At 39.6% G+C, this 66,962-nt stretch overlaps 2 protein-coding genes and 1 long non-coding RNA gene across 4 annotated transcripts in view; 1 reads left to right on the forward strand and 2 right to left on the reverse strand.

Annotated features, from left to right (window-relative positions):
- Positions 1–3,393: 3,393 nt before the first annotated feature.
- On the forward strand, positions 3,394–46,303 carry LOC146574498 (voltage-dependent calcium channel subunit alpha-2/delta-2-like). The gene is made up of 38 exons (XM_085274204.1): positions 3,394–3,865; positions 13,515–13,596; positions 20,584–20,700; positions 22,773–22,832; positions 26,972–27,016; positions 27,400–27,535; positions 27,626–27,757; positions 27,872–27,929; positions 28,024–28,074; positions 30,844–30,943; positions 31,034–31,195; positions 31,311–31,421; positions 31,544–31,622; positions 33,471–33,520; positions 33,698–33,787; positions 33,892–33,957; positions 34,382–34,456; positions 34,555–34,629; positions 34,816–34,887; positions 35,156–35,227; positions 36,223–36,284; positions 36,437–36,513; positions 36,597–36,657; positions 36,732–36,829; positions 36,916–37,006; positions 37,093–37,155; positions 37,243–37,346; positions 37,831–37,929; positions 38,044–38,135; positions 38,218–38,265; positions 38,932–39,003; positions 39,941–40,093; positions 40,183–40,235; positions 40,434–40,489; positions 40,700–40,823; positions 40,930–41,039; positions 41,141–41,223; positions 41,741–46,303. Exons 1-38 carry the CDS (start codon positions 3,753–3,755, stop codon positions 41,852–41,854), a joined length of 3,306 nt encoding a protein of 1,101 aa, XP_085130330.1. The 5' UTR covers positions 3,394–3,752; the 3' UTR covers positions 41,855–46,303.
- Positions 46,304–49,603: 3,300 nt separating this feature from the next.
- Positions 49,604–61,094, reverse strand: LOC146574499 (myosin heavy chain, fast skeletal muscle-like). Its single transcript, XM_085274205.1, has 41 exons — positions 61,059–61,094; positions 60,805–60,856; positions 60,149–60,361; positions 59,628–59,771; positions 59,384–59,540; positions 59,152–59,179; positions 58,957–59,068; positions 58,779–58,871; positions 58,631–58,694; positions 58,445–58,543; positions 58,212–58,315; positions 57,971–58,109; positions 57,760–57,878; positions 57,513–57,662; positions 57,218–57,388; positions 56,800–57,106; positions 56,632–56,705; positions 56,468–56,555; positions 56,248–56,365; positions 56,010–56,133; positions 55,778–55,914; positions 55,421–55,676; positions 55,093–55,335; positions 54,830–55,006; positions 54,601–54,746; positions 54,418–54,508; positions 53,952–54,341; positions 53,725–53,851; positions 53,307–53,425; positions 53,024–53,220; positions 52,763–52,946; positions 52,519–52,684; positions 52,279–52,403; positions 51,713–52,021; positions 51,415–51,618; positions 51,201–51,326; positions 50,917–51,087; positions 50,717–50,821; positions 50,531–50,626; positions 50,286–50,417; positions 49,604–49,758 (listed from the first exon to the last, which is right to left on the reverse strand). The coding sequence occupies exons 3-41, from the start codon at positions 60,347–60,349 to the stop codon at positions 49,738–49,740; spliced, it is 5,814 nt and encodes a 1,937-aa protein (XP_085130331.1). The 5' UTR covers positions 60,350–60,361; positions 60,805–60,856; positions 61,059–61,094; the 3' UTR covers positions 49,604–49,737.
- Positions 61,095–66,894: 5,800 nt separating this feature from the next.
- Positions 66,895–66,962, reverse strand: part of LOC146574500 (uncharacterized) — a 938-nt gene continuing 870 nt past the window's right edge. For both annotated transcript variants that reach the window (XR_014892569.1, XR_014892570.1), the window contains exon 3: positions 66,895–66,962. This exon is cut by the window's right edge and continues 38 nt beyond it. This is a non-coding gene — a long non-coding RNA (uncharacterized LOC146574500).

A 66,962-nucleotide genomic window follows, 5' to 3' on the forward strand; every position in this document is an offset into this window, starting at 1 on the left:
GCAGGTGTGGAGGAGCTGGACTATGTGTCCAACATGAGTGTGCTGCAGGTACTGTCTCAGCAGTGAGAAGAACACTAGCTATAGAAAAGTCATTCAGGTGGGATACAGAGAGAGCAGAGCTGGTCTGTGAAAACTATTCCTTTTTGGGAGTTGTCTTGTTGTTGACTTCCCAGTGTACCTGCTGTCACCTTCTTAGAGAGAGTTCTCAATTTAGCACCATATGTGTTCACTGCATGCGTAAAGTGTAGAGCTTGTCACAAAAACTGGCTTGCAGGCCGCTGTTCATGACTCTACTGCGTTATGTGTGCCTAATGCCTGATGCCTTTAAGTTCCCATTTAGCACAGTGTTTACATCAGTGTCAGCTTTAACATTAATTTGTCACAGTACGCGTTTCAAACTGTCATAGCAGAAAATCAGAGGTGTAATTAATAACATAAATAGTGATTTTATTAAATTTTATGACTCAGTTCCATTCCGGCTCTTTTTTATGGCAATGTGTGAATGGAGAGAAGGCATCGGTAATATTATTGGTTACACGCTAATTACCACAGCATGGTGTATTATAAGGTCCAAGGACTGTAAATACAGAGGAGTGGATTAATTGGAAGAATAGATCAAATATATGTCTTTATCCAATCACGTTACATATAAAAAATAAATAAATAAAAGAACTATACCCACCTATCCTTGGGTAATAAGAAAGTTCAGTCCTGGTCCTTGCATTTCAAGCTGCTAGCTGCTTTCAACAAGATGTCCAAATCCTCAGTGGAAGGAGTGTGTTTCTATTTCTGCACGATGGCTTTCTCAGAGGCAATTATGACTCTTGTCATAGTCCATTTCTTTGCAAATTACTCACAAATTCCATCCTTCTCATCAAGTTTCTCATTAAGAAAATCTCCTGTTAAATTTCATATTACATAAAAGACATAAACCCTTAGTACAGTTAGGATATTCCAGATCAGCTCCCCCAGTGAGTTCCTCGTTGATGTGAGTCTTCCACTTCATGTTGTAATTCCTCCAAAAAGGAATTATCTCCACTCCCACGTCTCATATGGGTGTGGTTTGTTTCACACCCACACACAAAAATGATGGGGGGAGGTTTTTTTCTTTTTAATATGGCTAATAAAATCAAATCAAATGGTCATCTGTGTAAATAATTGTTATGCCTGGATTGATTTAAAAACCAAAACAAATACTGACTGAATTGTCTTGCTCAACTAATGAGCCGCCCTGCGTGGCTGCCACCAGAGCCAACACAAATGAGGGTTACTCATGTCCAGGCATCCAATCTGATTCTGAACTTTTCATCCCAGAAAATCACCCTAAGCTGTTCCTTGATTAAAATTCTGTTAAAGGTCAAGTACCAACAAAAACAAGAACTACAATGTGGGTCTATCTATGATGGACAGGATGCACAGCATACAGACACCAAGAACACAGCAAAGCTCTGCCCTTTATGTTTAAAGGCTTTCATGAACAAGCTATTTGTTCAGTGGGGATGTTTCAGTGAGACTTTTCAAAGAAGTAACCAGAACTCTCAGCGAGCACAACCACACCCAACTCAATGGCTACACTAAAACTTGCTTGCATGCTTTATAATGTTTTTATTACAAAATGCTGACATCAGCCTGTTTTTATTACACTGTGATGGCGTCGTTGTGATGTTGTATTGAAGGTGTGTTGTACAGCTCTCTACACGCTTCTTCATATGATATGTTACTTCATATGATTTCATGAAAGTTTTTTACAAGTCAGTTTTGACCATGGCTGACGATAATAGAGGTCAAGGTCTTAGCCAATGCCAGCCTAGGTACTCATGTCCCCCAAGGCTTAGTATATTGCTGTAAAGTTTTAAAGATGTGAAGTTTAAATATGAAGTTTTACTGATTTTCGTATTTACTGTGACCTTGACCTTGACGCAGTTTTCACCTAAATTAAATCCGCTCCAACTGTTATTAGTATCTACCGTCATACAAAATTTAAAAATGATAGTTCGAATGAGACTGTATTCTAAACAATACTTTAATGAGTTCATTCTAAAAAGTTCCTGGAAATTCAAAAAACAGCCCCAAGCATCCTTAATTTACCCTGTAGTGCCACTGTTTTTTGCATCTCTTCCAGTGTATAACACTTCAGTAGTCCTTACTAGATAAAGATTGGCTCGTGTACAAAAAGATTGTAGCAACAGAACATCCACAGATACTCTCCTCTCCAAAACACACTGTACAAAAAATAAAAACCAACAAGGAAGTATTGAGATTATCTTCTTTTAAACCTAAGTTTTTACTCTCACGTGGGTAAATTCCTTCTTCTTTCGGCTGCTCCATTTATGGGGTGCCACAGCAGGTCATCTGCCTCGATGTCATCCTCCTCTGTCACGCCAGCCCTCTGAATGTCCTCCTTCAGTACACCCATGAATCTTCTCTGTGGTCACATGTCCAAACCATCTCAAACTTCCCTCTCTAACCTTTCTAACATCCTCTGATGTACCCATTTTACTTCTGTCCATCCTGGTAATTCCCTATGAAACTGGAGCATCTTCAACACTCTTACTTCCAGCTCGACTTCCTGTATTTTTGTCAGCGCCACTGTCACATGCAGGTCTCACTACCATCTTGTAAACCTTTCTTTTCCATCTTGTTGCTATTCTTCTGTCACAAATTAACCCTGGCACTCCCCTCATTCTACCCTGGCTCTACTTTCTTCTTCACCTCTGTTGTGCACTGTCTGCTGCTCTGGATGGCATTTAAACTCACCTTCATTCCGCTGCTCTTGCAGAGGTAGGTAGCAGGCAATGTTTCAGGATGCTGTACAGTTGATATATGAAGGAAAATTAACACAAAGGCAAATATTAGATGAGATCCGTTTAGCAGATATTTAAAACTAAATGATTAATCCCCACTTTTAACTTCTAACACCTTCAGCATTAACATGTCCCACTTTGCAACAACCCATATATACTCTTTGTCTTTTATTTCAATTTTGTGGGACATGGTCACACTATAAAATGATCACAGATGGTTTTATAGTGTGATATTTAAAAAGAATGGTTGAATTTTCTCACAATTTTAATGGTTACATTAAAAAGTAAACAGCAGCTAAATTAAATGAATGATCAAACATAACCCCACTTTTTTTAATCTAGTCATGCGTGACCATGACTGGGTCTCCTGTGGACTGGGGCCCAGTTGGTAAACTGGACCCCGGGGGAGTGAAACGGGAGTTAGAAGCGTCTTGATTTTTTTACATTCAGGGACCCTTCAGTACCTGAAGTGTTGCGTCTTCCTCTAAATAGAAAAACTAAATTTATGGCAGTGACAAATCCCACGTGGCTCCTCAGAGATAAATAAAGCCAAACTAGATTCTTCTCCTGCTTCTCTGTTGCCTGGTGAGCGTGAGCGCGCACGGATCCACGGGCTGCTGATGAGAGAGAGAGAAAGAGAGAGCGGGCGTGGACGCGCCGGCCTGTGTGTGATTGTGGTGTTAGTGCTCGTGGTGGTGTGTATGTGTGTGGGAGCAGGAGGGGAGACTCTGCAGTGTCTTGGCAGCTGCATTAGTGCATCTCCCACCGTCCGCGATGCCTTCACGGCCAATGCCTGCCTCCTCCGCGTCCACTTGACGAGAGAAACCGAGATGAAGTCGTCGGGAAACTGAGCCTGACGTTCACACATTGCTCGCTGTATGCCCCGAAGACAGTCCGGAGCGCTTCATTCACGCAACGAGAGCCCGTGACGAGAATTTTTAATGGAAAATGGCGATAGGCGAAAGGTCTTGCAGCATCGTCTGCTTGCTATCTATCCAGATTATCTTCATTTTCAGCGCATCGTGGCCTGGAGCGCAGGGTCTCTTCCCCCAGCAATACACGTAAGTAACCCTCAGTGAAAACGCAGCCGGGCTCCGATGAGAGACAACTTTGGGCTTGACCACTTCGCTTTGCCACCAGGAGATACTCCAGTCACCCTGCATGCTTTATCTTCTGCTGTTATGTAATTTGACAGGGTTGGCGATTACATCAATGTAAAGGCAGGTTATTTAAAGAGCTGGAAGGTGTAGTCCACGCTATGATATATAGGGGTATATAGGTATATTTGTAGGGTTAAATGAGCAATCATATTTCAGTGTTCCTCCCAAGCAGAAGACCCCATACTGTAAGTGTTTGTACATCAAGTTAGGCAGAATTAGGAGCATCTGGCAAATGATTAATCCTCCCTATTACCATATGATGAGTTAGAGCCTTCATCTGATGTTCTGCACAAATAGGATCTGAGGGTTTTACCCAATGGACGACAGTGAATATTAACTTTGACTTTCTCAAAAACCTGTTTAAAAACAAAAAGCAAACAAAAAATTAAAACTGCAAGGACGTACAGGGAAGTTTAAGGTGAGCTAGACTGTGGCTTTAATTAGTTGAGCTATTTGGAGAATTTCTATTTGACATGCAACATTAAGTCTGTGCAGTCATAAAACTGGTAAGGCTCTTTTCCTTGTTTCCCCTGTTGTTCTTGTGCTCCACTAAGTGCTAGATCTTTCCATGATGGCTTGAAAAAAAAAATCATCAAACAGTCCTATCATTTCCTACAACCTCTTGAGGAAACCACACTGTGCACTGTACAACACAAGTACTCAAAGCTCAGGAGTAGCCTACTAGTACCATGCCTACTATCTAGCACAGCAGAAGAAAGGTGTGGTTTTACTGTGGCTTCTTGCTGAAGGCTGCATTCGAAATACCATTTCCCCTTGTTTTTCAATCAATCTCCTGCCCAGTTCTTCAATCCTAACCTTTAACCCGTTACAGTTAAGTACAGCTGGCACTTAACTTGAGACTATCTGGGCCCAACTCCAGGCTCAGCGATCGGGCTGCTCAGGAGGGAGGAACAGGCCAGATGGTCCACTCATCTCCAGGGCACATGCTGAAGAATTTCTGGCCAATCACAACTGGAGATATGAGGTTTATTTACCAATTAGAAAAGAGGGGTCTATTCTATAAACCAGTCAAGTGTGGGCGTGTGCATATGTGTGTGTTTTATGATGAAATGGGTTATTTCAAGCTGCTGCTTTCTCCTCCTCCTCCTCCTTTCTGCTGCTTTTTTCTGCTGAGTGCTCTGAAACAGCTCCATATAGTCTTGTGCCCTGGGTCGCTTCGGCTAAGCTAAATGAAGCGGTGTTGCGACGCTGTAGAACAGCTTCTCATTCCAATTAAGAATTAATACTGCAGCAGCGTGGATTTATACCACTTCTCCCTCTCTCGCTTTGCTCTTTCTCCTCCCACCCTTTCTGTCTTGATACGGCCTCTCCCTGCTGATAGATAGATAGATAGATAGATAGATAGATAGATAGATAGATAGATAGATAGATAGATAGATAGATAGATAGATAGATAGATAGATAGATAGATAGATAGATAGATAGATACTACAAAAAATATGTGTTTTTATAGTAATAGCCTGCCATGCTGCAGGCATTGCAATCTGCCTTCCTCGTGTTCTGATATCTAGAACATCAATGGGGGAAAATCAAATATTTTTTTATGTTATTTTATTGCAGTTATTCTCAGACTGCAAAGGAGCTCATGACCTGTAAAAGTTTACATTAGAAATAAGTGTTTTGAGAACATTGATCAAAATGCCTTTGTTAAAGTACTCAAATTCAAATCGGAGGTACTTTCACTTTATTCAAGTACAACCTTTTTTTGTTCTGCATCAGATTTCAGCTTCTGTTATTTACTACTGCTATATTTGAAGCTTGACCATAATAAAATCATGCTAAAAGTATTTTGCTTAGTGGATGAAACTTTGCATAAACCTTGCCTATGGCACAGTGGGTCCCAACGTTTCTACAGCATACACAAATATTCTATACAAATCCCACAATCACATTTATTTTTACATTTAACACATTCATACTACAGAATTGAATGTCAGGTTAGAGTGGTGTGTCACAATACAATGAATCAGAGAGCTATACTATAATAATCATAGTGTATGTATGTTTGCATGAATAGCATGAATAAAACCTCCTGGAAGTATCATGGTTATATCGTTATTTTTGACTTATTTTGGCTGCAGCGATGAATTTAATGAAAGTCTAATATTATGTCATCACTAATATGGCACATATGACACCTTGAATGGGGCTGTTTTTCACAGCGAGTACTTTTGTTTTGGTGCCTTTATGTACTTTTTATGTACTTCACCTATCACTGCAAAACCATGTGTAATATGCAACACGTGGAGTTGTAACAGAGCAGAGAGGAAATCTTCTTTTAGTTAAATCCACAACGCTGATCTTTCTCTCAAGGCCACTGCTGGTGCTGCACTAGAACTCAGTGTCTCGAGTAGCTTTGTGTTTTTGCACAGCACATGAACAGACATTAAAGGAAGCAGGCCATGTGTTAACAAAGCCAGGTACTGTTGTCAAAAGACGATTTTTAGGAGCAGCAAGATATGAATAGAGCTGAGCAAGCATCAGTAATGGCGGATAAGACAGTTTATGAGCAGCATAAAAAGAGGCGGGTTGCAAAGTGGCAGTCAGCTTGTCTCTGTCTGATTTAATTACTGATTTCCAGTAACCCAAACCATAGATAACCATAGATAGAAGGATAGATAGATGCTTTATGGCTTTTCCGTCTGCTCCTTATACCCCACCTATGGCTCAGCTGTTCCTCTCAACCTTTTGCTCTCTCTGCTGTAAGTGAATATGGGTCACATCATGTAGTGCTTCTCTATCTGTCTTCACAGTGTTGTGTGACTATAGCCGGTAACAGAGTAGAGGCACAAGAGTGCTTTGCTGTGTGGCCCCTGTACTTGGTTTTCTGATGTCCCACAGGGCTTAAGAGGAAGTGGAGCACACAGTCAAAAACTTTAGTGCTTCAGCGGCACTGAGTCACGGGGTCGAAGCTGCTCTGCAGTCATGTAACAAACCTAATTTAGACACAACTTTTTGAGGGCATTTTAACTGAAACTGTGAAGAAGGAAGCTTGGTGTCTTCAGTAAGCTATATGCCTTATTTCAGAAAGACATTAAAGTTACATTTTAGAAACAAATATTTCCTTTATGTGGAAAAAAAAAGTTAACTTTTAGTCGGTTTGTGGGTACAACTGGACACCAGTCCCCTATATGATTGCTTACTGTGCTGTCTTCAGCTAGTTGTGAGGAAAATGTGGAGAAATGCACAGTTGTCAGTCCAAAATGGTAGCATGAGAAAAGCTCAATTTTTGGAGCCGGTAGCAGCTGTTGTCAAAATTTGGATGTGCCAGAAACTCAGGATAGTATTCTCTCCACTGCAGTAAACCCGATCTGCAAAGATTTTATAATAACACACAACAGACTAGCCAGCACAACAAAGTGTGCACTGTTTTTTTGTGTAAAGTAAATAAATAAAATGCTTTGTAGCATTTTCCGTAAAAAGTGTGATAAAAAAGTGTTTTTATCCAGGTTTGAGTGTTGCAGAAAAGCCACATATTCATAATGCTGATTCTTTTTTTTTTAATCTATGAAGATTAACCCCACACATTTGTTTTAGCAAATGTCAAAACATATGGGATGCAGATGGAGGACGTGTGTTAATGAAGCAGTCATGGCATCTGACATGCTTCAGCTTTGGGATTGCTCAGTGTGTTCATGATTGTAAACATGATATTGTTTTGCGCCATGTGACATTTAAGCAACCTGTAGGATTGCTGGGATTAATGTAACTGATTGCCCAATTTATAGGTGCCTTTTAAAGAAATCCTAGCATCTGCGACAAAGTCTTTTTGTCTGCATCTACTTTGCTACTCCTGCCTTTGGATTTGCTCCTTTTACAGTTTTAAATGAACGAGAAAGTAATCATTGCAACAGATTATGCATACAGAGTATCTATTTGTAGTCTGGGTTGCACTGACCAATCACATGCGAACGAAGCAATTTAGCTTTTAGTGGCTCTCCTCTAAAATGCATCTGCATTTGGAAGCAGTCAGTAATAATGACTGGTGCAACAGCAAGTGTTGACATGGCATGGATATCTGCTGGTTACACCGGAAGCCCTGAAAAATGGACCACTGCCTCCAAAGGCTGAGTCAGCAGACAAACTGACTGTTTTCCAGACTGATGACAAAGTAGCTAAATGCAAAAACAAACAAACGATATTTTAATAATATTCAAGATATTTTCAGTTAATCAAATTAATGTAATCCAGATTTAATAGCACCAGCAAATTGAGAACACTTTGGAACAGAGTGCATTTTAAAGGCTTTATTTAAAGCGTTAGATATTTTTCCGATTGCATCCCTCTATAGAGAGGGAAAAGGAAAGTGTGCATGCTGTTTCTCTTTTCCACAGCACGCCTCGCTTATTTCTATCACTGCCTCGAACGCCTCAAGGTAAAAAAGAAATTCACTTTCAAATGGATCAGTGTGAAGACATGTCAGGCATTCAGTCTTATAATAATCTTAAATGGGCCTTTAAAGTGATACTCTTGATGTTGCTGGATTTGAAAAAAAAAAAAGGTTATATCTTAGTTTCTATACACGGTTCCTGTAGCTGGCACTTCCCAGAAACCCAGAAGTAAATTATCAAATGTCTCGCACCGTATTAAGAGCTGTCTGATCTTCATCAGGTCTGGGCGTCCTCGATTTCAGCTGGGCTAGAAAAAAGAAAGAAAAAGAATCCTTTGCAGCATCCAAAAAGCTGTCTTCCTGTGAATTCGGGCAGTTGAGTGAAGATTTGTGGCTTGTCCGACAGCAGAAACAAGTCCAACAAGACTTTAATCAGTGCTGTTGTCTTGTAACTCTGCTGGAAGCTGTCTGACTGATAATGAATCGACTCTCTGGGCACTTACAGGTCTGATTAATTGATTTCCTGGTTTGACTTATTTAGGTAGAAACTAAAATGAATATTTCATCTCCAGAAACTTTTCTTAAATCTGACTGAAGTGAAGTACAGGATTGCAGGGGAATATATAGTAAGATAGTCAGAGCATAACACAAATATTGTGTTGTATATTATATGGTATAATAACTATATAGTATATAGTTTAGTGTATAGTCTTTTAAAGCATATTTTTACATTTATGTAGTAATGGTTGACTGCAAAATTTTGAAGGAAACTGATTTTTATACTGCAGGATCCCTCTTTTGTTCAGGTAGGTTGTGTAGGATTGGGTGCCGCTTTGAAATCGCAGCTTGCGATGTGATTATGTCACAGTATTTATTATTTAAAATGGAAGAGCACATGCTGTGCTATATTTATGATATTGATTTAAGTGCAAAATTCTTATTTTAAATGAGTAGTTGAAGGAAGGCTGTATTTAGTTAAAATACATTTGTGGAATAGGATAACATATTTAGTCACCCTAAAAGAATTCAGCACACGTAGTAATGGAATATCTTGAATTTCATAAATCTGGTCCTTCAAGTGTTTTCCCCCTCCTTATTCTCTATTTGTGTTTCTCATTTGTAAAAAAAATAATAAATAAAAAATCTTCAATGTAATAAGTGCAGAAAAGTCCAACAATAATAATAAAAATAGTACTATGTACTTTGAAACTTGAGAGTCCAATCAGAGGTGTGAAATCAGAGGTGTGATCCAATCAGAGTAGTAGCAAATTCAAACTAATTTGTTGCTGTCCTTGATAACACTGCGCCAAACTCCAGAATTTACCCCAAATACAAAAGTTAGCTTTTAATTTAATTAATCCACCTGCAAGGTTTTTTTTGTACCTCCAACTCTTAATCAGACATCAGCCAGTGAACTGTGAGTTTCATATCCATTCAAACTGTAGAAGTGCTACATTTTAGCCACTTTATTACCTTGATGGCAAACATGATAGGTCTGTAAATAAAGTGATAATAATGTGACCATTTAGTATAAAGATATACTAATGTCTCATGCAGAAGGTTTCCTTAAGCTCTCCCTCAGTCTGCTCATATTTATCTACATGAATTCCATTTAGTAGGATTGTATGAAAACAACTGATAAATTATTTAGTGTGTTAGGCTTTGAATGTTAACGCTGCAAGGAACTGTGGAGCGGTATTATTCCTTTTCATTTCCTATTGTGTAGTTCAGTGTATCCTAAATGCTCAAGGAGATAAGACAGGAAATGAAGCCCCTTTCCTTAGTATTTAGAGAAAAGAGTGACACTTAGATATTTCCATGTCGGTTCAGTCAGTTACAGTGGGGCAAAAAAGTATTTAGCCAGCCACCGATTGTGCAAGTTCCCCCACCTAAAATGATGACAGAGGTCAGTAATTTGCACCAGAGGTACACTTCAACTGTGAGAGACAGAATGTGAAAAAAAAATCCATGAATCCACATGGTAGGATTTGTAAAGAATTTATTCGTAAATCAGGGTGGAAAATAAGTATTTGGTCAATAACAAAAATACAACTCAATACTTTGTAACATAACCTTTGTTGGCAATAACAGAGGTCAAACGTTTACTATAGGTCTTTACCAGGTTTGCACACACAGTAGCTGGTATTTTGGCCCATTCCTCCATGCAGATCTTCTCGAGAGCAGTGATGTTTTGGGGCTGTCGCCGAGCAACACGGACTTTCAACTCCCGCCACAGATTTTCTATGGGGTTGAGGTCTGGAGACTGGCTAGGCCACTCCAGGACTTTCAAATGCTTCTTACGGAGCCACTCCTTTGTTGCCCGGGCGGTGTGTTTTGGATCATTGTCATGTTGGAAGACCCAGCCTCGTTTCATCTTCAAAGTTCTCACTGATGGAAGGAGGTTTTGGCTCAAAATCTCACGATACATGGCCCCATTCATTCTGTCCTTAACACGGATCAGTCGTCCTGTCCCCTTGGCAGAAAAACAGCCCCATAGCATGATGTTTCCACCCCCATGCTTCACAGTAGGTATGGTGTTCTTGGGATGCAACTCAGTATTCTTCTTCCTCCAAACACGACGAGTTGAGTTTATACCAAAAAGTTCTACTTTGGTTTCATCTGACCACATGACATTCTCCCAATCCTCTGCTGTATCATCCATGTGCTCTCTGGCAAACTTCAGACGGGCCTGGACATACACTGGCTTCAGCAGCGGAACACGTCTGGCACTGCGGGATTTGATTCCCTGCCGTTGTAGTGTGTTACTGATGGTGACCTTTGTTACTTTGGTCCCAGCTCTCTGCAGGTCATTCACCAGGTCCCCCCGTGTGGTTCTGGGATCTTTGCTCACCGTTCTCATGATCATTTTGACCCCACAGGATGAGATCTTGCGTGGAGTACCAGATCGAGGGAGATTATCAGTGGTCTTGTATGTCTTCCATTTTCTGATGATTGCTCCCACAGTTGATTTTTTCACACCAAGCTGCTTGCCTATTGTAGATTCACTCTTCTCAGTCTGGTGCAGGTCTACAATACTTTTCCTGGTGTCCTTCGAAAGCTCTTTGGTCTTGACCATGGCGGAGTTTGGAGTCTGACTGTTTGAGGCTGTGGACAGGTGTCTTTTATACAGATGATGAGTTCAAACAGGTGCCATTCATACAGGTAACGAGTGGGGGACAGAAAAGCTTCTTACAGAAGATGTTACAGGTCTGTGAGAGCCAGAGATTTTCCTTGTTTGAGGTGACCAAATACTTATTTTCCACCGTAATTTACGAATAAATTCTTTACAAATCCTACCATGTGGATTCATGGATTTTTTTTTCACATTCTGTCTCTCACAGTTGAAGTGTACCTCTGGTGCAAATTACTGACCTCTGTCATCATTTTAAGTGTGGGAACTTGCAGAATCGGTGGCTGGCTAAATACTTTTTTGCCCCACTGTAGGAACCTTTCCAGGCATAAAAAGACGATTTGACTCCAACCTAATTATTTTAGTCACGAATTAACCTTTGTGTGGTAGGTGGACTGACAGTATAGAAGTAATTAGTGATATATCATCTCTAAACAAGTGCGTTTTCCCCTAAAGAACATTTTTAATGTTTTCAAAATAGCTGTCCCCAATGTCAGAGCATCAATGTTTACTTTTCTTTTATGGGCAGTACTTGTCAATTAGGGAAACTCCACATGGAGAGGCGGAGGAGGTGTTGAATTGAGGTCCGTGGCCCTTTCTCACATAACAAAGCACTCAAAACGGAGCAGCCCACTTCAGACAAATTCATGCTTCATTTGGGTTAAGGGAGGGAGCCTGCATGATGACCATTTAACCCACCCGTGTATCAGACGTATCCCAACATGAGTCATATGGTCTTTGTGCTAGGAAGCAGTTTGGACACCTTTAAATGTCTGATGTCTGTGTCCTGAAAACAAATTCTGAAAAATTCAAGGCTGCAGTAGATGTGTGAAAACAGCTAGAGATTTGTATATGCTGAATGCGTATGCAGAAAATCAAAATCAACAAAATCAGTAGGATGAAAAGTAGAGAAGGTTTGGTGCCATTTCTGTGTTTTACATATAGTGTATTTAAATGTTTTTCCCTTTCAAACACTATGTAACACCATCAAGCTCAAATTTAAGGTCAAACCTGATCATCACTGGCTTTTATTCCACAGTGTCCCAGGTTTTCAGTTTTGACTGCTTGTTTTGTGTTTCACCTTTAATTAAATATCGTCCGGTCTCATGTGAGGATTACACTGGATACATATTAGATTGGATCATGGACATACAGGGAATACTGTGTGAAAGTGAGCCCGAGAATACTCCTCCCAACAGTGTCTGTTTAAATCTGACAAATAGTGTCTCTGCTGTATTGATACGAGTATAGGTTTCTGTTTTTTGATCGAATAGAAAATAATGAATGAAGTTTTAGTTTATTGGGATTTCTTGGATTAACCAGTCCACATCTTGAAACGTTACTAGGGAAGACACTGAGTATGTGAGTGTAGCTTGTAGTATAAAGCACTTTCTCCAAAAGTTGATTCTGTTCATCCGGACGTGGCGTTTTGTGGGAGAAACGTTTCGTCACTCATCCGAGTGACTTCTTCAGTCTCAGCTGACTGCAGGTTTCCCCAATCTTATAAACAGTAAGATTGCCCATTGTTCCTTCAGTGGGCTGGTGTCAGTCATTATGCAAATTTCATTGATAGTTTGTGGCTATAATGTTGCCTTTTAAAAGATATTCAAACACACATTGAGTTTTTCGAAATACAAAAACAAGAAAAGACAGATTTGTGCAGATAAGTTCAAAAACAATTACCAGTGATAATGTTTTTCTGCTTACTCTGCTGCATTGGAAGCCATTATAATTGCAGTGTGGATGCATATTTTTTAAACATATATCCAAACTATATAACAATTAAAGAAATAAATACTTATATTAAGTACAGACAAGCTTGCAAATCATATGCAATTACAGATGGTTGCAAGAGCGACATAAAAAACATCCACACTGACCAATAAAGCTGTTCTCTCGCTCTGTTGCTGCAAGAAAAATGAAGCATTTTTGCATAAAAGATGTGGTAATCTGTGTGCAGTTTCCTGCTATTTTTGTTACATCACTGATTGTTTCTGTGAAACAGATACACCTCTCTGTTTCATTTGTTTTGCATTGTGTGACAGTCAGCCTCCGGTGTTTATCCACAGGATGATGCACTGGGCCAGGCGTATCGAGCAGGAGATTGACAGAGTCTTTCAGCACATCACTGGAGCTCAGCAGTTGAAAGGGGTGAGTGTCTGCTTCTCTCATTCATCACAGTGTTGGATAAATTCAATAAGAAGTGCACCGAGCGGAGAGGTCAGCGCGCAAATTGACTGTAACTCCATTAAGTTGAAGATCCGCAGCTAAATAGGTGCAAAAAAACAGAAAACAGTCACAGTCTGTCTCACTTAAACCTCTTTGTTTCCTTGTTTGGTGGTTTTCTGGGATCCCTGCAGAGCCAATAACAAAAAATAATGTTTTCTCAGAGCAGCCATAAATCTTTCTCTTACATCTTTTCTCTTTAGCCGTTATTTTTAGTACATATACTCTGCTTTTAGACATTTTAGATACATAATTTTGTATTGCGTTGTGTTTACAATAATTATCAGTTTTGCGCGCACTGGATTATACACCTGAAAGTGAAAGAGATGCCTCAACACACACCTACAGTGGTTAGATTTAGAATATCTGAATTGAGCTTCATGAAATCAAGAGCTTTAATAACACCTACATTCATGAATACTAATTTAGGCCTTTCATGAGCTGATCATATAATAACTGTGTTAATATTGAAACTGTTCATTTTTGAACACATAACAGGTATTTTCCATTAAGCTCTGAGTTGGAAGTCATTAATGATTGATTTTTACATTACAGGTGCATTAGAGTAATCTTATTCCAGGGTCTTTTGATTCTGATTCTGTGCGTTAAATTCCATATTAAATGGTTCTAGTTCTGGTTCTAAACAATATCCAGTCAACTTGGATCTCAGATTCCAACTCTGCTTTTTCCAGCTGAAGGTTGGACATCAAAGTTTTTAGTGAGCATTGCTCATACAGAAGTAAATGATGAATTCCTAATAAATATTTTATACTTAGGATTAACTCAAAATAAAAGTTGTTTGTTTACTGAAATAAAAGAACATTTTAATGTGGAAATGTAGCTCAGTTGCACCCTAAAATAGTGTAAGCAAAAGGCTGAAAAAAAACCCCCCAAAAACATTTCCACTGAAGGTTTTTTACAAAATGGGATTTTGATTTGTTACATTCACTGACTGCAGGTAAGTCCAGATTGTACTTGTTTTTATTTTTGTCTAATTGTTCACAGTGATCTGGTAGACTGTCATTAGGAGTGTATTCAGTTTTCTTTTACTTTTCATTTCCAGCATGTTTTCAACATTATTTAGTGTAACAGGTGGCTGGGAGGGGTTGTCCCTCTGAAGGCAAGTGCCAGAGACCAGGAACAAAGATCATCTGTAGGGGGCAAGTGATCCCTGCTCTGAGGAGATGTGTGGGGGCGTTCCCTCAGCAGAGAGCAGTGGCACGTGTCCTCTCTGTTTGTGTCACACCATAGCAGATGGTCAGCCTGCAGTAATGCCTTGATGTGAAACTCACTTGTTCATTCAATCCTCATTAATCCCGCCATGCTTTTAAAACACTGCAGATCTGTTCAAGATTGTTCTCCTTTGCTTAGAAAGTTTTCTCTTGGTGAGGAAACCGTTATTCACGTCAGGCATCATTTTAATTCCTAAACAAGGGGTTCAAATTTATAGATAACTACAGCTGTCACAGTTAGCTGGGTGTAGAGTGGTAACTTGAGGCCTAATTTGAGAGGCATGAAAGTATCAGTAAAATTCCAAAAACACTGGTTACCATGACACTTTGGGAATATAAGATCAGGAATCATCATGCGAATGATATGGTAATTATAAATAATGTTAAATAATGAAAGGACCATAAGTACACAGAGGAGAATATAAAAATGGGTGGGAAGTGGGGCAGAGCTGAAACAATTTAGGACAGAACGTAAAACTCAAAACAAGATATGAGAGACAATAACTAACAAAGTGAAACAACTAAACTAAAGACTGAGATAAGGAAAATCACAGAACATGAAACACTGATGAGGCTAAAACAATGAACCAATATACAAGAAAACTCAAGTACCTAAACTCTAATAATAAACTCTGTGAATACTGAATTCAGTTCAGTTCTTCTGAACCCCAAGGCTAACTAGAACTTGAATATAACTCTATTCTCACTTGACTTTAGGTTTCTAGTTCTTTCTGCTGGCAGAAACAGGAAAGAACTCAAACAAATCAGCATTTTTTTAGTCTTAAAGAAAGCCGACACATCTTTATAGGTCAAATTAAGACACCTTGTACAAGCCATCAAAAGTAATAAGGTTAAAAAGTCTGCAGCTGTCCTAGAAATTTTGTTGTTGTTTTGAGCTTAAATGCTAACGTGTTCACAATGGCAATGTTAACGTTGCTGTGGTCAGTTAGGTCTAACATCCTGACTGTCCAGTTCTTGCACCTTTCTGAAGTGACATTTTCATATGTTCCATACATTTCACTGAATAAAAAGGTGCTTCTATGAAATAGGTCACTTCAACATCTGCTATGTAAGAGTATTTGGTTCTTAAATCAGTCAAAATGGCAGCTCATTCCAGAAAAGAACGAAGGACGATGTGACTCTGTACCGACAAGAAGTATCAGTATGTTAGCACAATAACACTGGCTATGTAGCATAAACAACAGATGATAATGGGATTGTTATGAGTTTTATATATAATTGCACAAAGCAAATCAATATGGGGAAAACAGAACCTTTTCTTTATCATGGTAAATTACTAAATTTATTGTCTTTTAACCATAGATGTCAAAATTTTTAGTGGATATCCATTAAGACTTAGTGCTATTTCAGTTTGAACTTGTGTTGAGGACCAGCAGCTTGTATGCAGAGGGGAAAATAAGCATTGAACGTGCCAACATTTTCACACTAAACATTTTTAATGGGGCTATAGATGTGAAATTTTCTGATGTAATCTAGACATAGAAAGAAATCAAAACAAATAAGTCCAAAAAGGAACTTATGTGTAATAAAGTGGAATGACACAGGTATAAATTGTTTTATCAAAGCCAACCCCCCCCCCCCCCCCCCCCCCCCCCCAAAAAAAAGCCCCAGCTGCTATTTTAAAAGCAGGCCTACCCCATATTCATTTGGAATATTAGAGGCTTCAGTCCTATTTGATGGCCCATGAAAAGGTTTTTCTTTGGCACGGTGTCACATAAGAAGCATCTCTTTATGAGTAAAAGCAAAAAGCTCTGTCAAGACTGTAGTGACCGTATTGTTGCAAAATGTACTGATAGTGTTGGATATGAATGTTGCAGTGAGCACTAAGGCTGGGAATAAGAACCACTTCTTATAGTAGTTCAGTTTCTGTTCCTGTTTCTAAAGTAGAATTACTGTGGCGATTGCTTTAAAGTCTCTTTGTGCTGTTGGTTTTGTTTTCATACCTAAATACTAAGAGAAAATCATATGTGTGTCCTCATGAAGCTGATAGATCGACCCGATCAATCACCTGACTTGCATTTCATCTCAATAGCCCTATTAGAAATATATTTAATGAGGAAAATGCTACCAGGTTCAATACTTATGTTCCTACATGGTTGTTGTCTATGTTTTACCCACATAATGCGTGTCCTCAGTGGTGCTCCTTGATGGATTCTACACAAGACCTAGTTCTTCACAGACAGCACAGTTCACAGAAACACCCATTGCTGCATGTTCCCATCTGTGCAGCATGGGCCAGTAAAGCATCTGGTCAGTATTCAACATTTGGGACATTTTAAAGTTAGGGAAGAAAGCTAATTTTAGTGGAAAAGTCCTCTTGCAGTCTGTATGTATGCTTGCCAAACAGATTCATCCAGAGCACTGCGTTTCTTTTTGGCTTATCTTAATTCTTTCTCCGACATCTTTGCATGTGGGATAGATAAACCCGTTCAACTGCCTGTTAATGCAAATATCTAGCCAATACCAGCCAATAACATGGCAGCAACTTGATGCATTTGGTTCATGTAGACTAAAGGTGACCTGTTAAAGTAGTAGCTCTCTGGTTGAGAAATGTCTTATTGATCAGAAGTCAGAGGTTAAACACTCTGTGCTAATAAGAAGAGTCAAAAATAACTAAAAAAAACAAACAAATGTTGAAGCAGATGGTCTACAGCAGCAGACGACCACACCATCTAAACTTCACTGTACTCAAATGGCTTCAATCTGTGACAAAGTGGATGAGCAGTTGCAATGCTCTCCATTTGTCCGGCATCTCCTGGTGTAGGTGTCCTGAAGCGGGGGGAGAGCAATCCTGCAGCAGCGTTCTGCTGTACGGATCACCCTCTGAAGAGCTTTTTGGTCCTAACACAGCTGTTCCCAAACCAGGATGTGAGGTTCTGTGTGAGGATGCTCTCCACAGCGCCTGTATAGAAAATCCTGAGGATCTTTGGAGAGACCCTGAACTTCCTCAGTTGTCGTAGGTGGTACAGGCGCTGCCTAGCCTTTTTGGTCTGGACCTGAATGTGGGCAGACCATGTCAGGTCTGAGGAGATGTGGACACTGAGATATTTGAAGGACTGCACCCTCTCCACTGGAGCTCCATTGATGATAATGGGCTTGTAGTCTCTGTGCTGACTCCTTCTGAAGTCCACCACCAGCTCCTTGGTCTTGCCAACATTCAGTTGGAGATTGTTGTCCTGGCAACATGATGCCAGATTCTTCACTTCATCCATGTAGGCCGCCTCATCGTTGTTGGAGATGGCGTCCAACACCACTGTGTCGTCAGCAAACTTGGTGTTGGAGCTGTGGGTGGCCACACAGTCTGAAGTGTAGAGGGAGTAGAGCAGTGGCGAGAGGACACATCCCTGTGGCGCTCTCGTGTTGATGGTGATGCTGTTGGAAATGCACTTACCCATCCTCACCACCTGAGTTCTGCCAGTGAGGAAGACAAACACCCATGCACACAGACGGCTCTTGACTGATTTTCACAGTTCAGCATCAATCATCAAAATGCATTTTGAGAAGAAATTTATTTTGAGCGGAGAAAAGCTGCGTGCAAAAAATGTATTTCAGCGTTTGCTATTATCCACACACACACACACAATAGCAGCCACTCTTGCTCAGTTTTTGCATTTGCGCTTGCTCGCAATGTGCTGCTTGCGCTCTCAACATTTCTGCCCGTGCGCGTTCAACTCTTTCTGTACACCGTTATATTTGTGTCACAAAACCAACCAAACCAATCACAGACTTGGATGCAAAAAAATCTGACTGGCTCGTTTGAGTTTTGGACGAAATGGATTCTGGGATATTGCGTTTCGTCATTTCGAGCTGATTGGAGACCAAAACAGCCAATCAGATTTTTTTTTACATCCAAGTCTGTGATTTGCTGATTTTGTGGCATAAATATAACGATGTACAGAAAGAGCTGAACGTGCACGGGCAGAAATGTTGATAGCGCAAGCAGCACATTGTGAGCAAGCGCAGATGCAAAAACTGAGCGAGAGGGGCTCAGTTTTTGAGTGTATATGGATAATAGCAAACACTGAAATACATTTTTTGCACGCAGCAATGAATTTTGTTCACTCAAATTTAGCTTTTCTTCGCTGTAAATAAATTTCTTCTCAAAATGCAGCACTTGCACCTGCAAATTTGTTTTACATGCGCTCAGAATAGTGGCACAAAAATAACGCCATAGGTTTGGCCCCAACAGCACACATTGACACAGAAGTCACCAACCTTTGTCTCTCAAAACTAGGCGCCTGCTAATGCCTGTCTATCTGCTGTCTCCCTATCTCGTGTCCTTGTTGCACATTTCTTCGCACACTGTGTTCTCCTTTCTGTCGCCTCTGCTTCTCACATACACATCTGACTTATTCTCCCAATTCTGTGTGTGTTCTCTATGTGTGAGTGTTTAGCAGCTTGACCTATGGCCTACTTAAATGAATAACGAATATAATGCTTTACTATCGTTAATACAACTAAATCCCTAATACTACAATAATCTATTCTTACAATATAGTAAGTCTCTGCCAGGCTCAGATGAGAGAGGAGAGGCGAGCTGAGTTACCAAATCGATGTATTTTTCGTTTTGTTAATTAAGTTTGGAGGGGACGTTTTGTTAAGTTTCATGTAGGATGGGGTTCACTGTAAATAAATTGCTCACCTCTGGAAACCCGAAATGTCTGCTGAGTCTGCTTCCCTACCACCTTCCTTGACGTTCGAGTCTGACTACTTTACACAATCCTATAGAGCACCTTAGAGATGTGGTGGACCAGGAAAATCTCATCATGGATGTGTACCTGACAGATCTACAGCAACTCTTTGATGCTGTCATGTCAATATGAACCAGAATGTTTTCAGTACCTTGATGAATTAGCGCCATTAAAAATTAAGGCAGAAGGCAAAAGGGCCTAAACCAGCACTAGCAGTGTGGCCACGATTTAAGCTCTAACAGAGCAGAAATGATTCTAAGACAAATATTGTGGAAGGTATTGCTCCTAAATAAAATCATTACTCAATACAGCTCCACCCACTATCCATCCAGTGTGATTCCCAGATGTCTCCCACTGACCTGTAAAGTTTCCTTGTGTACTTTCTGTGGCTGTACCAAAGCTGTACGGCAGGTGCTCTGAATTTAACTTTCTCTGTGCGGCCTAATTCAAATTCAGACCCTGCAGAGAAAAGCATTAAGAGCGTCATTTGGGTGTATCAAGCTTAAGACCCCCATGTGTATAACATGCATCTAATTTGTAGAAAGTCCGCTGTGTGATACAAATATGCCTTTTTAATTTAAGCATAAATTAACTCTAATGTAGATTACTTTCTATATGTTTTTTATGACATGGTGATGATTGCTCATAAAATTACTTTGGGCGCTTCAGTGTGTTAACACAGTGTTCATAAATACTTATGCATGAATGGAGACATCTTAGAATTGGACTGTACACGCAGACACAGCAAGTGCGCCTTCAATGAACAGATGAGCTTTCGCATATTGTCGAGCTTTGAATCTTACAGCTCTGTCTCAGACACTCTGTCAGTGTCCTTTTTTATTCTGCAGGTTCATGAAAAAAACGATTTATTCATAGATAACGTATCTCTGGAAAAGTCAGCAGGAGTGAGGTTTGCACTCGATGCACATGTTGCACGTTTTTAACAGCTGTCCATTCAAATTTTACAGATATACAATGAAGAAAGGCGTCGGTTTAGTCTGGTGAAGAATCAGCCTCGCAAGATTGTTGAAAAAGTGGCCTCGGATATTGAGAAACTTCTGGCTAAAAAGCGCAAAGCACTTGATGTAAGTATGTTTCCTCAAGTTTTATATTTTTGTCTTGTGATTTTTAAATATTAATTTCTTAATGCCATAATCATACGATGTTGCTTTAAAAAACGTGTAAAAGAAACGCCTTACTTATCACAACATAAAATAATCTGGTCCTTCTCATTTTTCTAATATTAGATAAATACAATCTCAGATGCACAGCAACTCGTGACATATTATGCCGTGTCCTTATTTAATTACCAAAAATCAAACTGCAGAATTAGTGTGTGAAAGTCTAACAAGACATTTACTAAATCTAAGGGAGTTAAGAGGTGTTGATAATCAAATATACCCAGTTAACATCATCAAGTATGTGCACCTCTCTGAAAGAAAAAGATCTATCAGTTTGCTGGTCTGGAGCATTCAGTTGTGTGTTAGCACAGTGCCAAGGAGGAAAAGATTTCAGCAATGATCTCAGAGAAACAATTATTGCTGCTGCTGTCAATCTGGGAAGGATTATAAAACCATTTCCAATATAGCGAGAAATGTTATTCACAAAGGTAAAAGCCTCAAAACAGCTGCCAATCTTTGCTGGAGTGGTGAATTTGCTGGGGTGGCTGTAGCTCAGGAGGTAGAGCAGGTCATCTACTGATCGGAAGGTGGTTCGATCCTTGGCTCCTCCAATCTGCATGCCAAGTATCCTTGGGCAAGATACTAGCCCCGAGTTGCTCTCCAATGCATCCATCGGAGCTCTGAGGTCTTAACACTGGCTGCCTGTCCATCAGAGGATAGACTTTAAAGTTCTGATACTAAAGTTCTGATACTGGTCTATAAAGCTCTCAATGGTTTAGGACCAAAATACATCAGTGACCTCCTGACCCAGTATGAACCTTCCAGATCCCTCAGGTCATCTGGATCCGGTCTTTTATCAGTTCCCAGAGTCAGAACCAGACACGGAGAAGCTGCATTCAGCTTTTATGCTCCATATATCTGGAACAAACTCCCAGAAAGCCTCAGATCAGCTGAAACACATTATTTAAATCCAGGTTGAAGACTCACCTGTTCTCAGCTGCATTTGAATAAAACACCAAATCCACACTTTTAAGCTTAAATTTCAAAACTTACATTTTAACTACTGATTTTATCTACTGTTTTTTTAATCAATTTTAAATCATGCTTTTTATTTGTTTTTGTTTTTTAATGTCTCTGTAAAGCACTTTGAATCACCTTGTTGTTGAATTGTGCTATATAAATAAACTTGCCTTGCCTATGAATGAATGTGTGTGAATGTACTTAGAAAGCACTAAGTGCTTGTGAGAATGGGTGTGATTGGGTGAATGTGGCATGTTGTATAGAGCGCTTTGAGTACTCCGGGAGACTAGAAAAGCGCCATATAAGAATCAGTCCATTTGCCTGAGAAAAGCTTAGAGAAACTGCGACAGTTAGCATTAGTACATTTGAGAAAAGTACATTTTGTTTGGAGGGGCTGCCAGGACAAAGCCTCCTCTCTCTAAAATGAACAGCATGGCTTAGGGTTGGACAGCTGCATCTAAACAAACCATAAGGTCTTTGCAACATCATTTGTATAAACCAGAATAAAGTGGAGATTTTTGCACATAAGTTAGAGCACCATGCTTAGCAAAAACAAAATACAGAATATCAGCAGATTATAGTTACTTAATTTTATAACCTTTTAAAGAACAGATGATTTTTTAATCAAATTTTAATTAAATTAAATTTATAAATTAAACTCTTTATACCTAAAACCTTAGAAATGATAGAGGGTGAAGTTTATTTTCACATGGCTACATGCAATCCATTTCTCTGTCCTTTTGTACAATGCTGTTTGTGCAAAACCTAAAAAAAAGTTTTGTAAAGATATGACCTACAGATACAAATGTTACTTGCTTATAGCGCACATGCAAGCAAAGACAGAAAAGTTAGATTGAGAACCCATTTCATGTCCTGCAAAATGCAGGACCACAGTATCATTTACAAACACCAGTTAACACAAGTCTGATTAAGTCTGTCTAATTGTGACCTTCCCCCAAAATCATCTGATTAGAGAAATTGAACATTGCTTGTCTAATGTGGCTGTGTCTCTGTAGAGGTTAGCCAGTGAAGCAGAGCGGCTCCAGCGGGAGCATCTGTGGCAGGATGAAATCAAGGTAAGTCTCAATAACATTATATTCTCAGTTTAAATTAGAAATATAATGTTACTCAGTTTATAGCTTTGATAGTTGTGCATGTAGCCAATTCAGCTCCATTTCTTTTACTTTCCATTTCCAAATGTGTTTTTTTAATTACTTGTAAGGCCTTGGTGAGTTTTTGTTTTCAACGTATTCGTCTTTACTTTTCTTCATAAGGTTTTTTGTGTCTGTAGTGGATTTGAGTCAATCTATAGTAATTTCAAGGGGAAATTATTTTTTCAAAAAAATTATATGTTTGAAATACTTGAAAATGTGTCAATTAAAAAATTAGGGAAACAATACAGTGTATTACAATAATATATATTATTGTAATCACTGTATTGTTTCCCTAAAAAAAGCACATGTCATTATACTTGTCATCACACATTTCCTCACATATTAGAAAGGGTACAATTTTATCTTGAATTCACTGAATAAAATAATTCAGGGGTATGTTCTCAGCCCTGTGTCTCTAAACGGGATGACCTGAGAAAGAAACATTTACACCAGGCAGCTGAGTGGATCCCTCTGCGCTGCGCTCGTCTGGCTGAAACAGATGACTGAGTGCACTCAGCCGTGTGGTTCTTTTGAGTCCTACACACATTGGCATTCCACTTTTCCACTCGGTCTGCTTCATTTCCCCGACAAAATGAGACGGGATTAACCTCATCCTCTCACATGGGTTCTCACGTCCTTCTCAGAGGCACTGAATTCCCCTGTGATTTCAAAGGACTACATGTTTTTGCTCATCCGCTACAATCTGAGTAGACACTGTTGCCTTAGGCTCCCAGTTAGATTTCCACGTCTTAACTGGCCGTTGTTTTCGTTTCTTCTCTGTTTTTGAATGTAGGCAAAGTGATTTGATCATCAGAAGATGGTACACTGTTAACATAAAGGGAAGGACATGGCCACGTAGGCTGGAGTTTTTAAATGATGATCAATACTACGAGGCCGAAAGTGTGCCAAGTAAATAGCCCCCACACCATTACACCATCACCATTAGCCTGGATATGCTGTGCATTCAAAGATGCTCTTTCCATCTCTGTAAGCTGAGTCCGGTTGTGGCAGATGGCTGCTACTAAATGAGCATAGTTATGTCAGAGATTTGTTCTTGTTAAAAGGGAGTTTTTCCTTCTCACTGTTGCCAAGTGCTTGCTTAAAGGGAGTCGTTTGATCATTGGGTTTTATCTCCATAATTGTGGGAGCTTTACCTTAGTGTAAAAAGCACCTTGATGGGACTGTTTTTGTGATTTGGTGCTATATAAAGTCTGAAAGTAAAAAGGCCATATCAGCAAAGATTAGCAATTTTACTCTTTGGGTTTTTTAAAAATAAATATTTGTATAGAGATGGTGTTGTTTCCACTTGTAACCAGTATGTATGCTAAGCTGAGCAACCCAGCCTGCTTAGCGTGGAGCTCTATATTTAGCAGAGGGATATAAGAGTGATACCCATCTTCTCATCTGTCTCTTAGCAAAGATAGGAACAAGCATATTGTTATACATAAAGGTGGCATGATGAGAAAGAGACAGACTGAAGAGACGATCTGAGTAAATCCTAAACGTCTCCTTTTTTATCATATATGAATGAAACTATCCTTTATCGCTGCTGACAGATTAATGTTAGAAGAAGCAGAGCTCATAGGAGAAGTTAACATGCTGGATGAGCAGCATCATTTCTTTGGACTGACTGAAAAAGAACACTGACTGATAGCTCGGTGTTTTCAGAGGTGCTAAAACTTTATATTACTAACAACAGGATGACTAACGGCAGACTGATGGAGTTGTCATGTTAAGCTCGATTTAGGCTAAGGCGCTCTTTGGAGATCAAATCTGGTAATCAGAACAGGCCAAAAATAGGAACACATCCACCTCAGTGTAGATGTCACGCGTACTCTGAAGTAAAGACAGTAACAGATGGCGATGCTCCACACAAGCCTAACAGCCTGTCTACTGATTTGTAATGTGAGAGTGCTGAACAGAAAACAGTACCGAACAATAGGAAACATTTGGTGGTTACAGCATCACAAATGCAGCTTTTCCTTTTTTTTTAAATGTAGTTTTAAACTAAAGACTTCTGTACTTTTTTTGGCTGCTGTTTAGATGAAAGTGTTACTTTGGAAAGCTCTTGTGCTTTTTGTTAACATTTTATGGATGGAGGAATCATTTTTTGGGCTGTTACTCCTCTCTGGGAAAAAATGTTTTGGATCCGTGCATCCAGCTTGGGGTCTCGGAACAGCTGGTGCCTGTCCCCCCCCCCCCAGCTGTGACTGGGCAAGAGGTGGGGTACACCCTGGAGAGGGGCCTGACCGAGAGAGACAGAAAACAACACAGTCTCAAATCCCTGGATTCAAACTGCTTCTATTTGAGGTGCTCATTGGAAAAGATACACATGAGCTAAGTCACGAAAGAACGTCATGATTTATCAAACAGGATTCTCTAGGTTTTGGGCACAGCCATGTTCCTGGGAGTCTGGTTGTTGATTGGTGTGTACCAGTTTGTTGTGTAGGATGAGAGTCTTCCTAAAACTGATCAATGGTGGTTCAGAGGAGATCTGGGTCATTACATCATCACTCCCAATAATACCCCAATTCCTGTCATTATATGTTTATTTGTCTCTCCCTCTGTACTGTATGTTTTCCCCCAAGACTAATTCATGTTTTATTAGTTTTGGAACTAATAAGGTTTGTGTGTCCAGGTGTTGGATAGTGTTTCTATATCTATGTTCCTGAAAACGCTATTTCCTTAGATTTAGCCTCACAGTCCTTTTCCTGGGTGCAGACTGTCCTCACTCATTAGATTTGAGCAAAAGGGACATTTTCTTTAAGCCACTTTGGGTGAAAGCTGCTGGCGTGTACCATAATGTTTCTATCTGTTAATTTTCTAAATACAGATGTATGCAAAGTCCCCTTTATTCTCTTTAAAGGTTATAAGATATAAGAATTTTATTTTCTCCCTGCTGTACACTAAAATAATTTAAAATTGGGATTGATTTTATTTTAAAAAACATGATCCAGATTAAGACAAACAATCTTTTTCTGAATAATGTGTTTGAAAAAAACAAATATTTCTTTTATAATTTAACAGTTTTCTTCCCTTTGACCCAGTTATACACCTGCTTAAGGGGGACTGAAAAAGCCTCCATAGCACATCCTTTGGTCTGTTTAAATACTGTTTAATGTTGTTAGTTAACGTCCATTCAGTCAACGACAATAGAAAATCATTAGGTGGCATTACATGGTCTATAGTCATGGGATTCAGTGATTCAACATGTCTGCTAACATTGTCTCTGCATCTACATTTAACTAAGAGCAACAACTATAACAAGGCTTGCCTGCTGAAATGCATTGGGGGGTTTTTTGGGTTTTTTTTTTTTGAGGTAAACCTGACCGTCCTATAAGAATAAAGGCATTTTACAGTATTTGAAATGAGACTGCCTTGGAACTTTTTGATGATTTATCCACAAAAGCATGCTGAAATCCTACCATGAATAAAAAAAAGCATTTCAGCAAGTTCCTGAAACTTCAGACAATATAGAAAACATTTCTGACCATCCAGCTAGTTATCAGCACACGTACGGCATCCATGCTCGTACGGGGGTTGTATGCAGGTATGAGTGACTTGCATGTCTGAGAATGTGAACGATAAATACAGATTTAGTAGGAGTATGCACAACTCTAAATCATGAACATGTATAGGTAGCTTGTCCACTTTTTATAAAATATAAAGAACAGAGAAGGTCACTCTTACAGATAGCTGAAAGAAACTCATCTCAGAGTGAATGTTCACAAGTGTACTCATCAGTGAGTGGCCTTGTTTATTTCAGCAGCATCGGACCACATTTAATTCTGTATATAATTTTAAAAAATATTACTTAAATTATTAAAAAGACATTAATTTGTTTTTTTGTTTGTTTGTTTGTAAACAAGGTTGTAGTATTTAAAAAATGCAGTTTTGGACTTTCGATGGGCATCATTTTAAATGAACATACATTCTAAGTAGTGGCTACGCTTATGAAGAACTGTGCAGAGACAGACTTGACACATGCATGCATATGATTACTTGTCCTCAAACTGTTTCACAGTTGCAGCCTCTTCATATCTCCATCTGTTCTCTACTAGGAGCTGGACATGGCTTATTATGATTCCAAGGCAGAGCTGGATTATGTGAGTAAGGGACAAATAAACTGAACTTTTATTTAAAAAAAACTAAGTACAGTAGTACCTTGGTTTATGAGTATGATTCGCTGTTGCTCGCAAACCAAAACCCTCGTATGTCAAAGAGAATTTTCCCCATGAGAAATGATTGATGGACCGCTCCGAGCTCCCAAAATATTCACATAAAAATCATTTTTAAAGGTATTTTCTATAGAAGTCACTGACTATGAGTTTTTTGCTCATTACTCGTAGGTCAAGTTACTCGCAATCTGAGGTTCCACTGTATTTGGCTTACACTTACTTGACCTAGCCTGAATTGACTCAACTACAGTATTAATATTAGGGAGAGAAATGTGTTTGTGCTTCATGTGCTTGTCCTCCTGTTCATGTAGTATTCCATGGATGGAGAAGGAGAGGTGGAAAATCCCTCTCATATCAAGCTGGAGTTTGTGTATGACCCAAACTTCAAGAATAATGTCAACTATTCCTACACAGCTGTTCAGATTCCCACGGATATTTATAAAGGAGGTAAGTAGAGTCCCCAGTCTGTAAAGACATGTTTGCAATTAGCTTAAGGTTAAGGTGTGTATTTAAAATATTTCACTGTTTGTTGATTAGCTCCCGTCATTCTAAACGAACTGAACTGGACGCAGGCGTTGGAGAAAGTCTTCATGGAGAATAGTCGAGAGGATCCGTCACTGCTGTGGCAAGCATTTGGGAGCGCGACAGGAGTCACTCGCTATTATCCAGGTAGGTTTTAGTTTTTAGGTTCCAGCTGTCAGGTAGGAGGTGAATAAGCCAAAGTCAAAGTAAATACTATGACGTGAATATTTTCTTCTGGTTTTTTTTGTTTTTTTTTTGCAGCAACACCCTGGAAAGCTCCTGATAAAATTGACCTGTATGATGTCAGGAGGAGGCCCTGGTATGCGTTCCAGCTTTAAACATGTTTACATGTGGGCTGCATGCATTGGATTGAAGCAGATGAAGTTTTGTGTCCTCTTCTTTGTTCCCCACAGGTACATCCAGGGTGCCTCATCCCCCAAAGACATGGTCATCCTTGTTGACGTGTGAGTAATTCTGCTAAACTCCTTTTGACCCATTCAGAGAATGAACATTCACTTTTCTTATGGTTATCTTAGTTTAGTATCACAGCTGGACACAAGCAAAGGCTAGACTGGCTGGCAATGTACAGAGAGTCCAGGAAATCGCTTTTTTCTGCCCATGTGGGTTTTTTTTATTCTGATTCTCGGATTTTTCTTGTAACATCCAGTCGTTTTACTGAATTTCATTACTTTTCTTATGCCCCTCCTGAGTTTTTCTCTGTGTGCCTCTCACTGTTAAACATGCAAATTTCACCTCTGCCCTTCTTTCATTTTGCTCCCTGTTTAATTTTGAAGGTTAGAGCTTTATGATCCCCTTTAGTTGTTGTTTTATTAACCACTTTCTGATGATGTAATATTATTGCAATTTTTAACATTTTGTGATATTCATATGATTTATCACCTGTTTCAAACACGTTATGTCCTCAAAGTTAAACTTTGTCATTATCTGTTCAATCCAATTTTTATTTATTTATTTGCTGCAAAATGAGACGTTCAAGCTGTCACTAAAACCTGCTAAATGTTGACAGTCAGTCTGATATCAGTCGTGATTGAATGTGGTCAAGTTGGCAAATACTTGCAATCTGTTTCTGATAATACAGCAACTGTGATAGATCATAGAACATCACATATCTCTTAAAGTCTACAGAGACTGAAAATGATTAGATTTGCACTCAACAATCTTCTTGTTTTATAGGAATGTTACTAGAATACAACCAGCCAGCAGCTAGCTGAGTTGAGTCCCCTTGAGTTATGCTTATTGATAAAGTCTCATTCATACTGATGGCAACATGTTGGCACTCTGAGTAAACAGCAGTTATTTGCAAACCTTTGAAAAAGGGATGGCGGTCAGTCCAAGTCAGACTGCAACTGTTTCCAGAAAGATTACCTCCTACAGGCGTGATGAGTCCTCTAGTTCGTAGACCCAGAGTATTTTAATTTATGCAACAAAATATCAATATTTGGTGTCCCTGTATGGATATAATGTATCGTAAAATACGCAAAATATTCTGACATTAGGCTATATAGATTTTTTCCCCTCACCCCTGGCAATTTAAAGTGCCTGTTTTAACTTCCTGCACGTCCAGCCTGGTTGTTTTCACTGTGTGAGCCTTTCTGTTGGAACATTTTCATCAGCATGATTTGCACTATGTTGGATAAAGTGTGAAATACTGCTTTAATAGTAAAATCCTTCTGCCTTAGGGCCAAACTCGATGAGGTATTTTGCTCTCTGTTTTTGGTATTTTGTTTAACAACAAGCTGTTGGCTGTAGCATCATTTTGTCATCTGCAAATTTGTATATTTCATAAATGTTTTTCAAGTATTGCTTTAATCAGAAACATTTGTATTTGTATGGCAGAGCAGACACTAATGTTTTGCTTTTTTTTGCTGAGTGAATTCAAACTCACGCTCGAGAACAGCAGTCTTTTGTTGCTGTGCTGTCCCCATGGTTGCTATTGTGGTAAAAGGACATACTTCATTGGTACTTGCTGCAAGGTTAATCCCATTATTAAGCTCAATGTGGGAAATCAGCAGACCTTTCATAAGTTTGAAACCTGGTTGCTCATCACGTGTACATCAGGATAGCAAAAAATGCAAAAACAAATTTTCAGATCTATTCTTCCATGCAGTATTCATGAGCTTTATTTTTGAGCCACATTTTTACTGTAGTTTTTGAGATCACATTTCCACTAGTACTGCAGAAATTTGTGTTTTGTTGAATGCAAACTGTACAAAATTAAAACAGAAGTGGAAAGTAAAGGAGTGAAAAGTACCATTATATAACCACTGAATATATTTATCAGTGCCGATCAATCGCTGCAGCAGGAGAGATTTTGCAGCACTACTGAAGACTTTAGTGGAGGCATTATGAATTATTCTGTTCTTTTTAAACTGGCCTCTTGAATTATTTTAAACCTGGCTCACGAAGAGAGTTTGAAAGTTTTCAAGAAAAAGAATCTTCACTTTGAAGGAGACTTTTACAGTTACAGTACAGAACTTTTCTGTTGAGTTTTTATTTCGAGCTCCTTGGGGCGACTGTTGTTTTGATTTGGCGCTATATAAATAAAATTGAATTGAATATTGCCAGACATACTTGTATCAGGCACAGCAGTGAACCAGTAAAGTGCCCTTCCTGTGAGTGTGAAGAAGTTTAATCCCTGAGATACCTCAGTATAAAAAAAGGTGCAATTTCAGCAGTAAGTCTCAGGTTTTCAGTCTTTGTTGACTTGTGGTATAAACATTGTTAAAGTAAAATTATTTTTTTCATAGTAGGTAGTGAAAAAACTGAGGGTTTTTTTAGTCATTTAATTGTTTATTTATCACTTACTGTAATTACTTTGGTATAGTATGAATGCTTTGGTTGTAAAACATATGAAAATACACCTGAAATTCCAAAATCTATGCCCTCTTTCACATTTTCCAAAGTCATTCAATGGGCTAAATTAAAGTGTTGGCTGACCCAATTTTGGTCCCTGAGCCTGAAATTTGACACCCCTGTGTCAGTCTATGCTCTCCACAACTGTCGATTGGCATAAAAATGGATAAAATTAGATCGTCTTTAGCATCATTTTGCGAGTTTTAACTACATCTGAGCCAAAACCTTTAGGATTAGTTAATACTCTTGACACATAAATGCGTAATTTTTGCATTCCCTCATACAAAATTATCTTCTTGCCTTTTGTTTGTCTCCACACAAGTATTTATTTAAGCATGTTTATTCTGATGTTTCCTCAGGAGTGGCAGTGTCAGTGGACTCACCCTGAAACTGATCAAAGCGTCAGTGATGGAAATGCTGGACACTTTATCCGACGATGACTACGTCAATGTGGCCAGGGTTAGCATATGCTACACTTACTGAATCTGAACACTGCTTTTCCATCATTTCCCCTGTTGTATTCAAACTGCGTCTGCTCCTGTGTTTCAGTTTAATGAGAAGGCTGTGGCTGTGGTCCCTTGCTTTAGCCATCTAGTCCAGGCTAATGTGCGCAACAAAAAGATTTTCAAGGATGCAGTGCAGCAGATGCAGGCTAAAGGCACCACTGACTACAAGTCTGGATTTCACTTTGCCTTCAATCAGCTATTAAATGCAAGTCATCTATACTGATTTTGTTTGACTTGGCATTATGTGATAAAATAAAGGTTCTGCATGCAGTTTTACTGCATTGACTGACATGTGCATTTTGTTTTTTCCTAATTTTCAGAAAACAAATGTCCCCCGGGCTAACTGCAATAAAATAATCATGCTGTTTACTGACGGAGGAGAGGACCGAGCTCAGGATGTTTTCATGCAATACAACTGGCCCAACAAAACGGTCAGTTTCTCGTGCTAATCAGACACCTCTCCATTACCTCCTGCATTCGAGCAGGATGTTTCTGTAGTGTCTAATCACCCTATGACAGTTAATTTGACATTTTCTTTATTCACCCATGTCAGGTTCGAGTATTTACCTTTTCTGTGGGCCAGCATAACTATGATGTCACACCCTTACAGTGGATTGCGTGCACCAATAAAGGTGAGTTCAGCTTCATATACTGTAGACTACAAAAGGATTCAGTCCATGGTATTAAAAACTGTTTTGAGATGATAAGATAAGATGATGAGAGGATGTATTCTGTGGATCACTTGATAAAAAAAGGTAATGATAAATAAAAATATTTGTAGTTTTACTACTTTTTTGTTTTTTGTGGCTTCATGCCGAGAAAAAGCACTGAAATGTGTGCAATGTTTGGCTAGATGAACTTGCACTATGTCTTTGAGGATCTAGCAAAAAGCATATAATAGGGCATCAAAAGAGGGTTCTGATGACACTCTGGGTCAACCATGGGTCAAGCATTCAAAGCAGCTGACATGCAGGGAGGTTAGAGTGGGTGGAGATGAAAATCAGGGGTCATTTGTGACTGACAACAGCAAGAGTGAAAGGAAAGCTTTATAAGATGGTGGTGAGGCTTGCTGTGGCACAAACACAAATACAGGAGGCCGAGCTAGAGGTGTCAGACTTGAAGATGCTGAGATTGTCATCGTAATTGCCCGGGTGGGACAGAATTAGAAATGATGACATCAGAGGGACAACTCGGGGTGAACAATTTGGAGATGAAGTTAGAGAGACAAGGCTATGATGGTTTGGACATGTGCAGAAGAGGAATAGTGGCTATGCTGGACAAAGTTAAATATGGATCTGCCAGGCAGGAGGAATAGTGGACGACTGATGACAGTTCATGGATGAAGTGATGAAGGACACGCAGAGGGTTGGTGTGACAGAAGAGAATGCTAGGGATAGGGTGAGATGGAGGCAAATGATCCTCAGTGGTCATCCTTAAAGGGAACAGCTGCATGAAGAAGTTTTTACTCATTGTTATGAGTTGAATAAGAAATCCTAAACATCAATATCTGTAAGAATGGGAATAAATAAGAATAGAACCAATAAATAACCGAGCATAATGTAAAACACACTGATCCTGTTAGAGGACTTGACTTTAAGGAGGTGCTGGTACTCACAGAGAGGTCGCTACCACAGTTTTGTTTGTGTAGATATTTTAAGGCCCAACAGTTACTCACTGACACTGAAAACCTCTTTGGCGAGAACGTGGGGGAATGTGGTGCATTTGCCAACGCCTTGAAAAATTCATGCCCGCCGAGTGATATTTTGACCCAAGAGAAAAAGCCTTGTCAGTGTCCTCCTGGTTTGCTAGTTTTGACTGAATAATTGATGGTTTTATAAAATAGATCAGCTGAGCAACACATGTTATATTTTGTTAGCCGTTAAACGTTGTGAGCTAAACTCTCTGCGTCTCACTGCTTTGACCTTCAAACCTTCATTACAAATTCTTTAAGAATCTAGGAAATCCCTTTGCAAAGTTTGCAAAGACAATAAATATGTCAGGCTGTGTCTTCAGGAAGACAACCAGAATATTTAAAAATGCACCATACATTTTTTTATGTGTTTGGAATTATGAAAAAGACAAGCATATGGACGTGGGATAATTTGAAACAATGAATGTTAAGGATGAGGACTGAACAGTCTCAGTCCTCATCCCATCAAGAGATCAGTCATTGGAGATTTTAGACTTCCAGCTGATTGAATGGTCTTGACTGAATTTCATGAATATAGAAACCTCTGTGTTAAAGCTCAGTAGTTTTCTTCTTTAAGCTCTTTAAGCTTCCTACCTGTGGGATTTTAAAGGCTGAGTCACTGGTCTAGTATCATCCAGTCAAATCTAGAATATTTATGAGCACCACTCCAGTGTTGTTGATTTTTTTTTTTTTTTTGAAAGAACCGCTCACACATCTCCAATCTCGCTCTCTCTCTCTCTCGCTCTCTCTCTCTCTCGCTGGTTGTCTTTTTTTCTTCGCCGCTTGCCAGGTTACTATTTCGAGATCCGTTCCATCTGCGCTATAAGGATTAACACCCAGGTGGGTTTGTCTAGTGCCTCTAATACAGATGATGCCTGTTTGCTCATTCTCTTTGTGGCACTCGCTCGTCCTATAGAAACATCTATGCTCATTTGTTTGCTCAGCCTTCTCCCAGAAGCCTGATGTTGTCGGTTGTTTTCAAGCTGCGGCCTGTCACGTATCTCTGTGTTTTGTCAGGAGTACCTTGACGTGCTGGGACGCCCCATGGTTCTGGCAGGCAGCGAAGCCAAGCAGGTTCAGTGGACCAATGTGTATCAGGATGCTCTGGTGAGACAGCATGAGCTCATCAAATATACCTAATCCATTAAATACACAATAAGCTCATATAATTTCTAATAAATGTTTTGGGACTTTATCTTTGCACTCTGCAGGGTCTTGGCATGGTAGTAACTGGGACTTTGCCTGTTTTTAATCTCACCATGGACGGAAACTCACAGGTAACAAAACAGGATAATTATATTTGAGCTTAGGTGGATGAGATGGTTTTGCGAGTTACTTATTTTCTTCCTTTTGTCTTAGTGAACAAATACAGACTTTAACTCTAGTGTGTAATATCACTTATTATTTACAATTACTAATGTTTGTATGGCAAAAACAAATATTAGTGTGATCAGGATGCTTCTATACTTACTAATATATTACATGTGATTGAAGCAGTCTGTATAGAAAGGACACGTTTACATATGGGTGAGGTGACTTTCTGCTGCTAAAGTTTTCTAATTGGCTGCTGCTTCCAGCTTCATCAGGAAAAGCAAATAAGCACATCATTTAAAGTGTGACAACTAGTTTGAATAGAAACAATATATAAACAATTTATTTAAATGACTAAATGTATGGCTGCTGTTTTGTCTTTTTCACAAGAATCAGCTGATTTTAGGTGTCATGGGAGTCGACGTGCATCTTGATGAGATAAAGCGACTCACACCGCGGTACAATGTATGTGCATAAGTCACATTTTTCTTATTTATAAGCTGAGATGGACGAAGAAGACCAGCTCTTCACTGCTATTCCTTCTTTTTCTGTGGTTGTCACAGCTCGGGGCCAACGGATACATATTTGCCATCGATCCAAACGGATACCTGCTCCTTCATCCTAATCTCCAGCCAAAGGTGATTCAAATCTATTTCATTTGGTAAAATGCTTTATTTATTCTGTGGGGAGCTGCTTTAAGAAGAAGAAAGTTGGAGGATGGGGCAGTTTTAGGTTTGGGTTTTAAGCATCAGTGATGATGATGATGAATAATTAATAATATAAGGCTATGTGTTAATATCGCGTTCTCTCTCAACTCCTCTCAGCTTGTGAATCTGCCAGAACCTGTGACGCTGGACTTCCTGGACGCAGAGTTGGAGGACAGCAATAAAGAAGAGGTGAGGAACAAGTAGAGCTGTTTTGTTGATGCATGCTCAATCATCCAGGTAAGTAAATCCCCAAAAGTAATCCTGTTCATCTGGATGTAGCGTTTCTGTTGTTGAATTCTTTGTTGTTCAAACTTAGTAATTGTGTGAACAACATGTTTCCTCCTCAGGAGAATCTGCCCAGCAGGATAAATTGTCTGTGTAGGTCATTGAAAGTCGATGAGAACATATCTGTGGCCGATTTAAAAAAAAAACTTTGCTCTGTGTTTCCATCGTGTAGATCCGCCGACAGATGATCGATGGAAGACCAGGTGAAATGCAGATCAAAACTCTGGTACTGTCGATTGACGAGGCAAGTCACTTCTCTTTCTGAATGTCTGCACGCATTTCCTCTTTAGTTTGGACTGCAGCAGTTATGAGGAGTTTAACACATGTCATGATGACTCATACTCATAAATTTACAGTGCTGTGTGGTGGGTCCATGAACAAACTGCTTACACAGTTTTTTTTTTTAATCACTTTATTTGAAAAAATAGACCTAGAACTGTAACCAACAACAGTGTTTTTATTTAGAGCAAAAATCCAGCTTAAATGTGTCCGACTCTTTTTTTATCCTTGCAAGCAACCAAAACTGTTTTTGGTCTATAAGTTCCTATTATGAGGTTGATTATTTACGGCTGATTATCCAGTAGGAGGTTTTTGTACCAACCTGGGCTCTTGCTTCTCTTAAATGCCTGCTGATGTCTCAGTGCTGTTTCCTTTATGTTTATCTGTATGTGCATTTGATTTATTTATTTATTAGTTATGGGGGCTCTATCTGACAGTTGGGTATATTTCTGTGTTGTATGGGGCATGGGGATGTTTTATCTCTTTTTTTTGCCTTTTTGTTCTTTATGTAAACGCTGTATGTTAAAGATAAGCTGCTTAGCCTATACAATCACATCATATTACCATTCCTGCATGCTGAAATAAGCGGCTGAAGTCTTGCATTGTCTTTAATTCACAGGTTTTTAAAATAATAAAATAGTTTTAGGTTATATAAGGTCCAAATCTTATTTAATAAAAAATTAGGTATATTTGAGCAAATTTCATACTCTATCTGCAGAAACTGCTGACAGTCTGGTGATCTAAGTTAATCAAATTCTTAAAGGAGCTTGTTATGTGGACTTGGACTGTGTGTAGAAACATAAACGTGAACATTAATTTTACAATGTACAACCCAGGCAGGGCTGCAGTAGTCTGACGAATAGCAAACACAGTTTTTGAAAGTTAAAAATGCTTAAACTTTGATCACTGTACTTTATTAGCTTTGCCTCTTATGTTTATTGAAATTCTTTACCTCTGCAGCGCTACATCGATGAGGTCTACAGGGGTTACACCTGGACTCCTATCAATGGAACAGACTACAGGTGAGCGGATAGAGAGTCATGAATCATGAATAAAAACCAACCAGCTGTGGCCCAGTGAGGCCTGCAGGCACAGATTGATTCACTCCAAGACCCACCATCTTTTTGTATCCCCCATTCATACTGGAATCCTGTCGGGATGCTGCCACCTGCAGTCTCGGTCTAGTATTACCATCCTACAATGAGTACTACATCAAGGCAGATCTGAGCGATGTGATGCTGCAGCTCCAGTGTGAGTACATGGAGGCAGGGTGTTCAGGTTTACATCCAAGGAAACCAGAAGCATTTCACACTCTCTCTTCTTTCGTGTTACAGATATGCAGTCTTTGCTGCCCAGCTCCTTTGAATCATCAGGGCACGTGTTTCTAGCTCCAAGGTGACTATCTTCATCTGTCATGATTTCATTCTTCAGTAAAAGGAAGGTGCTTATTTATGCTGCCGTGTCCGCAGGGAATACTGCAAGCGTCTGCAGCTTTCTGACAACAACACCCAGTTCTTGCAGAACTTTCTGTCTCTCATGCTTGACCTCTCCCCTGAATCTGATGAGTGTGAGTGCGTTAACAGAATGAAAATATCTCACTGCTGTAGACACACCGATAAGATATTCACCACATTTTTTTAAAATATTTTGCAGGTGACCATGGCCTGATCCACAACCTGATTTTTGATTCTAGGATCATCGGGCAGCTTGCTTCTCGTGTATGGAAGAACAAGGACCTCAATTCGTAAGTTTGGTTCTATTGTTGTTGTTGTTTTTTGTGTAAACTACTATAGTGCAAAACTAGAGCTGAAGAAGTAACAAATGTTACAGGTATGGCTTCCTAGCTGTATTTGCATCCACAGACGGAGGAATAACACGAGTTTTTCCCAACATGTGAGTGATAAAAGTAATTACTTATTCAAGCTCCTACAACTTTCCACTTGAAAACTTTTGATGACTTGTGTTCACGTGTTTTTGTAGAGCTGCCGAGTTGTGGGATGAGGACCCTGAACCCTTCAATTCAAATTTCTACAGACGGAGCCTCGACAACAAAGGCTACATGTTCAGATCTACACTCAGATCCTGTGAGTAACTAAGCAGCCAGACTTCACTGACTCAAAGGAGACGCTGATGTAAACGTTACTAAAACAATAGTTTGTCTGGTAATCATGAGCTTGGCATCAGCTGATATTTCAAGCTTATATTTTGTTATGTTTCATACTATTTTAAATAATTAAAATAGTGAGCATTACACATGCTGGTAAGCACGTTTTGTTACATTTGAGCAGAGACAGGCTCCCGCAGTTCCCTAACTTTGTGCAAAGCTAATATAAGTTGCTTCTCTGCTTCAACTTTGATGTTTATTTCGAGCCGCCTGCCACTGAATTAGGTTTTAAAAAACATTTTTAAGGAAATCACTCAAATGGAAACTCTCTCAGGTGTCATTACTTGATTCCTTTACCTATACTTTGATCGTGTTTCATAGAACGTTTATGCAACATCTTAATCCCAAGATCTTGGCTCATTTCAGCCAATTGTCTTATTTTCATGTCCGTGTATTTCCACCAGCTTTGGATGACCCCATTGCAGCAGAAAATGGGACGAGTGAAATTGTGGTTAGTTCAGCTGTGGAGGTTAATTTAGCAGGAAAACTGCTCAGACCTGCAGGTAAGATTTTTATCTGGTCTGTTATACATATGAAATTGGGGTTTTTGGTTTGTTGTGATTCCTGTTCTCGTCCCGTTCTCCTTTTACTCTGATCCTGTGGATGTCGTCCTGCAGTGGTTGGTGGGAAGCTGGACTTGGAAGCTTGGGTGGATAAGTTCAAAATCCTGGCCAGCAACATGTCAGACGGCCGGCAGGGGTCACACAAGGTACAGATTCTGAGTCTAAATCACCTGTTAAAAGCAAATTCACCTAAACAAAAATCTCACATGGTCTCATTTTGTTAAGCAGTGTGGACCTCTGAGAAGTTGCGAGATGGATTGCGAGATGGACACAAATGTAAGCACTTTTCTTTATTTCACTCTCTCGCTGCGCCGCAGCAGGACAGTGCCATCAGTTTAATGACCAATCTAAGGTCCCTCAGTGGTGATTAACTTGATGAAACTGTGATTAATAGACTGGCCTTTTATTTCACGTCATTCACAGTTTGTAGCCCAGAAGAAAACTGTTGTTGCTGCTTGTTTCTCTTTCAGACAACTCACAGAAAAAAGGAATTCTTATAAATGTGTCCAGCGTGATTAACATAATCCACACTGCTGCATGTAAATGGTTATGAGGGTGATTAAAGCTCATAAGCGCTCACTCATGAGTTGTTGTCATAAATGTAACCTTTTTTTTTTAAAGCTACAATATTTTTTCTTCTTCTCTTTTTTTCTCTATAAACTGTTGGGAATCAGCCTGTAACTTCAACTGCTGTCAGCTGAATGCTTGACAGTTCTTGTCACAGCCCCCAAGCCTTAAGGAGACCTTCACACATGATTTAAAATGCAAATGACTGCAATCACAAATGCTTCTACCATATTATTTAATACATTTCAATATTGTCCAGAATATAATAACACATATTACATCTTTTATTGATTTTTAACTGTCTGTTTTCGCTCTAGTAAGATCAAACTTTGTCTTTCTTCCTGTGTTCTGCTGCACCCACACTGTCTTCTGCAGGAACTCGGCTGCTATCTCATTGATGATGGTGGGTTCCTGGTTATGTCCAATCAGGCAGATCACTTCCAAAAGGTATGTCTATGTGCTGTAATGTGTCTACCCTTTATGATGCATGTCATCCATAGCAGGGGTATCAAACATAAGACATAAGACTCGGCACACCAAAGACTCCGATGCAGCCCAGTGGAAAATGAGGATTTAGGTAGAAAATGTAAATTTGGGATTTTCGTAAGTTTTAGAGTAAGTTTTAAAGACCTCATACTGCAAGTGATGATAAAACGTCTGGGCAATGAGCTACTGGGACTTTTCCTGTAACAAACCAATCATTGCCAGGATTTTAAATTATGAAGGAAATCTATGTAAAACTAATTCCTGTGAAACAGGAAGCTCAGTGGTTTCCAGGGACTTCTTTCCACTTTAGTGAGGAGCAGCAGTGCATTTGTCATAGACACAGCATACACACCTGATCAAACTGCAGTCCTCTTGCTCTATAGATGTGAAAAGTCTCTGCTTGATTTGTGCAATAATCATCTATTTCTTTCAGTATATAAAATAAACCTATAGTATGGTCGCAGAAAAATAACAATTTATATTTTAAATCACCTTTAGTATTTCTTGGAGCAGACGTTTTCTACTTGCATCACCAGTTTATCTCTTTCCCTACACCTACTCATTGGATCTTTTTATGCCTTGTATCACCAAATAAAGTAATCATCGTGTATAGTATAGTATGTACGGAGAGGCCTAGCTGTAGTCTTTGTTGCTCTGGATATTTTATCCTGTAGCAGTTTCAGACTCAGACATATATGGATGAATTTGAGGGGTTCATCAATCAAAAAAAGAAGAGGAACTTTGGCACTATGAAATATAAAGTGATTTGGGATTTTTTTTAAATCTGTGAATCATGCAAAGCTTCTATAATTTTGAGCTCAGTGTTGAGCCATTATTCTCACGTTTTTATTGCTCCCTGTAACTGTCTTATTGTCCTTCTTTTTAAAAAAAATCTCAGATTGGTCTTTTCTTTGGCGATGTGGACGCTCCCCTGATGTATGCCCTCTACAACAATTCGATCTTCACTCGACGGCAGTCTTTCCAGTACCAGTCTGCATGTGAGCCGGTCAGCAGCAGCCACACCGGCGCAGCACCGAGAGGTGTTTTTGTGGTAAGAGACAACATCAGGCCGTCAAACTCTGAATGATTAGACAGTCTGAGACGTTTGCCTTCATTTCTTAATTTTCTCTGTCTCTCCAGCCGTCCATTGCTGATGTTTTGAGCTTGGCATGGTGGACATCAACAATGGCATGGTGAGACTTTATTTGCAGCAAATCAGATGAAATCTACTTCACTTTATGTCTTTTTAAAACAGTCTTTGCTGTGTACATGAAAGTGATTTTATATTTTTTGTGTTCGACAGCTCCTGCACGGTTATTTTGAGCTGTTTATATATAGCTCTGAGTTTACTGTTATTGAACGATGTTTTCTTTCTTTAATGTCTTTTTCAGGTCTGTGTTTCAGCAGCTTCTTTATGGACTGGCCTATAACAGCTGGCTCTATCAAGGTGACATGCATGTGAACTGATGTATTCCTTATTGTTTTATATGGTACACAGTAAGAAAGGAAACACACATTGGATGAATAGTAAACTTTCAGGAATTTCACTGTATTCTTACTTTGTTATTTTCCCGTCATCATTAAGTAAGTGTTCGACTGCAACTAAATAATGTCATTATGTTATAAGCTGATTTTGAACATGCTTTTGTTTCTTTAGCTGATGTCCTCATCGAAGGCTTTGAGACTAAAGAAAGCAGCTGTGTGACCATCCAAAGCCAGTTCTACTTCACAAACACCACAAACTCCTACAATATGCTGCAGGACTGTGGAAACTGCTCCAGGTGAGTTTTCTACAGAATCAGCAAAATCAGCTTGCAGTGTTTATGAGCTCGCAGCCCTGTGCTGTCCATATGGAGCTGGCTAAATACTTGTCACTGTCTCCTACAGACTGTTCCATGCAAAGAGGATCGAAAACACAAACCTGCTTTTTGTGGTCGCCGAGAAACTGCTCTGCCAGTCGTGTGAGATTGAGACACTGACCCAGGTCAGAACAGAGTGTATCCTTTCTGCTGTCGAACACTTCTGACATTTTCATTTTTGTAGAGGTAGAAGATATGTTTTTATGTTTGCTGTTACCGCCATAACCAACAACCAACAGTTCAGGAGGAAAATCCGTGTGAAGTATTGAACAATACACGATATCGTAAAGGCCCGACTTCCTGCTTTGACTACAGTGCCTTAGTAAGTGCCTGTGCTGTTATTATTCAAAGGAATCATTTTGTGTCTTAGTCCTGAGCGTGTGATAGGAAATTCTGAGAAAAAAAATATTTGTAACGTCACACAAACAATAATTATCAAGAATAACCAATTAAACTACTATCCAGTGACAACTATTTGAAAAAATACAGAGACCTGCTACTAAGGAGGTATATTAGATAGTGATTAAAGTTGAAAATTCAGCAGTAAGCAAAACAATGTGTGGCTCTTCCATTCAGTTGCTTTTGCATAGTAAGTGAACTAATGTCCTAATATCCTATCCTAATGTCCTAAACTAAAGTCCTAATGCTCCCACAACCGTTGGCTAAGGCTAAAACAAATTATTTTTGTAAAACTGAATATTAGGGTTTGACACCCCTGAAAAACATACTGTGGTGTTGTTCCATTGCATGGTCAGGATTAAGACACATTTTCTTACTGTAAGACTCCAGGGTCATTAGTTGTGGAGAACAAAAGGATTCACTTTTTACTCTCTTTGCAGGAAAACACGTCAGAGTGTGGACGAGGTCATTCCCTGCAGTCCTCCATAGGAGTCCTCCTCTTCATTCAGCTCACTCTGCCTCTCTTTCATCTCTCACACATGCAAACGCTCTGACATTTTTGATCTCTGTAGGTTAAGGCTCGGATCTACTGAAGAGTAGATCAAACAGCAACTGTAAAATTCTTCTTTTCTGAACTACAAACAGCTCACAGAGAACAGTGCTTTGAAAGAAACCCCTGGATCAGCTCATAGTGTCTTTTGCCTTATTGCTAATGCATTTCTTGGTGTTTCGGGGCTTGAGTGCAAAACATATGATTATAATGCGTTGCGTGTGCATGCTATTTAAACTGAGACAGCATCTTTACATTTTTATTTATTTATTGCATAAAGGCTTAGCCACGGCAAAAAGTCAGGGAGACGACCAAAGCCACCCAGCAGTAGAAGATTGTTGATCACGTTTGTTTGACTGTGTTTCACTGTCTAGAATCTAATGTGGCAGCAGAACAGTGTATCATATTATTACATTACTCCCTGAACTTCCTAGATGTGGTTAAACACAGTTACTTCATGATTTAGCTTTTTCACATAGGGCCACCTAGGTTTCTATAGCTTTTTTTTTGCTTAATAAATGCAATTATAATTTATAAAGTGCATCTGTATTTACTTGGGTTATCTTTGAGAAAGGACTCAGGAAAGGAGGAAAAACCTTTTTACAGCACTGTACAGTTTATGCTAGCTCGTAGCCTTCGTCCTCCCGGCCTTTGCAAGTGTAGAGCTGTGTATATATATATATCTGTATATAAAATCCATGGGATACCTTTGAGATGCATGGTATATTTTGAATTCTAGTAAAGTACAAGAAACCTAACACTGTATTTACAGGTAGTGTAAAATACGTAATTATTACTTTCTACCACTGAACGTACGAGGCTGTACGCACCATCACCTTTTATTCTGAGGAGCTCTGAGTGGCTTAACAGACGAGTAACAGTTAAATAAGGACAGTACCAAGAGTTTTTAGAGCTTTCAGTACTTAACGTTACTGATCAGCTGAATATATTAAAATGTATATGACTTTTCAACCATACAGTGTCACAGTGTTGTTAACGGTTCAGATAAAGGGCAAACTAAGATATTTAATGGCGTATAGATGGAGATCAATCACTGCCTTGAAAATTTTAATGAAAAAGCTGAATCTGCTGCTGGGTGACTTGAAGACTCCCACCTGTAGGCTGCTCAGATGTTATTTGTGGCACCCATGCTGTTGTTGGCTTGAAATGAATCCCTTGCACCTGTTTGTATTTGCTCGTTCGGTCCCAGCAGATGTCTTTGCACATACAGATCAGGAGGCGCTGCACTTACAACTGTTTTTCACACGACGGTAGATCTGGGCCTTCAACCCACATTCACTTCAGTGTCTTTTGATCCAGTTCTGATCTTTGCCGAGCCAGTTTTAGTACTAAAAATTGGGTCATGCATGACAGGACCCCAAAAGACTTCTCTGTCAAGTATCCTTGCCCTCTAATGTCATTAGATTTAGGCACACGTCTGACAGGATTTAGATAAAAATATCATTTTTTCCCATAAGATATTTTTTTCAAAACTAAACGAGAACAGAGATGTGAAAAGCCAGCGTGACACATCAACAAAGAAGCATCTGTGTGGTTTGCTTGTTTGACTGAATCGTTAAAGCTGAGGTTTGCTTTTTTTCTCCGAACGCCTCCACAGATGCTCGGTATGATCTTGAAGTGCTTCCAGTCAAGTAAGATGTCGTCAGATGATGTGAAATGAAACAACACAAACTAAATTGTCAAACAGTAACTGACTTTGTGAGCTATTAGTGCATCCTTTGTGGACTCCAATATTTAAGTGCTGTGATCATCGGATACTTGCAGTGCAACGTGCAGTGTTAACAGCGTAGTCTATTAGCACAAGCCTCGCAGAAGTCAGCATATTGCCAACATGTTTTTAAACATACACGTCAGTTAGTTGATTGATAGGAAGTCCTTTGTCCCTTTTTCTTGTATTGCCAATGTTTGTCAAGTCTGAATTTATGCACTTATGTATGCTTCTGTATGGGGAATGTAGCTTCTGAAAAACTTTCAGTGTTATGAATATGTTCTTCTGCGCTTTCTGACCTTCTGTCGAGATACCCCTGACGTGTCGCTGATCACTGAATGACTTACTGCGGCAGAACATTTCGGTGTTATCATGCACTAAGATTTTTGACAACAATAGCAAGAAATGTAGCAGTTTTGTAATTTTGACAGGTGTTTATTACACTAAAGATGTTTGGAATCATTTCTTGCATTAGATTAGATAAAAAAAAGAGAAATTTCCTACTTCAGATTAAATCTAATATCTATCAACATATTTGTTGTTCTTAAGTCGACTCTCAGTGTGTGCGCACAGGAGATTTCAAGTTTGTTTTGCTGCATAGTTGGCTTTCAAATTAGTTTTGATGTCAAAATCTGTACTCTTGTTACACTCAGATCAAAGGTAACTTCATAGAAAAGCACCCCCCCCCCCCCTCTCCTCCCTTCAGCAGATGAATGAGGAAGCAACTTTCAGCTGTCAAACACTGCACAGTCACACTCTGCTTAGTGAAGCTCTAACATCCCCCGGGTAGCACCAGTAGAAAGAACATATTTTGATTTCTTTTGAAGAAAGTGAAAGACAGGAGCCTAAAACTGGTGCTACGTGTGATTCATGAGCGCTCGCTGCATGCATGATTAAATGAAGAAATCCGTTTTTCCGCAGTGATTCATTCTTGTACGTCTTTTTCTGTAATCATTTGATCTGGTTGCAGAGTTAAGGGGTATTTTTTAAAAATGTGTTTTGTTTTTTTAAAATAATATTTGTAAAAATGCATTTTCTCTCTTCGTCTGCCTGGTGTTCCACCCCGCAGTGCCTTGTTGCACTCGTCATTTTAGATGTCAGGAACATTCGCATCGTAGATGCGGAGATTCACCGTGCAGGCCATGTGAAAGACGCACTTGAATTTCAAGGGTTGCCGTGGTTCAGCTTTGAGAGGACTTTCTGGTCAGGGAATGTGAAAAAAACAAAAATATGCTCCCATAGAACTTTTAAAGGAAAATATTTTTAAAGGAGCGCAGTCGTGAAAGTGCACAACAGAAGAGTCGGCCTCCTTTCCTGCCTTCTCATGGACACGTTTGTCAAATCTACACCAACAAACTGGGCCGCCCTTCTGGCCTGTGTCATCTGATCTCCATACTGTGGTCCAGCCGGGCACAGACACTGTCCATTTACATGGATTTCTACTTTGTCCCATCTGCACCACACTATATTCTATATTTGATGCCTGTTGGAAACTTTTCAGTTGTGACTGACTGAAATGAGTGAATGTTAATGTACAGTATACCTACTGTTGTGCATCTCTGCTGTACCCAAGCATGGTGGGGACCTGGAGAAGCAGATTCAAGCTCAACATTGGTTGAAAACCTCAAAAAAAATTAAATAAAAAAAAATGCTGCTTTCAAAAGAAGACCCAAAACAGGAAACAGCTGTTCCTCTGAGACCTGCAGTATTTCCTTTAGGTCATTTTGCGTCTTTGAAACAACACTGTTGTACTTTGAGGAAAGAACTTTTGTGGAACTCTTTGTACCCTACAGTACAATATATTCCTGCTGTTGAGGTCAGTGTTGTAGTTTCGTTTTAAATTTACTGGTATTTATTTGCATGATATTTTGAATTTGTACATAGTCTGATGGATATTTTACATTCCTGTCTGCATCTGGATCTTCAGCTCTGTCGGGGGCGGTGGTGCGATTGTGCCCCAATGTGGATATTTTGGGTAAAGTGGAGGTCGCTGAGCTCTTTGCTGCCTGTAAAGGAACGAAGCTGAAAGTTTGACTTCAGTGAAGCCTACAGTGACTTAGCGTTTGTAGTTTAAGCCTTTTGCAGGAAGTTAAAGCACAGAGCAGTTAAGATTTATGAGCAGCATACTGCCTGGTTGAACTTTATTTGTTTATTCAGCAAAAACTGATGTAAAAACACTGGAAGTGACTCGTGCATTTAACGGCTGCATAACAAATAAGGCAGTGGCATGTGTGGGGATGCCCCTTTATTATTAGGCTTTGTTTATGAAATATGTTTAAGTGTTATTTGTTTATTTCAATGTAAATTTATTTGTTCATTCGTTTGTTTATTTGAACATCGTGAATGATATTTGCGTTGATCAGAAAGGAAGTGAATATGTTTGGAGGTTGCGCGGGCACAAGGTGCAGTTTACAAGACGAAGAGCGAAATAGGACAAAGTTATCGTTATATCCCGTACGTCTGTGTCCTTTAATTTGTCAAACAAGAAGAATGTCCATGTTTTTTGCTGTAACTTTGCTTTTCATTTTGCCGACGTTGTTGTTTACTTGGGACAGTTTTCTCTCTTTGTGCCAGTCTCCTGCGCCACCTCATTTTTGTACAGACAACGTGAAGCAGTCAGCAGAAGACGAAGGCTTAACTTTGTAAAGATTTTGTCAGCCACATTACAAAATGGATATTTAAATGTTTATATCTTTGGTGATTAAATGCTATTGATATTTTTCACTTCAGCTCTGATTGGTACTTTTTCTTCGCTCATTTGTTATTTTCGTTGGGTGACCCTCACACTTCAGCACACTATTATAACGCAAAGATTTACACACTGCAGCTCTTTATAATCCCTTATCAAGGAGATGTGCAAAAAGTTACAAAATGTTACTAAAATGAACAAAGTGATTTGTAAATTATTTAAATCTTGGTGCAAAAACAACATATTAACAGCTGAAATTGGCAAGCATGATTTTGATTGCAACAAGTTAAAAACATGGGACAGGGAAGTCCCATCTCATACATTTCATTTTATAATACCTGCACCACCTAATAGAGATGTATTACATATGACAGGGTATCAATGGGCCTTTCATTGATGTGTAAGTTACCCATGTTATGCGCCCTAATGCCCCTACCTCATCTTTTTAGAGACGCTGGTATCAAATTTCAAAATGACAGATATAATTAGAAATAGAAAAAAGTGGAACAAACAAAGCAAAATACACCCGCTTGCATAGGTTTAAAAGGTCCTCACCAGGTTGTACAATAATTAAATTACACCTCAGATAAATAATAAATAAATAATGACACAATGTCACTGATTATTTAAACAAAGCTAATCAAAAATGATTAAGCAGCGTGTAAAAATCAAAGTTGAACCCAGTTCAGTAGCAGAAACCTGAAGTCACGATTTTCTTTATGACTTTTTAATCAGTCTCTCACATCATTGTGCAGGACTTTTGCCCCATTCCTCTTTCCACTCCTCTATGTTTAAGTACACTGAGGTTCATTTCTGCACAGCTCACTGTAGAGTGATGGACTTGGGCTTATAAGCCTTTCTGGACTGATAGACAGCAACAGCTGCTCCTTTAAGATCACTGCTTTTCTCCTATTGTGTTAACACAACAGCTGGTCTAGATGGTTATTTTCTTTTTATTACAATTACTGCTGCTTACCCTCTTGATTCTTACAGAAGCAGCAAGACTTTAAATTTGTATTTTGGCTTAGATTTGTTAATATTCACATAGTATAATATGTTGTGTGTTATTCATCCAAGGTTGTATTTAAATCATTTTAGACTCTAGTAAGCAACAGATGATTTTTTTTATGACATCCAAAAAACAACAACAAAAAACAACCTTGAATTGAAATTGGTGTACTGATTTTCTATTTTCTTTTTCACGGTCTTCTGTGGATTCAGGCACTGTGTACTCTTTTTAGACCGTGGTGATGCTGCTGTATAATAACTTCAGTTGAGCCACTGAGCGGTTCCTCTGTTATCTGATGCAGAAAAAGTTCTGTCAGCTGTTTAGGATCGCATCAATAATTTTGAGGGGACTGATGAGAACCAGAAAAGTAATCCAAGAGTTAAGCTGCTTGGAAACTAATCATGGTGATTTTTTCTAACTTCATTTAGAGAGGATATCAAACAGTAGGCTGAGATCTGTCGCTGACACTAAAACCTCCGGATAGAGGTTGTTGATGCTTCTATGATTCAGTAAATCAGCCGTCCTACCCAGCAACTCTTACTAGTCTTGTTTGGAAAAGTGATACCTTCCATCCACCTGGCATTGTGCCTTGTTATGTGGCTTAAGGAGAAATACACCATCCGAATTAGATATGATGTCAGTGGATCAGTGTTTGGCAAAGGAGTTTGAATTATTGTCAATTTAAAACATCATGTTGGATTTATCCAGCAGAGCTCATGAGTTTGTTGGACATAAGTTGAACTTAGGAGACACAGAACAGACGAGGCGTTCGTGGGAGACGGGGACTGATGTAGGTTTGCTGCAGAAGTGGACCTAATCCGGGTAAAACCGCTTCTAATTACAGTTAACGAAAGATGGGAACTGGAAACTGTTTTAGTACCAGATGAGTGTGTATTTCTTTTCTTTTTTCTTTTTTTTTTTAGGTTTTTAGGTGTTGAAGGCATGTATCCTCTCAATGAAATATTGTGTGGCTGGTTGTTTTTAAAGGGTTTTATTTGTGGTCAGAAATACTGTGATTTTGATGGGATAATGACTGAAATTTGTGTGGCACACTGACAGAGAGCCGTTCAGTGGTTGGTGTGGCGATATCTTGGTGACTTCAATACCTATACTAATATTGATACAGTGATTTTGGAGCAAAGTTCAAGCTTGATTTGAAAGATTTTAAAGTTATTTGGAGAAAAATGTTACAGTAACACACCGTGCTTGGCTGTGTCAGTTGATATTTAAGCAATAAGAATGAAAAAGAGACATAAAAAACAAAGTGTAGGGAGCTAAGACTCATACAATACCAGACTGTTCCCTGTGTGTAGTTAAATAAGACCTCTAACAATAAGTAGGCATGTAAAGAATCTCACATGGTGCCATATATTCAGGAACAAACAGGTGCACTGAGAGGAGGGGAGGAGGCAGCTGTCAGGATATATTAATGACAATGGTCCCTGAAGAGGAAACACATGCCTTGCCCCAGAGGACTTGACTAAATAATTTGGTGTTAGAAAAAACAGCAACGCACCACACCCCATCTTAAAAGGTTCATATCTAAAGACACTGTACAGTTGAACTCAGCATGTGTCTGCTGACATTTTAGAATAATATTTTTCACTGCTGTGCAGGAGAAATACATCAGCATTAGCAGCATGCTCAATGAGAGGAAGGCTGTGCAGGTACGATGCAGACAGTGGTGATGTGTTTCGTTACTTTTCGCATAAAATGTCTGAAGAAGTTTAGACATGACATGATATACAAAGTTAAAAAGCTATCTGATGCTTTGCTGCTCCTTCAACCACAACTTGTGGGTTTACACTTGTGGAATAAAAAAAAAGTAAATATGTGTAATACAGAGATAACGAGAGCAGATCATCTCCATCTCACGCTATCACTAGCATCCTCCTCTGTCACACCAACCATCCGCGTGGTGTCCTTCATTACATCCATGAATTTCCTCTGTTCTTTTCCTCTTCCCTTATATTCAACATCCCCCATCTAATAGATCCTCTGCAAACCCAAACCATCTCAGCCTTACCTCTCTAACTCTCTCTAAACCACTTGTTACCCTTCTGTCACTAATCACCCGTCACACTCATCTCCACCCGCTCCATCCTGCCTGGACTCTCTTCTTGACCTCTCTTGTGCGATGCCTGACCTTATGCATTTTTTTCCTTACTTTTACTGACTAGATTCCAGTCTCAAAAAACAAGGCACCAAATATAATATAATATAATATAATATAATATAATATAATATAATATAATATAATATAATATAATATAATATAATATAATATAATATAATATATCCAATAAAAACTATGAAGACACTCAGATTTGAAGGATTTTGTTTTTATTGTGGAACGTTTAAAGACAGCAGACTCGCCAAGTCAACAACATTTAATGAGAGCATTTCAACGAAAAATCATATTTTATGATTCTCATTTGAGTCTCTCATAGAAGTTGCAGCTTATTCTTCAGCTTCCTTTCCCTGAAACAGACAGAAAAACACACACACACACACGATAAGTTCACTCAAACTGTGGAAGGAAGACTTTGTCCCTGTGAAGACAGAGAAAATATTCTGTCTTTAAAGAGACCTTTTTTGATCATTTCCAGTACTGTGTTTTAGTTGTTCATTATTTAAGATAATACCCATTTATCTTATACACAGTTTATTATTTGTCTGAAACATAACCATTTTAGCTCCTTTCCCCCTGCCTTTAAGCTGGCTTTCTTCTGATTGGCTGCCCCTCACATTTAGAAGATTTGATGGGTGAAGTTTACAGTGACAGCTTAGGTATACCTGCTTTCTTTGACATCATGAAGATTTTAAAGCAAAACACAATCTCTGAAACTGAGTGTTTAGAGAGTGTTTGTTTATGTACACAATTGTCTGTGTGTGTGTGTCAGAAATTAAGCAAAAATAACTTGACTAATAATTTCACCTGAGAAGTTTGAAATTTCATAATTAGGGAAAAATCAATTATGAATGCATGAATTTTACGTATTACTTACTTTTCCAATTTCACGACTCTTAGCCCTCAGCTTGTTGACCTGGGACTCAGCGATGTCAGCGCGCTCCTGAGCTTCCTCCAGCTCGTGCTGAACCTTCCTCAGCCTTGAAATGTGAGTATTGGCTTGCTCCTCCTACAATGAGATAAAACAATGGAGTTAACTGTCATAAAGACTGAAGCTGCAGAGAATAAATGACTGACTCATAAACAGCAAAGTATTTAATACTGTGAAACATTTTAACTTACAGCCTCCTCAGCCTGTCTCTTGTAGGCCTTCACTTTCAGCTGCAGCTTATCCACCAGATCTTGAAGCCTGGCAATATTCTTCTTGTCCTCCTCTGTCTGCAGTTTACATAAAGTCACAGCAAATGTAATCATATGGACTTTCCCGGGATACCAGCATCAACAAAATCAAATAAAACACCTTCCTACCTGATAGGTAAGCTCTTTCACTCTTCTCTCATACTTGCGAACACCTTTGACAGCTTCAGCTCCTCGTCTTTGCTCAGATTCAACTTCAGATTCAAGCTCACGTACCTAAAATATGAACAATGTATGACAATGATGGGAGTTCAAAAATAAATACTGTGAAAAAAACAGTTGAGGTCATGCTGGTGAAAAATGGTCTTTACCCTAGCCTCCAGTTTCTGGAGCTGCTTCTTGCCGCCTTTCATGGCCAGGTTCTCAGCTTCATCAAGGCGGTGCTGCAGGTCCTTCACTGTCACCTCCAGGTTCTTCTTCATCCTCTCCAAATGAGCACTGGTGTCCTGCTCCTTCTTCAGCTCTTCTGCCATCATGGCAGCCTGAAATTTCATATCATATGTATTGTTGTAACTGTCATTTGTATTGTTGTACCAACTAATATAGTTGGTAGAGTAATGCTACTGCACTATAGACATTCATCAGGGTGGCTCACATCAGTGATGGCCTTCTTGGCCTTTTCTTCAGCATTTCTGGCCTCCTGGACAGAATCTTCCACTTCACCTTGGATCTGAATGAAATCAGCCTCCAGCTTCTTCTTGGTGTTGATAAGGCTGGTGTTCTGAAAGGAAATACAGGATAATGAATCACAGATTTGGACTTTCACCCTTCAAATTATAAAAATATGAAGTTTTTGAATCGTAACTAACCTGAGAGTGCAGCAGTCCCACACGCTCGCTGGCATCAACCAGCTCCTGTTCAGCAATCTTGCGGCCTCTCTCTGTTTGCTCCAGTGCAGCTCTCAGCTCCTCGATCTCAGCCTGCATCAGGTTGTTTCTGCGCTCCACCATTGCAACCTGCTCCTTCATGTCTTCCTGGCTTCTAATGGCTTCATCAAGATGGAGCTGGGCATCCTGAAATGTGCGACATTAAGAGGTAACAGTACCCACTTTAAGCTACTTTTCAGATAATTTTAGAAAGTTCGGGCAAATCCTTCAGTGGACCCACCTTCAGCTGTCCCTGCACATTTCTCAGCTGTTTCTGGGATTCAGCTGCCTGGCGGTTGGCATGACTCAGCTGAATCTCCATCTCATTCAGGTCTCCCTCCATCTTCTTCTTGATTCTCAGGGCATCATTCCTGCTCCTGACCTCAGCATCCAGAGTAGTTTGCATGGACTCGATCACTCTCTGGCTGTTCCTCTTGATCTGTTCAATCTCCTCGTCCTTCTCTGCAACCTTCCTGTCAACTTCACTCTTGACTTGGGTCAGCTCAAGCTGAATGCGAAGGATCTTGGATTCCTCGTGCTCCAGAGTAGCCTTTGAAAAAGAGTGAACCATATTAACTACAGCACACAACGTTTCCTTTAGTATAAATATACAAACTGAATGTTTGTACAGTTTGTACTGAGTGTACAAACTGGTGAATAAAGAAGAAAAGATAGCTCAGACATAGTGCATCGAATACTTTTCAAGGATAAATCTCACACAGATATGCTTCAAATTGTTTGAGCAGAACATGCACTTCTTTTGCACAGAAGCCAAACTCAGCTCAGGAATCGTAGATTCAGTTTTACCTCGGCCTCTTCCAAAGCTGTCTGGATTTCTGACTTCTCACTTTCCACTGTCTTCTTTCCCTTCTCAAGCTCATGGATGGTTTTACCGGTCTCGCCAAGTTGTTCACTCAGGTCTGATATCTCCTCTGTTCAAGCAGATTTTCAGTACATGAGCATACTGGTCGATTTAAACATTCAAAATTCGTCTCAAGTGTATTTTATTGACAGAGTGCTTGGTGAAAACTGGATTAATGGTCTTACGTTGCAGGTTCTTGTTCTCCCTCTTCAGGGTCTCCAGGTGATCAAGAGCTTCCTCGTAGGAGTTTTTCATCTTGAACAGTTCAGTGCTGAGAGAACGAGCCTCCTTCTGAGATCCCTCCAGCTCTGCCTGGCTTTCCTCATACTTCTGTTTCCACTCTGCAAGAACCTGAAGATACAGCAAACTATTTAGTTTCTCTTTCTTTTAAACTCTCATCATATTTATATACAAACAAAAATACCGTACCTTGTCAAAGTTTCTCTGCTTCTTGTCAAGGTTAGCAGCCAGAGCATTAGCTCTCTCCACGTCGATCATCAGGTCCTCCACTTCACCCTGCAGTCTCTGTTTGGTCTTTTCCAGAGAGGCACATTTTGCATTCATAGCTTCGATGGACTCCTCAGCATCCTGGAGACGCTGGGCGAGCTTTTTCCTGTTAAGAACATTCAATTTTCAGACTTGCTGTATATTAATCACGACACGAGAAAAAATATAAGGTTGGAGACTTACTTTGCCTCCTCCAGCTCCTCAGTGCGCTGAATAGCATCAGTTTCATATTTGGTCCTCCACTGAGCCACCTCGCTGTTTGCCTTGGACATTGAACGCTGCAGCTCAGCTTTGGCCTCCTGCTCCTCCTCATACTGCTCCCTGAGGAGGTCGCAGTCATGCCGAGCTGACTGGACAGCATGAGCCAGGGCGTTCTTGGCCTATAATCCGAACAAAAACCAGATAAATATTTGACAGAAAACATTTTTTCGCCTTTTCTTCTCACACAGTTTTCAAATTCTGTTACCTTGACTTCCTCCTCTATGTGCCTCTTAAGCTCCTCAATTTGCTGAGTGTAGGCCAGTTTGCCTCTGGTCAGCTGAGACACAAGAGCTTCTTTCTCCTCGATCTGCCGTGAATATTCACCTAAGCAACGATTTTTTAGTTATTAGCAGCACTCAACAGCAACAAGAGCAGGAAATAAGCATACACTGATGCACCATAAATTTTCCGCTGTTGCAACTGAAGAAGAACGACATTAAAAACCTTAATGAACCCTAAACTTGTGAATAGCATTCCTAATGAGGTTAGAAATATCCACATCACTACATTTTTAACTTGTAAAAATGTATGTGAATTTCCATTGTTACAGATCTCGCTGCTGGTTGCATTTTGCCTCAGTACCACTATCACAACATGTTTTTCATATGAAGTGAGTTTCGTACCATTTTCAGTCTGAAGTCGTGCTTTTTGTGCACCGATATCATTCAGCTGACGAACATTTTCATCGTTCTTTGACTTGAGCTCATTTAGCTGATCTTCCAATGTCCTGCACATCTTCTCAAGGTTTGCCTGATGAAATAAATCATGTATTAGCAAATAAATAAATACATACATAGATAATAAAATTACAGTTTATTTTCCACTTTTGCAAGTTTAGCGCTCTGATTACCTTGGCTTTGGCAATACCCTCCATGTTGCTTGCAAGGTCATCAATCTCCATCTTGTACTCGCTTTTCTCTTTCTCCAGCTTCTGTTTGACTCTCTGCAGGTTATCAATCTGCTCTCCTAGCTCGGCCACGCTGTCAGCCTGCTTCTTGCGGAGAGCTGCGGCGGTGGCTTCGTGCTGCAGGGTGGCCTCTTCGAGATCACGCCGCAGCTTCTGAAACTCGGCCTCGCGCTTCTTGTTCATCTCAATCTGAGCTGCAGTTGCTCCGCCAGCTTCCTCGAGTCTCTCACTGATCTCCTCCAGCTCTCTGGAGAGATCAGACCTCTGCTTCTCCACCTTGGCCCGAGCAGCACGTTCAGCCTCAATCTCCTCCTCGAGCTCCTCAATACGAGCCTAAAACACAAAAGAGTTTAAGCTAAGTTGAACATATTTGAAGATTTTTTGCTATAGTAAATACTTCTAATTATACCTGAAGTTCCTTTATCTTCTTCTGTAACTGCAGTCCCAGAGATTGCTCATCCTCGATCTTACTCAGGAGCTGGCTAATCTCAAAGTCCTTCCTAAAGGGGAAAAAATGATAATGGCATATTACAGTTGTATTTATCAGAGAATATTTTAGTGCAGATAAATATATATGAATTATTTTTCTTACTTCTTTATTTTCTCATCAGATTGCTGCTTATCGTTCTCCAGATCCATGATGGTTTCTTGGGCCAGTTTAAGGTCACCTTCAAGCTTTCTTTTAGCCCGCTCAAGGTCCATGCGAAGCTTCTTTTCTTGCTCCAGGGAACCTTCAAGCTACCAAAGACAGAGATATTTCATGGATTTAGAAAGTGTATTAGTGGACTGTTGGTTTTCAGATGAGTTTTAAAAATACTCACATCGTCCACTTGCTGCTCCAGCTTGGTCTTGGCCTTCGTCAGACTGTTAACTTTGTCTTCCTCTGCCTGCAGGTCATCGAGGACCTGCTGATGGGCCTCTTGGAGGGCTTTCTTTTCTTTGCTCAGCTTGGCAATGGACTCATCTTGAGCAGCCAGTTCCTCTGTGAGGTTTTTGACCTAAAGAAGTTGACATGAATATAAACTTACAAATGATTTTCGCAACACTTAACAAAACAATACATTGTTAAAAGAGGGAGTATGACCTTGTTCTCAGTGGCATGTTTCTCCTTTTCCACTTTGGCCAGGGTCAGCTCCAAGTCATCAATATCCTTCTTCAGCTCAGAGCACTCGTCCTCCAGCTTCCTCTTCTTTGCAGTCAGCTCAGCGTTCATTTCCTCCTCATCCTCCAGTCTCTCAGCTGTCTCTTTGAGTTTGGCCTCAAGCTGGATTTTTGCTTTAATGAGCCCCTCACACCTTTCCTCTGCATCAGCAAGGTTTTCACCTTCCTAAAAGGCAACACAAGTTTGTTAATCAAATTAATTCTTTGATAATCAGTAGACACTGTGCATGCAAGGTAGCGACTGAACTCACAGACTGCACTTGTAACAGTAAGTCATTCTTCTCCTGCAGCAGAGAAACCATCTTTTCCTCCAGTTCTTTCTTCTTAGCCAGAGCCTTTGCCAGATCCTCTTTGGTCTTTTCAAAGGTCTCTTTCATTGCAGCCATCTCTTTCTCCGTCTCTGCACTCTTCAGCAGAGGCTTAATCTTGAAGTACAGCTTCATCCACGGCCAGGTTTTGACATTCATGAATGAACGGACGTTGTACTGGATGGTGAAAATAGCATCTCTGATAAAAGAAAAAAAGGACGAGTTATAAAATGTTTGTTTTACAAATTAAATTGCAGGTTTCACAAACGTCTGTTACAGCGTCAGCAACAGACAGCTTACCTCCTCTCCATCATCTTGACAAACTCACGCCTCATGAGGAAACCTCTGCAGAGAGCCTGAGTCATTGTGACCAGCTCAGCCAGCTTCTCGTCTCTCATCTCCTCCAGAGTTCCCAGCAGACCGGCTTTGAAGAACACCTGAAAGTTATTAATACAAATTATTTTTAATTTGTTAACTATTCTCCACATTTCAGCATTAACAGCATTTTCCAGAGAGATTTTTCTTTCTCTACCTTGGTGTGACCAAACTTGTACTGAGAGTGGTCCACGTTGATGGATCCCAGAAGTTTCTCTGAGGCCTTCTTGTTGTCAATGAACTGTCCCTCAGGAATGATGCTAGCATTCAATACCTTGTATCTAAAGTAAAGAGTTCAATCACCAAGTCAGATGCAGTGGCTTTAAGATAATAATAAAAGTAATAATAATAAAAAAAAAACGTTTCATTGTCAGTGAAGATGCTAGCAGTGTTACCTCTGCTTGAAGTCACCGTAGAGGATTCTGCTGGGGAACCCTTTCCTGCAGATCCTGATCCCCTCCAGCACACCGTTACACCTCAGCTGGTGGATGACCAGGAAGTTCTCCATGAGGCCTGTAATATGTCATTAAATAAACACATTTTGACAAGAGTGACAGAATGAAAATGTGAAACAGTGAAAGCACATCACAGGTTTGATTTCTTTCAGCCATGTACCTGGCGTCTTTGACTCATTGGGAATCAAGCAGCGCACAAAGTGAGGATGAGTGCTCCTCAGGTTGGTCATCAGCTTGCCCAGATTCTCCTGAAGCATTAAAACAGCATTGAGTTAACAAAATAAATGACAAGTATCTCTAGTAAGTGATTCTTCCACATCTTACCCTGAACAATGCAGACACCGTCTGGAAGGAGCCACCCTTCTTTTTGCCACCTTTCTTGCCACCACCGCCCTCAGCTGTCAGTGGGACAGTTACAGTGAAATGATTAAAGCAAGAAATGGCAATGCATTTTTAATATCTAAAAAACTGTGGAGAAATTACAATTGATACCTTCGGAACCGGCATGAGACGCATACAGGAAAGCCAACAGCTTTGTTGAAGACTTCTGGTAGAGCTGTACCACAGAGTCGTTCAGGGGGTCTTTGTTCTTCTCCAGCCAGCCATTAACATTGTAGTCAACAGTACCAGCATAGTGCACCAGGGAGAAGTGGGCCTCAGCTTTGCCTTTGGCAGGCTTTGGTTTCTGGAAGGGGGCACTTTTGCCAACATGCTGGTCATAGAGTTTGCTCTTGAAGGTCATGTCTGTTGCCTTGGGGACAATGCACTCCTCTTCAAGGATGGAGAAGATGCCCATTGGCTGCCAGGATGAAACATGAAGCAAATTATTTCAAGGCTTCAGACTGATTTCTGTTTTTATCAACACACAGTACAGAGTTCATGTGGTAAAAAAAACACAAAGTGTCTTCACCTTCTCAATAAGCTCAATGCAGGCAGCCAAGTCCATGCCAAAGTCAATGAACTCCCATTCAATGCCCTCTTTCTTGTACTCTTCTTGCTCCAGGACAAACATGTGATGGTTGAAAAACTGTTGCAGTTTTTCATTGGTGAAGTTGATGCACAGCTGTTCCAGGCTGTTGAACTGAAAAGGGAAAAAAATCCTTATTATATTAAACTCATCATTAAAATCTGTCCAAAGCAAAGCTTCTTGCAAGAAATGTTTCAATAACAAAGGTATAAAACGGTGCTATTTCCGGCTGACTTACATCAAAGATTTCGAATCCAGCAATGTCGAGCACACCGATGAAGAACTGTCTCGGCTGCTTTGTGTCCAACATCTCGTTGATTCTGACGACCATCCACAAGAACATTTTCTCATAAACGGACTTGCAGAGCGCCGAGACGGCGTTGTTGACCTGATTTTACAGATCGACAACAAAGACAAAGCATGAGAGAATGTCACACAAATAAACTGTTAAAGTGGTAAAAACGGGATGGATTAGGATATTTCACCTGCGGGACAGTCTGACCCTTAGTCACAAACTCGTTTCCAACTTTGACTCTTGGGTAGCACAGTGCCTTAAGCAAGTCAGATGAGTTCAGGCCCATAAGGTAGGCGATTTTATCCGCGACTGAGAGTAGAGAGAAAGGCAGTAGGACAATTAGCAATAGTGTTTTTAGTTTGTTTCATACTAAAAAAAAAATTTTTTAAGGTCCAACATACCCTCAGTGCCATCTGGCTCAGCCTGCTCTTCTCGCTGCTTCTGCTTGAACTTCATGTTTCCGTGTTGCATCGCAGCTCCGGTCAGTTTATACATGCTAATTTTCTCCTCTGCGGTGAAGCCCAGGATGTCAATGGCAGTCTAGGTATATTAAAATAAATAAGTCATTCACACAAAGCTCTTTCATTTAATACAGTCCTAATTGTTTTTTTTATAGTAACCTATATTTAACCATTTTCTTACATCAGTAGCGATGAATTCTTCAACGTCATTGATACTCTTGACAGTGATTTCACCCTGACTGATCATGGGATAGTCGTATGGGTTTGTGGTGATCAGGAGAGCCTCTAAAGAAAACAAAAAAATACATGTCAATATAATACGCTATACAATACAGAGAAACAACACATATATGTTATATATTGTTGTTTACAAGCTATGGAAAAACTGAGATATTTTCATTATTATTCTCTAACCGATGAGCTCAGGTTTGTGGCCTGTTGTGAGCTGATAGAAGATATGGTAGCTCCTCTCAGCAGAGAGCTGGAACGTCACGCGAGACTTCTCCAGCAGATCTGTAAAACAAATCAGGATGAGGATAAGAAAGTCCATAGGCTAACAGGACAGAGACGAAGGATGTGCTTGATCATTTGTAGCCTCACATGTTTCAATGTCAGCTGAGGCCAATTTCCCAGTTGTGCCAAAATGGATTCTGATGAATTTACCCTTTTAAAAAGAAAAGACTGGATTAGTATGATGATTTTTTTTAATTATATTTTATTTAGAAAGGCTTAATTAATAGACACTTACAAAACGGGATGAGTTGTCATTCCTCACTGTTTTGGCATTACCATAAGCCTCCAGCAGTGGATTCGCTGCAATGATTTGATCCTCAAGGGACCCCTGAAAGTTTAAAATGACACATGTTTGCATTTTGTGTATTTCTTTATTTTCATATACATAATTTAAAACACATTGCATGACTTACCTGCATTTTTCCAGGGACTTGCTCGGTTTTCTTTCCTCCAGCCACTGCGATTGTCGCAAAGTACTGGATGACACGCTTAGTGTTGACAGTCTTTCCTGCACCAGATTCTCCACTGTAGTCACAAAAACACCTCATTAGCAAGAAAACCCCCTTGCACTGGGTAATCATTTGCTGAATTCTAAAAAAGAAACTTACGTGATAAGGATGGACTGATTCTCACGGTCTGTGGAGAAACAGTAACAAAGATATTGGCCATCATTTATATTAACAGTAATGCGGTGACCCACTATTAGAGCTTAATGTGTATATGTAAGTTATTTTATCTTTACTACTACTCCACAAGGTAAGTTCAAAACTTATAAATTGTTCCTCTCTTGTTATATGAGCCTGGTATCACATGCAAAGTGCTGCGACACATGCTTCATACCTTGGAGCATGAACTGATAGGCGTTATCAGAGATGGAGAAGATGTGGGGTGGAGCCTCAATTCTCTTCTTGCCCCTGTATCCTGCCACAACCCCTGAATCATACACTGGGAGCCACTTGTAGGGGTTCACAGTGACGCAGAACAGCCCAGAGTAGGTCTGTGGAGTCAGAGAGGATCATTTATGATGCATATCTTCCTTTTGTCATGAGCACGAGTATCAGCTATGGAGTTCTGATCAACTCACGTAGATCATCCATGCTGCATAGCGCTCTTTGAGGTTATACAGCACAGTAGGCTCACTGAGGTGGGTCATCATGGCCATGTCCTCAATCTTATCGAACTTTGGAGGGTTCATGGGGAAGACTTCATCTTCTTTCACGGTGATAGTCTAACGCACAGACAAAAAAAAAATTAGTGGCACAGATATCAGTGGGCAAGTGGTCCAAACTTATTAAACAAGCAAAGACAATCAGTTTATCTATTCCCTTAGAGGTCAGAAAAACAACACGTGCACATAATTCATTTCCTGCTATTCTGTTTTATTTTAGCTGAAAATGAAGCTGTGCTGCTTAGTTATTTTTTTCTAACATGAATACAATCCTGAGGCCTTCATTCCTGAGACCACACTAGCATCAGTGCAGCTGTTGCACTCAGATATTTGAACTCACCCACTCAATCAAGTAGTCTGGCTCATGCAGCTCGGCTCTATATCATTTACACTACAATAATAATAAAAAAGGTTTTGCAGAGTCAAGGCACTCTCACCTTCCCGCACAGAGTGTCCACGGTGGCTTTGCCGCCCTCTCTCTTAACAAGTTTCCCCTTGAGGTACATTTCTTTGGGCTCAGTCACAAAGTATGCTGTTTTAGCATCAAATGGAGCGTTCTGGGCTTCAATGCGCTCTCTTTCTGGCTTGCGGAGGTACATGGCCGCCGCGCCAAAACACTCCATGTCTGCGTCTCCCATGATGACTCTTTACTGCAAGTAAGTAAAACAAGACAACAGTCATTATTTCTTCTCGCTCATGATGGCAAGACAGTACTGCACGAGGATAAAGAATCCTGAAGCTGTTGTGGATGTCAAATGAAGTGACAGCTGGACTGTGTTTAAAATACTTTGTAACAAACACTCCAATCTGTGTGTAACCCACGACTGCCTATATCTGCTCCAAAATATTAAAATATTAAGAGGTAAAAGGCACTAGGCACTGAACAAAACTAACAATTTCTCATCTTTATTCAATGATTCAAACATGTTAATAAAGTGAGAAGCCTCAACGTGAACTCTGTTAATTGATTTGTAAGCCATCTCACAAAATGCTAAACGAACAGCTGGATATTCAAGCATCAAAGTCTCATTTACAGCATATAAACAATGCTATTAATTAAAAGTGTCTTTTGATAAACATGGAAAGCAATTACCTTTTCCCCTCCCTTCAGAAAAAAAACAGCTGTTGATGGTCCTGTGAGGGTTCTGATGAAGAAAAAGAAAAGATAAATTGTTCAAATGAATAAGTGTAATTAAACTAATAAAATAAATAAAAAGGCACTCGGTCTGCAGTAAAGTCCTGGCATTAGCACAGCGGTCCTGTCTCTGGCAGTAAATGATCATGCCCTGCATTGTTCATTAAGCTGCTGGCTCTCCTCCTGCTAATAAAAGACTGTAAGTCACTCACCTTGACTGGAGGTTTGGCAGTCCTTGTGGGTGTCCAGCCTTCCTTCTTATATAGGGAGATCAGTGTTCACTCAGCAGAAATGGCCTCCTTTATTTGGTCAGGTTGTTTTGTGCTATTTCCTTGAGTATTTTTGCCTCCTCTCTGTCCCCTGTCGTCGTTCGTCACTGATCAACAGGCTCTTTCACTTTTTAGTTGTCACATATTCTGAATGACTTGTTTACAGAGGCATGTTTCAGGCAATGACAACAATTTTAATCAGGAAATAATATCAAGAGTGAATGACACATTATAGTATTTATAATTGTACTTACATATGTAAATATAATTATGTAATTATAAATATAGTAAAAGTCTAAATAAAAGTAAATATATTAACCTCACTGGTGTCATTAGATAAGTGTGGCTTTGCTTTCTATTGTCATTAATTAAAATACTACTCGGTATAATTTATATATTCAAAATAGGAATCAAAAGATCCTAAGGCACTGATGTATGTGACAGAGAGCACAGAACACCATTGTCCTGTTGTAAAGTATTTCACTGCTGCAGTAAAGATGACACACAAAGCACCGCTGTCAAACAGGAAGCCTTAAAAAGTGTATAAATAGATGAAGACACTGGCAATGCAACATTTTTGAACTTTGCCTAAATATTGTTCTGGTGATCGGTTACTGAAGTTCAGACATTGTGTTGGTCTTTACAATAATCTCTTTAATGCACCCTGGCACTGCAGAGGATCTGAGTTTAGCCGTGGAGAAGCTCTCATGTGTCCCTGGGATTCTGTTGCAGAAGCCTTGCAAGTCTTTCCTGTGACAAAGGAGCACAATTGGGCCTAACAGCTGCTAATCTAAGAACTTGTGAAAATGATGATACCTCACGATAGCAGAAACATGCACTGGGGTCTGGGGTTTTATGAAATCTCACACTTAATTAAATTTGCTCGGTAGCGAGAATGGACAACAGAAAGCAGAACAATGTTCATATTTATAGCACTTTAATTTCCTCTGTCCCAGAAATGCTGAATGTATCTGGTAAACACATGTCGAACAAATGTTGCTTTGAAGTTTGATCAATACAAATGCCAATCACGGAATATGTCATGCGCTATAATCAGAATTTACCTTCAAAACAAACCTCTGCGAGCAGTTTCATGCCTTGAAAAGTTCACTAATACTCTCTGCATGCTGGCCAGAGTATCTCATTATCCCATTATAACAAGCCAAGGGTGAATATCTTGGTGAAGGAACTCAGTTAATGTGATGAAATTACACTTTAACGCCCCACATATAGTGTTCATAAGCAGTATTTAATATTGAACAAATGGGTTATGACAGATACTGTGTACTTAGACACATATATATGATTTTAATTAACTATATAAACATTTATCAAGAAATTCAGCTACTGTTTCATGCTTGTGGACGGATAATAAATGTGAAAAGAACGTTTAGATATGCTGACAAATAAAAAGGTAATTATATCTGCTCACAACTTTATTATTGTGTGCTATGAAAGCTTTATCACATGTTTCATGTTTTTCATTATATTCTCTTATTTTGAAGAGCGGAGGACAACTTCATTCATTTGGGAAAAGATTATAATTTTACTTTATCAACTATTGATCGTTTCAATGAAGACAAAGACATGACGGCTGTATTTTTAGACTAATGAGATTAATGAGACGAATGGCACATGATCCCAAAGAATTTCAGCAATGTCTTTGGACTGAAATTTTAGGCGCTCCAGATTTGCTGGGTTGGCAATACTGCAGCAAGGCACAGGTCATAGGTGATTGGGGGGGGTGTCCTACTATTTCTGTACAAATAGCTCACTTCACTTTTATTTATTCTCCCTTCTTTCTATTTCTATGGCTTTTTTTTACATTTCTATGAGTGTTTTTTTGTGTGAGTGTATGAAACTGTTCTTTGGAAATAAATGTGATGTCAAACCACTAAAATGACAGCAGCCTGTGTCATTTGTTGTAGGTAGTAAGTGAGTAAAGTTTGATTTTCTAACACTTTTCTAGACTTAGAACAGCCACAAAGTGCTTTAAAAAAACATCACATGTTAAAGACATGGTGGTCACACATGAATCGAGTAAAATAACACAAGAACACAAACACTGCGCCTCTCTGAAAGGTTTCAAGCCACATTTACAAGAATACCACAGAGTGACGGGTATGAAGAGAGATCGCTAAGCTGTTCTATAATTGTACAGCTAAGGTTTGAAAGTGCAATCACCCGTAGCTTTCAGCATACAGAATCACAAGAGGGCCTGGAGAATAGGGGCGGAGCGGTTCAATAATGTAGCTGCGGGGCCTTAGCCTGTAAGGCCATAAAAGGAACCAGGGAAGCCAAGGAGAAGCTTTAAAAACGGGGAGATATGTGAAGACTTCGGTATAAGCGTGAGTTAGAAGCCTTAACAGCAGCTTTTTGGTTTGGAGTCAGTTAATAAATGCTTTAGTTGGACAAGAAAACAGAGCTTTACAATAATCTAAGCAGGAGGAAATGAAAGCATAGACAGGTATCACATAGTGATGGATTAATGTCATCTTTGGGTCGAATTTAAAAATCTCAACACATTCACTTTATTTTCCGTTCCACATAAAAAACAACAATAACAGTACAATTCAAAATTAACGCTACTTTCAGCTGCTCCCTTGTCACCACCACAGCAGGTAACGTGTTTGATTGTTACACCAAATGTCCTTTTAAGACTCAATCCCAAAGGACATGCGTGTCACCAGCTGGAACTAAACCAGTAACCTTTCGCTTGCTAAGCAACGGGTAAATGTGTGGCACCACACTAGTAAGAGTGAAATTCAGTCATTAATAATTAAAACAGCAAGCATTAATTAAAGGTCAAAAACAGTTGCTGTGACATTTATACTCTCTGGACATCAGACCAGAAAGCTGTGTGTTACCTGATGAGACTTTTAACCCTCTCAGGCTCAAATTGAACTTTTTGTTGCTAATGCACAACCAAGTCCTGCAGTGGTACTTCTGAGTAAAAAAAACTCATAAAATATGTATGTGGGGTAATCAGGTTGTTAGTTTTTAACTGTTGCAAATCGGCAACGCCTGCCTCGAGAGGGTTAAGGAGGGGAAACAGTGTCAGGTTTCTACTAATTCCCTACTGACAGACCTTTAACACACTCTGAGGCGTAACTTCAACATTTCTAACCAATACGTAAGGGTCAAAGCACACTCATGAAGCTACCCAGTGCCCAATATTTTGTTTTGCAGAGGCTCAGATGTAATATTTTGTGTAGCTATGATTACTCTAGGTATGATAATCTGATGAGAGATGTGTCAGTGGGCTTGAGCTTTCTAGAGACTGACATGAAATCTCATGTTATGAGTGGAGCAACATCAAAAAGATAGAAAATATGTCTGCTGCCTGCTTTTGTTGGGGTGCTCGTTAACTCACGGGCCACAAGGCTAATGCAGCGGCCTGGTACTGAATCTACGCTGAGGTCTTCCTCATCAATAAAGGCTAAGAAGCCCCACACTCTGCCCTGACTGCTTCTTTTGTATGCTTTAATTTTAAAAACAGGGAAAACACAGTAGAACCAGACATGAATGCAATATACCAAGGGGACCAACTGGTATATATGTACAGGTTTACACGGGATCGTTTGCGGTGTGTTTGAGGACACACACACACACACACACACACACACACACACACACACCTGGCCCATCATTTGTATTTTACACTCTCATTTTAGAGCCCCATTTCGTGTAGCATCTTCACTTCACTGACTGTTTTTCTCCATATCAGATTGCATTGCTGGATTTTTGACACTGTACTGAGTCAACGGGGGTTCGGATGCAACCCTCTCATCTCGCTTTATCCTGCGGCTGAAAGTCAACCATTCAAAGGCAGACAGCTTTGTCTTAAGGCCGAGCCACTGCTGTTGACAAGTTAACTGTCTGTGTCTGAGCGAAGGAACGTCTTTGACAGCAGTACATCACCGTTTCTAGTTCCTCTCGTGCCATCGCTACGCGCCTTTGAAGACCTTGACATTGTACTTCCTAACGTGTCACGGTGCATTTGTCTTCAGGACAATAAACTTTCCATCGTCTGATCCACGGGTAACAGGTGATTAGATTTGTGTCTCTAGGTTTCTCAGGGCAAGCACTTGTGTTGTCTCGAGGGCAAGGATTTATTTTTAAACCCTTTCTTAAAATGGTCTTGTTGTGCTGCGTGCCCTGACAGATGAACTAAAGACAAGGAGCGGCTTGTAGCTTGACCTTTTCCTAAGTCCAGTATTTGTTCCCCATATGCGACAAGGAGAGGATCGTGTTATACGACGTGTAGTAGTTTGCATTCTTTCCTTGTTGAAAGATGACACTGAAGAAGCAAAGAAGGGAAGAGGGCATTAGGAGCCAAATATTGAGGACTTGACACTCGACAAAATAGGCCTAAATATTCAATAGAAATGTGATACTCGACCTCTTGTGCTCCTGGGTGTGCTTATTTGGAAGAAACACAAATATAGCTGTCTCCTCAGCAATGCTCTCAGAGCTCAGTCATTTGTTACAGCTTCAAGTCTTATTGTGGAACGAGCTTTGATATGAAACAACTGCCTCCTTGGTGGCCTGAGCCTCCCGAAGGATGCAAGAGCGCTTACTGAAAGGGTATTAAAATGTGAGTCCAGATTTAAATAGAAAATGCAAAGAAAAGTAATTTTTTCTATAGTTGCTTTTAAAGGTTTTCAGCATCTATGGGTCCATGTTGTGTTTATATGAAATGAAAATGTATTAGCTTCTAGCAGAAGAAGCTAAGAGATATGAGGTGATATCAGATAAATAAACACATTTAAAGGAAGACTAATTGGACTATTAATTAAAAAAAGACAATATAATCAATTAGTTTTGCTCAACTTATCATTTCTAGTTTCTCAACTAGTTTTAGTCTGATTATCTTATTTTATTCAGCTTTATGACTCCAGGCTGATTTCAGTTCAATCTAAGCCTATCTAATATTAATCTCAGGTCGTTTCCCATTACCAGTGGAGTCACTATTCAATGTTCATAAAACCACTTCCCAAAGGAGGATGTCTGAGATTCACGTCAAAGCAAAGATATTTAAAATCAGACACCTGCAGTAACATCCACATTAAATATCTTGTTTTTCCTCACTCTGCTTTAATAAAATATTACAATATTACTTTAGCTTTTCTGTACTTTGCTAGCTTTCCAGAATACTTCAGGTTTCTATTGGGTTTTCCATGATTTTCTTTTTATTAAAATAAAAAGCAATAATTTGAGATGTAGTGACGGTGAATGCCAAGACACTGCTCGGGTTTAAGCACGAGGAGGAGTGTTGCTGCAGGTTGTGGGTCACTGATGGGTCTATTTTCATCACACAACGTCGTGACATGGTGCAACATATGTGCTGGAGCACATAGAAAAACTGTAAGGTCACTACACTGTCAGTAACATTATCACCAAAGGGAACAGATTTACAGTTATCATAGCCTAAAGAACTTCTATGTGATAACAGGTGACAGTTGACAACCAGGTTATTGCGAGTGATGAAGCTGTGCAGCCCACATTTAGACCACCACACACATAAAAGAGCATTTCAGTTCACTGTTATTAGGTTCTATATGTATTGTTTAACTTGTGCAGAGGTGCACCAAGTGTAAGTACACCTTTAAATCCTGACGCATTTTGAGAAATGCGTTTGGAGCTCTCGAGCACTCCTACAAATATTCAAAAAAAATAACTGTTTAACTTTGATGACCGTAATGTCTCTGAATAACTAGCTTCATGTCTACTTCTTTTGAGTTAAGCATTATTTAAAGCATACGACATATAAAGATATTCAACTGCTTGTGTGTTTATTTCTTGTCACGTAGTTGGTACATCAGACAAAAAAGCTCATATTGTGTG

Source organism: Mchenga conophoros, linkage group LG5 (genome assembly GCF_057382185.1).
Source record: "Mchenga conophoros isolate Kocher_MC1m ecotype Shallow Benthic linkage group LG5, M_conophoros_male_GT1.1, whole genome shotgun sequence".
Classification (NCBI taxonomy): domain Eukaryota; kingdom Metazoa; phylum Chordata; class Actinopteri; order Cichliformes; family Cichlidae; genus Mchenga; species Mchenga conophoros.

Coding starts and splice junctions, on each gene's coding strand:
- LOC146574498 (XM_085274204.1), top strand. CDS start 3,753: ATGGCGATAGGCGAAAGGTCTTGCAGCATCGTCTGCTTGCTATCTATC. Junction 35,228..36,222: donor TGGTACTGTCGATTGACGAG/GCAAGTCACTTC, acceptor TTACCTCTGCAG/CGCTACATCGATGAGGTCTA. Junction 39,004..39,940: donor AGGCAGATCACTTCCAAAAG/GTATGTCTATGT, acceptor AAAAAATCTCAG/ATTGGTCTTTTCTTTGGCGA.
- LOC146574499 (XM_085274205.1), bottom strand. CDS start 60,349: ATGGGAGACGCAGACATGGAGTGTTTTGGCGCGGCGGCCATGTACCTC. Junction 54,342..54,417: donor AGAAGATAAAGGAACTTCAG/GTATAATTAGAA, acceptor TTTGTGTTTTAG/GCTCGTATTGAGGAGCTCGA. Junction 52,404..52,518: donor GGAGAACAAGAACCTGCAAC/GTAAGACCATTA, acceptor CTGCTTGAACAG/AGGAGATATCAGACCTGAGT.